A 72,089-nucleotide genomic window follows, 5' to 3' on the forward strand; every position below is an offset into this window, starting at 1 on the left:
CGCCACTGTCAGTTGGTGGTACATCACCCCCGTCAGTCATGGAGGGGTCAGATTACTGTCTCCAGCCCGTTGCTGCTTTGCTTTTCAGTGCTGCAGTGCTTCCAGCTTGTGACTGACGTGCTCATTTTGGACATGGAGCCCGAAGAGTAGGAGGAGGTGCAGGAGCTGTACACAGTGGGGGCAACCCAGATTGATGTAGGGCCCACAATCCTTGGCGTCAGGAGGACGTGTTCCATCCCAAGTTCTGAATGGGTCCCGGCTTCCATTATGTTAACCCTGTGTCCGTGGTTACGTGTACTTTCCCAGTAACTGCATTGTCGTGGGACACGTGCTTGCGTAATGTCCGGATGGCACAGCGGGTTGCAGAAAGCTTCCGTCCCCACAAGCCTAAAAGGTAACATTTCGACCACAAGCAGACAAGAAATATGAGAATTGAGTACTGTGGCCTGTGGGGTGTTGGCTGCGTATTTACGCTTACGTTCCATTGACTGGGTTATGGACAACTGAAGGCTGCGCTGGAACAAGGAGGTGGACATGCTTTATGATGGTGCTATTTGACTGTGGGCAACGGTAGGTGCAGGGCAGGAGGCATCTTCACATGCACTGTGGACAAGGGATTGGCTTGCTCACACAACACTGAAAGAAGCTGTGGTGTCACTCGCAGACACTGTTCTTGCAGCATGCGGTTAGGCCCACAAAGTCGGGTGCTTTGCTGCCATGTGCCTGATCATGTTGGTGGTGGTAAGGCTAATAGTTTTGCTACCCCTGCTGATGCTGGCATGACAGGGGTTGCATATGGCCTGTTTGGGGTTATCAGCAGAGTCTTTAAAAAATAACCAGACTCGGGAAGACCTAACAGTTGGACTGGAAACATCTGTCATGTTGGTGTTATGGGGAACAGTTGCACACCTTCTGTTTGCAGCCACCACACTGCTTCTTCCTGCCTGAAGTGGTGCAACGCCTACCTCCCCCTGTGTGCTGCTGTCCTCGCTCTGCATGTCCTCCTGCCAGGTTGGGTCTGTTATTAGATCATCCACCACCTCATCTTCCACTTCCCCACCCTGGTCCTCCTCCTGACATTCTGGCAATTGTGTCTTATCATCGTCCACCTCTTGTGACCGTGGCTGCTCAAAGACTTGTGCATAGCTTCATGGAATATCATCTTGCCCCGCTTCAAGTGGACCGGGCGAGAGGCACAAATCTCCAAATGGAAAACTGAACTGCTCTTTGGAGTGTCCGAGTGTGGGATCAGTTGTCTCAGGGCACTCATCATGGTGTGAGGAAGAAGGATCAGGGTAAGGAATATGCCGTCGAGATTCACGACTACTGTGACTTGACCGTGTTGAAGACAGGGTGCTGGTGGTGGTGGATAAGTAACTTTAAGTATTATCCCAATATCCAACCAACAACCTTTTCACACTGCTCGGTCTTCAATAGTGCTGTCTTGCCGCGTTCAGCTAGGACTTCGGACACTAAGGTCCAGCAAGAAAATGTGGGCATTTTTGGTGGGCCAATTTTAGCTTGCCCACGGCCTCAGCCTGCACCATCACGTCCACTTCCCTGCCCCTTGCCACGCCCCTTGCCCTTTGTAAATGGACTAGAATATTATACATGTTCACTACAAAAGGGTGATTTGGGAGGCAACTTGCATGTGATACGTGTGCTGGAAAACCACACTTTTAACTATCTGGACTTTAGGTAAAAATATGTTTTGCCATATCAGACTTAAGTACGTTAACAGACTGCAAAAAAAATACAACGTGTAGGCCTAAAATGGCCAAATTTTTGGCACTGATAAATGAGGTCTGTTAGGGAGATACCACAACGAAAAATGTGTGGCCTATATTTTTTTGATTTTTTGGCTAACTAGTGCTGTAAATAAGTACTGTGACACCCAGGACAAAAAAAAGGAAAACCGGACTAAACTGGCCAAACTTTGAGCACGCACAGATATCAGCTGGCACAGTGATACCACTACGACAAAAAAGTGTGGCCTGTATTTTTCTATTTTGGGGCTAACTAGTACTGTATATAAGTTATGTGACACCCAGGGAAAAAAAAGGAAAATCGGCCTAAACTGGCCAAACTTTGAGCACGCACAGATATCAGCTGGCATAGTGATACCACTATGACAAATGTGTGTTCTGTTTTTTTTATTTTTGGGCTAACTAGTGCTGTATATAAGTACTGTGACACCCAGGACAAAAAAAGGAAAACTGGCCTAAACTGGCCAAACTTTGAGCATGCACAGATATCAGCTGGCACGGCGATACCACTACGACAAATGTGTGGCCTGTTTTTTTATTTTTTTGGGCACAATAGTGCTATATTTAAGTAATGTGACGCCCAGGACAAAAAAAGGAAAACCGACCTAAACTGGCCAAACTTTGAGCACGCACAGATATCAGCTACACAGAGATACCACTACGACAAATGTGTGGCCTGGCCTACGACAAATCGTTTGTAAACTTGTTCTCTGTAGTTAGGCAAGTGTTGTCTTTGAGGCTTGAAGGGTAGAGGTGCAATCCAGCTCTTCGTTTTGTCCTGCACCATTCCTTGCTCCATCATCTCTAGGAACAGTCTATCTTCAATTGACATTGCTATACGATTATCTTCTTTGGTCTTGTGGAAGACCGTAAACCCAAGGTGATCTTGGTCGCAATTCTGAATGCAATCATCATTGGCACGACTCGCTAAGATACTTGGTGCTGTGTAGCAACTTCTTTAAGAAGTAGTGATTTTCACATGGTTGAAGGAGAGAGAGATCAAGCGTACTGGTAAGCATGTTGTTAACAGCTGTCGGTTTGTGTGCTTCTCCTAAACAGTCCTCTCCTACAATGACCCACCCAAGGTCGAGTCTCTGGGCATATGGGGCATTGTGAGAGCCATTGATATGCTGTCTAACCTTGTGAACTCGTAGAATATCTCTCCCAAGGAGCAAGACTATTTGAGCCTCTGGGTCAAGGTTAGGAATAAGGCGTTCTATACGCTTCAGATGAGGATGATACGATGCCACTTTAGGCGTAGGTATCTGTGACCTGTTGTCAGGAATCTGGTTACATTCCACTAGGGTTGGTAAGGGCAGACGCATTTGGCCATCTAGAGACTCGACTACGTAGCCTGTTGCTCTCCTACCAGCTGTCTCTACTATACCAGCACGTTTTCAAAGAGTAGGGGGCACTGGGTCCTCTGACGTTAAAGATATCAAAGAAGGCAGACTTGGCTAATGACCTGTTACTCTGATCATCTAAAATCGCGTACACTTTGATGGCGTTGTCCCTTTCGTCTGCTGGGTAGACTCTCACTAGGGAAATTTTAGAGCAGGACTTGCCTCCTAGGAGATTTCCACAAACTTCTGTACACTTAAAAGTAATGGCTGGAGTGTCAGTATTTGAGTCATTCAGCTCCCCGCTATGCTCTTGGGGCAAAACATCCGATGGTGTTCCAGGGTGTAGAACTGAGTTATGTTTGGTGCTGTCACATTCGGTACACCTTGCACTAACCTCACAGTCCCTGGCGAAGTGGGATGTTGAAGAGCAGCATTTGTAGCAGATGTGGTTCTCATTAAGGAAGGCCTTCTTTCTTCCAATGACTTTTCTCTGAAAGCTCTGCACTTAAGTAGAAGACAAATCCAAAGACCCAAGCAGGCAGTGTCCCTTACACAAGAAGCCATATTCCTCTTGTGTAAGGGACACTGCCTGCTTGGGTCTTTGGATTTGTCTTCTCCTTGACCGGAGCTGAACTTTTTGCAAACTGAACCTGTGGATGAAATGTTAGTTTTGTGGACCTCTACAGTTGTTCCAAGAGGTTAACTAATAGAGTTATTGGCACATGACAGCATGAAATCAAAGCTAGGATCATTTCTAATTTTTGCTTGCTCTGAGACAACATCTACAAACACATTGAATGGAGGAAATGGTACATTGTAAGTCTGTTTATACCTAGAACCATATGTAACCCATTTGTCTTGCAGGTTATATGGGAGTTTTTGAACTATGGGGTTCACACCTCTAGCAGTGTCGAGATATGTCAACCCCACAAGATCTCCTTCTGCTTTTGCTACACACAACTCCATTAACTAGTCAGTTAATTCTCTGAGCTTTGAATAATCCTTGTTTGCTATTCTAGGAAAGTCCTCTATTCTTTTAAACAAGGCACTTTCTATAACCTCTACTGAGCCATAGCATTCATCAAGTCTATTCCAAATTCTTTTGAGGCCGACATCTGGATAATTTACATTAATGTCTCTGATTCTCTTTGCGTGTTCGGCAGACTCACTTCCTAGCCATTTTACCAAGAGATCCACTTCTTCACTACATGATAGACCTATGTCTCTTATGGTATTTTTGAAGGAGGCTCGCCAAGCCCTGTAGTTTTCAGCGCAATCGCTGAACTTTGCAAGTCCCTTAGTGACCAACTCACGTCGAGCAAGGAACTTGGCAAAGTCCATCGTGGCTTGATTGGCACTGATGCCAGCTGATGGAGTGTTGTCAGAGTACATGTGTGCTGTGCGATTGTACGTGTTAGATGTCTCTGGTTTGGTCCAACTGCTGTAGTACCTTTCTGAAGCAAAGGGATTCTCTTTAAGCCGGGACAGATTCCGGATCTTCTGTTCTGGAGAAAGATTATTGTAGTCAGTATCATCCCAATGTGTATTTCCTTGCTTTTGGTAAGGAGACTGATAGTTGGCTTTCTGGGGGTGCGAATTATCTGGTTGGCTTGGCTTGTTGACAAAATGCTCTGTCTTCGCCTGTGAGTCTGGATCGTCATTTGATTTGGAATGCTGATGGACGTACTCTGCAGTACGCTGCAATGGATCATGAGTAATTTGTTGCACACCTAGCAGACTGCTGTGTTCTTCGTCAGAATATACGGCAGCTTCTAAGGCTTCTGTTTCTGCTATGGCAGCTGCTGTTTCTTTTTCAATAGCAAGTTTCTGTAATGTTGCTTCAAGGCGCGCTTTCTCTGCATCCAGGCATGCTTGTTGGCGTGCTTTCTCTGCATCAAGGCATGCTTGTTGTAGTTTCAATTCTATATCCTGCTCAGCAGAGGTGCTTCTTGCTTTTGCTGCTTCAGCTTTTGCGCGGGCAATAGCGGCGGCATTGCTGACGGATGATGTCTTGGAGGAACCAACTCGTAATCTCGTCTTGAAAGAGGATGCTCGTCCTTGAGACATGATTCAACAGTTAGGCGACTGCTGTGATATCCCTTTGTCGGCTCTGCGTGGATAATGGCGGGCTCCATATGGTCCGATTATTCGGTCTGACCGTTAGGAGGTTGCTGCAATATCTGTATGCAATAACTATATGCTTGGATAATGACGGGCTCTGTAACGTCAGATCTTCTGAGCTTGTTCTCAGCAGTTGTTCCACTATACTTTCATCATACACGTTAGCAGGGTGTGCAATGAGACATGTAGCTAAACCCCTGTCTTCTTTAAGAAAGGAGGCTGTAAAATTGTAACCTTCTTTTATTGATTGCAGATGTGACAGGAAAGGGAGGGTGAAACTATAGGATGCAATAACAGGAGCATTTCAGAATATATAACTGCACAGAGCATAAAATACTGATAGTCTGCAATACACAGTAACATGCGGTAATACATAGGTACCATGAGGTAATACATAGGCACCATGAGGTAATACATAGGTAACATGAGGTAATACATAGCTGATGATTACCTATTTAATACAACAAACGTTATAAACACAGGATTATAACACCTAGATAGTGCTGATCAACTATGCTTAGAGCAGGCTGTTTGAGAAGCATGAAGAACACGAATGGTGTAGTTTCTCCTAAGACACATGGAGGAATAATGGCTGCTGTTCCCCTCACAGTGTCATAAACAAGACTATGATGTAACAGGAACAATCCCACAATACATTGCAAATTAAACTAGAATCTATGCATTAAACGGCCAGCAGGTGGTGCTGTTACCTTACAGTATGAAATACAATGTCTGTAATAATCGAAGACATAAAAAAATGACTAGACCTTCTAGACAGCAATTATATGGCTGGACAGAACACTCTCAGTATTCAGGTCTCCAATTCACAATGTTACTAGCAGCGTGATAAATTGAACAGGTTCTGTCAGATGTTGTCCATCAATGGAGGCAACAGCTGAAGTCAAATGACCAGATCCAATTGAATGAAGTTGCCCACTGAGCCAGATGGGCAGCAGTGGAGAGAGACTTCTCCTGCTAGGTCAAGTTAACTTAGGTCAATAGTCTTGGAAAGCAATTAATCTCACCTAGGGTCATCTCTCTAGCCAACCCTAGGTTCTTGAGTTTCTAGGTCTCACAGGACACTGGAGAACAAAATGTCCCTTTCCTCCACAGTACATACAAACATTCTCTCTGTACCTCTGCTGTCATTCCTGTAAAGAAAGTTTAGCCTGCTCAACCTGCATCGACTAAGTGGCTGGTGGTGCGACTTGCAGCAGCAAAGGGAACTGGAAGTTTGGAGCCAGTCTGGGAAACTCTGAAACTTTTTCCAAAGCTTTATCCCAGAAGCGGATATCTACTCTAGTGGCCAGGTGTATAGGGGTGTCAGGCAAGGATGGTCAGTCTCTTCCAGCCAACTCATCCTTGATACAACCAGACAGGTCCTTCCAGAAGGTCACCACTAGGGCCTCTTTGTTCCAAGGAAGCTCCGATGCCAATGAGTGGAAGCTAAAGTCACGCTGGGCCATGATATCCATACTCTCCGTTAGAGACAACAGGTATGAAACAGTGGAGGAGGGGTGGTCTGGAACCTCAAATATCGGGGAACATCTCCAGGAACTTCCCAACATTGCAGGTCTCTGGGCTACCACACTCTCAAATGAGAATTGCCTAGGCCAGGGCTTGTCCAGACAGCAGAAAGACCATAAATGCTATCTTGTTGTGGTCCGAAGGAAAGAAGTAAGGTTACATTTTAAAAATTATTGTTCTCATCCACTAAGGTTCTTCCATTTCTGCCACCTAACTCATGCTTTTCATTTTGCTGATGTTCTAAAACTAACATCCTCCAAAATTCCATCCAACCACTTTTCTCGTGCTGCACCAGCTTGCACGTCTGTTGCCATGTTGACAGGGGACAACTTATTTCTTAAATCATTAGCTTTTACTTATCTTTTGTGGGCATGATACTCATAAGAACTCTGTTTACAGTGTGAATAATAATTAACTCACTTTTAAGGGGGTTTTACACTAAGCAATATCGCTAGCAATATCGCTAAAACGTCACTGGTTTTGTGACGTTATAGCGATATTGCTAGCGATATCGCTATGTGTGATACTTACCAGCGACCGGCTCCCCCGCTGCTCATCGCTGATCGCGCGAGAATTTCTCGTCGGGCGCTTCCTGCTGAGACGTCCAGCGACGCGTGGAGGCGGGCGGGAGGACGCAGGATCGCTGTGTGTGAAAGGTGAGTATCGTGCGCTGCGTCGCTGCTGCATCGCTGTGAGATCTTTCTGTATGAAAGCTCACTAGCGATCATTTAGCGATGCACCAGCGATCCTGACCGGGTCGGATCGCTGGTTGGATCGCTGGTGCATCGCTAAATGTAAAAGGGCCTTTAGTCCGGTCCTTATTTTCTTGAAAATAGTCTGTAACAGTGCTCTGATCCTCTGTCCTAACTGTAGCAAGCTCTCTGTTCAAAGTCACACTATGCAGGGTATCCACAGATTGATCCTCCCTTATTCCAAATGTCATCCTCATTTAATGGGGGCCAGAGTGGTAGTCATGCCGAGGGGCTGCTGCTGTTCCATCACACCCCGATGCTCTGCTATGTAACTAGAATGTCCATTTGGCTGTGCGCTGTGTTTGCAAGGTGTCTCACCCACCTGTGGGCCAACGCTCTTCTCAGTCTGCAGAGTTCCCACTTCTTTCAGCAACGCACACATATTTCCAGAGTCCAAGTTCATTTTTAATAAAACTTTACTCAATTCATGCATCTTCATAATAGATTTAATCCAACAAACTTCAAAAGACATAAGAACTTATCCTCCTGAGTTCTCCCTGATCTTTCCTGTCAGTATGACCTCTGGCAATGTGGTATCCAGTCCCGCAGTCCCCTGGGTGATCAAGCTAGCTGATTCTTGGTGCTCCCTGTCCACTTTCCCCATCTTGGGCGAAAATTCAGGATGCCACTGCAAATCCTGGTCGGACCGTAAGTCACGGACATCACGGAAGCTACTCCACAGCCTTTCAGGATGCCAAATCCACTTGTGTCCCTCAATCTTTCATTCTTCAGAACTCAAGCTACTGAGACGGATCCATAAAAAAAAAATGGATCCAGTGCATCAGTTTTTTGCAATCTGCCCAGGATCCGTTTTTTGAACACTTTGACAGATTGTGACTGATGGCAAAAAACTGATGTGTGAAAGAGGCCTTACTCTCAACAACAATAAACTACTACTGCCTTCTCTCTAGACTAGCTCTGCTCACCCTTTTACCTTACTCCTCCCATACGCTCTTCCCATTGGCCTAACACTATCTTATCTAAATCTAACCTCCATTTCTGCCTCTATAGTGCCCTCCAGTGTCATAATCCTGTACTAATGATATGTGCTAAACCTATCTGAGTTATTAACTGTCCCTATCCTCATCCCTGGCACAGTATAATATGAAAGACATTAGCACATGACACATTGTTATATATAGTGACATATTACTACTCACAAACATTTACTCTACTCAGTATAAACAATAACCACATATTCACATTGCACCCGATTTTATCCAGCAGCCATGCACAAGGATGCAGGGCACAAACCAGCCATCTGCACACCCCCTACACTCACACACAACACCCTTAAAGGGAATCTGTCAGCAGATGTTTGCTACCTCATCTGAGAGCAGCATGATGTAGAGACAGAAACCCTGAATCTAACAATGTATCACTTAATAAGGTGCAGCGATTCTGATACAATCAGAGTTTTAGATGTATCAATGCAGCAGAGCTGAGAAAGCTAGAACCGCCCACACCACAGCTAACGCCGACCTCACCAGGCTCTCTATGTACATTGGTTATAGACAGTGAGCTGCATATTAGAGGAGGGGTGGAGCTGGACTAGCATTCATGCAATGCTGTAGCTGATATAGTCCACACAATGATGAGAACCAGGTGAAAACACTTTCATTGTAAGTAAGCAACAGCACACAGCCTTATATGCAACACATAGTTGAAATCTGTGTTTTAACCCATACCTCATCTTGTCCTCAGATTACATAGCAAAAACCTAGATTCACTATAACTTGTCTCACTTTGTATTTACACCTAATTGGTCATCCACAGAACCTTTAAACTGAAATCTGATAGATACAAGAAGATAATCCAGGTTGATCAAGGTATAATGTTTTGGTAGTTTTTGATATTTGAATATTCTTTAATATACATTTCATCTACTTTTTACTATATCTTTAATTTATAATCTATTCTTAAATACAGTATATAACTCAGCTACTGTTCCTTGGTATTGCTGCTCTGGCTCCTGATTGTTTCCCAACTTCCTCTTTCAGTAGGGCATTACATGACCACTGCAGCAAATGAATGTCCGCAGTGGTGATGCATTGGTCAGCAATGTGGCCACTTGTTAGGTATGTGCTACCTATGCTCGAAGAAAAGGCAGGTTGTCTGTTTCATCCGGCTCAGCCTGGATATGACTCTTGCAGCCAATTAGTGTAGTGACACATCGACTGCAAGGTTCTCATGATGTTTTTTGCCTCAAAAGGAAGCAAGGAAATCTGCGGAGTACAGAGGCTATAATAACCGAGTAATAGTGAGGGCTTCCTAATTGAGTATATAGTTTTTTATTTTGAACTGTCGGACCATTATTACGATAAAAATTGTGGGAATAACAACCTCTGTGAACCAAGTAAATGTTTGATATAGCCATTATTGAAACTTTATTCAGTACATGTCTGTAAATCAAGCTTCAGGATACTTTTAGCTGATAATGTGATGTGACAGAACATTCTGTAAGAGAGTATAAGTAAGGGAGAGTTCACTGACACAGAATCTATTTTTTCCTTTTCTGAGTCAAGGTTGCTTTACACATGGATAATGATGAAATATCATCCAATTCCTTCACCATCCCATAGTAAGATTCTACTCTTGCCTAAGAGTCAAAATAAGTTTAATTACACGATTCTATGAGATTGTGTAGTAGAAATTTAGATAAGTTTTTCTATAACGACCCTTCCATATAATAATCAATGGTATTCTTGTGGTTGAATACATTCTTAAAAAGACTGTATTACCTTACACTAATAGGACCAGAAATGAATTTCTGATTATTCAAGAGTGTTATGAATAAATAATTTAATCACTCAATAAATATTATGTCCATAAAATAAAATTTCTTCTGAACTTTCCTTTGTCATTTCTAATCCTACCAGTAACCACCAGAAACACATATTTCCATGTGGTAGAAAAACCTCGATGTACACACTAAGGTGTCAGATGGAGGCTAAAGAGGATCTTCTTCATCTGGTGTTTTGAAACCAAAGAATGTGATTTGAACATGGCCATATATTGATCAGCCATTACTGATAGGGTTCTGTCTGGCAGATACATTTGGTTGGGTTGCTAAATACCAACAATGAACCAAAATATTGCATAAAACTTTTTATACCAGTTTTCTGGCTTAAACTATTTAAAATGATCCTGTCATGTCTAAAAAACATTAGTTACATTAATCTGCAGCAGTAAATAGCATTAAAATTATTTCTGGCACCCCAGGGCTCGTTCATATGTACAGTTTTCCATGTATGAGTTTGATCTGTGTTTTTCATGGATAGAACAAGTATAGCATATAGGGTTATTCACATGTCTGTGCATTTTTGTGGACTGAGCAGTCTGCAAAAAAAAATCGCAAAGACATGTCACGGATCAAACTAGCTAACGCAAGTCTATGGGTCAATGAAAAAATTGTATGCCATCCATGTGCTATATGTTTTTCATGGACTATTTGATAGAAGCAGCTTGAGAAACCTCCATTTTTTATCTTTATTTTTACATGAGAAAAACCTGATAAAATTCTAATGGTAAAAACTTTCACAAATCTTTGATGAAGGTTTGATCAAAATACACTGAAGAAACTTGAACCATTTTTGACTTAAAGGGAATCTGTCACACCCTGGGATGCTTTTAAGCTATTACTATGGTCACAAAGGTGATAAAATGGCTAAAATATTCTTACCTGTATGCCTCGTAGCTGTGGAGTAGTTATTGAAAAATTGAGTTTTAATCTTTTATATTAATGATTTCTTCCAGGCTCCAGGGCATGTGGTACATGGAAGAAATATCTGCCTCCTGTCTCCATTATTAATGCATGTCACACTGCCCTGGAATGTGTAGTTGTGGCACCATAATCCCGCGCCTGCGCCCTGCACTCGTGCTATTATCCGAAACTTATCCGATCTTCTATAGCCACTTTTTCCATCTTTCTTCTACGTAGATGCCGGAGAGACACTGCTACAGTGCAGGGAGGTGCTATCACAATGAAAACAGGAGGCAGAGATTTCTTCCAGGGCTCACACACCCCGGAGCCTTGAAGAAATCATTAACATAAAAAAAACTATTATATGATGGTGTAATGGTCTGTCGGAGGTCATCATCTCCTAGAGACTACTTCAGACAGAAATTGTGTCTCTCCTTCTAGCAAGTCCCAAAGAAACACAGTCTTCACCTTTTAACCACTATGCAATGAACTGCCCTTACATTGGGGCCATCTCGGTTGCATACATGGAGTCACTGTTGGCAGAGAAGTGAGCTTGAGTCTAGGCTACTGAAACCTTAGCTGGGTCAGTATCAGGAAAGACAAAGCCAGAAATTGACACAGAAGGCAAAATCAGTTTCAAACAAAACATAAGCAAGTTAGGCTGAGGTCAAACTCTGTAGGTTTAATATACAGTAATAATGAACAACAAGAACTACTGGGAGGTTTCTTGAGGGTAGTGTGAACCAGTACTGACCTTAGGTAAAAAGAAGAATGGCTGAGATGAGCCAGGGATAAGCCAAGTCAGAGGAAAAATAGAAATCCCAACTGGGGCTGTGGGGATATAACACAGCATGGTGAGATATGCAAATGGGTATCCAGGTGGTGACTTTAGTAGGAGCATGGCATACCCTAATGCTATTGCAGGGCAGGCGCCGTCTGTGGTGGTATGTGTAGGGATGGAGGGACTGGAGGGGGTTGAACAGTCCAGCATCCTGAAGTATGGACGAGGACGAGGTGTGGAAGGCAGGCGCCTGTGTTCTAGGAGGCTGCAGTAAGAACGAGAGTTAGGTCTGGAACGCAAGGAAGGCAGGCGCTGGGGGCGCATGCGCAATAAACCCTGGGGAATATGTGTAAGTGTTCTACAGTACCTAAGAGCCGCGGGCACATGCGCAATGGTGTGACAGCTAGGGAGCTGTGAAGTCAATGGTGTGTGATCCTCTAGTCAGTAGCTGGCGCTCACATTCTATAGTATGTGACAGCAGAGAATATTAAATGGCAGAGGATGGGGAAGGGAGAAAAAGGGTATAGAAAGGAATAGAGATGGGAAAAGAAAGAGGGGATACCGGAGGGAAGTAGAAAGAGGGAGGGAAAGGAGGAAAGGGAACTGTAAGCGCTATGATTGGAAGAATGGTACAGAATAAGACAAATGGGAGAAAAAATAATAAGAAAAAATAAAGAAAAAAGAGAAGAAAAAGGAGGAAGAAAAAAGGGGGGAGGAAAAATGAAAATAATAAAAATAAATATAAAGTGAAAATGAAAAAAATGGAGAACAAATGAAAAAAGGAAAATTATAAAGTATATATAAAAAAGTGAAAAATGGGCAAATAAAATAAAAGTAGAATTAAGAATATAAATAAAAGGTAAAAATAGAAAAATAATAAGGTAATAAGATATTGTGGGGAATAGATAGCTCAGCTGGGATCTTTGCTTTGGCACAAGCGTGTGGCTATGAAGTCACTTCAGCAGACTAGCAATATGGACACGGCATATTTATTGTGCACACTTGTTATCCAATGTTACACATGCCAAACATGAAATAAAACGGGCCGTCTGGCCACTAACTAACAATAGCAGGCTAACTACAAAATAAACCTATATAACAGCAAACAAGTCCATGTTATCTTACTGTGTCAGCTCCCAGCTCAGCAGACGATAGACTGAGAGATTCCAGCTCCTCCTGATTATATCAGCTGGACCAGTCAGGAAACCAAAACCTGGATTGAATTAGTGGAGGGGGAACTACCAGTCCTTTCCATGCTGATCACTAAGGAAACCAGGACTGGATTACTTTGAAATAAACTGGCTTCATCATCAGTACAGGGAGACATATGAAATGAAACGGGGAGAAACATACCTGTTTTCTAGTACCTCTCCCCTTGGCACCTCACACACCCCCCCTCCTCTGTTCGAGCCCGTGGGGTCGGACACGACGAGTCACCAAGCAGTGCGTTCTAGACAACGCATCTGCATTTCTGTGCGCTGTGTCCTCCCTGTGCTCAACGGAAAATTTAAACCCTTGTAATGCTAAGAACCAGCGTGTCACCCGTGCATTGCCTTCTTTTGCCCGGGACATCCATGTTAGGGGTGAATGGTCCGTCACTAGCCTAAACTGGCGACCTAGTAAATAATAGCGCAAGGTGCACAGGGCCCATTTCACAGCCAGGGCTTCCCGCTCAACTACACTGTAGTTCTTTTCTGCTCTCGTAAGCTTTCTGCTTAGATAGGCCACTGGGTGTTCCTCGCCATTTACTTCTTGAGACAAAACCGCGCCGAGGCCCACCCCAGAGGCGTCTGTTTGGACAATAAACTCCTGTTTAAAGTCTGGTGCAACCAACACTGGTTGGTCACAGAGGACTGTTTTCAATCGCTGAAAGGCCTCCTCTGCTTCTGCGTTCCACTTTATTGTGACAGATTTCGACCCCTTAGTAAGATCTGTGAGAGGAGCTGCGATGGTCGCAAAATGTTTGATGAACCGCCTATAATAACCAACGATCCCTAAAAAAGCTCCAACCTGTTTTTTGGTTACCGGTCGTGGCCAATTTTGAATAGCATCCACTTTATTGGCTTGAGGCTTCACGACGCCTCTCCCTATGCTATATCCCAGATAGCGAGCCTCTTCCAATCCCAACGTACATTTCTTGGGATTGGCAGTCAACCCAGCTGTTTTTAAGGAGTCTAAGACGGCTTGTACTTTTGACAAATGCGTGTCCCAGTCATTGCTAAAGATAATAATGTCGTCCAAGTACGCAGATGCATACTGGCCATGGGGTTTTAGGACAGTATCCATTAGACGTTGGAAGGTGCCTGCGGCACCATGCAACCCAAATGGCATATCTCGGTACTGGAATAATCCCTGGGGCGTAACAAAGGCAGTTTTCTCTTTGGCTGATTCCGTGAGGGGAATCTGCCAATAACCTTTTGTTAAGTCAATAGTGGATATGTACCTGTCATGTCGGACGCTGTTCACACCACAGCGTCCGGCAGGCAGAGGTAGTTCCACCTCCAGCCACTATAGCCTCAGTGGCGCCGGCTTGATCTTCAGGCTCTCGGGGGTTAATCCTGCTGGAGACCAGGTTGGAAGGTTAGTCACGCCCACGGTCTTTAAATAGTCATACTGGCATATGGGCGTCGCCGATTATAGCTTGTGTTTTCTTACCAAGTGGTTCCGGTCTGGAGTGGAGGTGTTGCAGAGAGAGAGATTCGTATCTGGTGTCGTATGATCCGTCGTTATCCTTTCTCCTTCCCATATTTGTGTTTAGTTGTGCCCTGTTCACATTACTGTATATTCCTGTGTGTGTGCGGCGCAGTGCAGTTTAAGTTCTCCCTGTCTGTCTTATTTGTGTGGGAGCTTTGGTGGTGTGTCTCCTCACTGGGTGGAGGGTGGAGGGTTAAGTGCAGGGCTGGATAAGGAAAGGGTGGAGGCTCAGGCATTTGCACCTTCAGCAAAAACCCTGGGTTGAGGGTCAGACAGGGTTTCCCCTAGTGAAAGGGACACCACAGGGGCCCCGGGTATTTCTGCCTTAGTTGTCCTAAGCCCCGCGTGACAGTACCTAGCCGAACCCAGTCTCTCTATCAGTTCATCGACTCTTGGCATCGGGTAGGCATCGAATTTCGATACTTCGTTTACTTTCCGAAAATCGTTACAAAATCGGATAGTCCCATCGGGTTTGGGCACCAGTACGATAGGGCTAGCCCAATCACTCCAGGACTCCTCAATGACCCCGAGCTCTAACATCTTCTTCACTTCCTGGGCAATGGCTTGTCTCCGAGCCTCCGGAATTCGATATGGTTTAAGCCGTACCCGCGCCTGTGGATCAGTAATAATGTCATGTTTAATTAGGTGAGTCCGGCCAGGAAGTTCCGAGAAAATATCTGCGTTCCTCTGTATGAACTCCCTGGTCTCTCGTTTTTGGCTTTCGGATAGCGTGTCTGCAATACCCACTTCTGGCGGAGCTACCTGGGGGTCCTTTACCTTAGAAGGTGGTGCCCCTCGAGGCCCATCCTCAAGGGCAGCTCCTGCCACCAGACTCTCCCTGTCCCGCCAGGCCTTAAGCAAGTTTATGTGGTATATTTGTTCGGGCTTTCTCTTGTCTGGTTGGTGTATCTTATAATTTACTTCACCTACTCGTTCCAGCACTTCGTATGGTCCCTGCCATTTCGCAAGAAATTTATTCTCTATGGTAGGCACCAATACCAACACCCTGTCTCCGGGTTGAAAGACTCGTGTTTTTGCCGCTCGGTTGTATACCGTGCTTTGGGCATGTTGTGCGCGCTCTAAACACTCTTTAACTATTGGCATAACTGCTGCAATTCGGTCCTGCATAAGTGTTATGTGTTCAATTACACTGCGATAAGGAGTCACCTCTTGTTCCCAAGTCTCCTTGGCAATATCTAACAGGCCTCTAGGACACCGCCCATAAACCAACTCAAAAGGTGAAAAGCCTGTGGAGGATTGGGGTACCTCACGTATAGCGAACAGGAGGTATGGTAGTAGGGCATCCCAATCTCTCCCGTCCTTATCCACCACCCTTTTCAACATTCCCTTTAGGGTTTTGTTAAAGCGCTCCACCAAACCATCAGTCTGAGGGTGATATACTGAGGTACGCAAATGGGAGATTTTTAGCAGTTTACATAAATCCTTAAGTATACGAGACATAAAGGGGGTCCCTTGATCCGTAAGTATCTCTTTCGGAATGCCGGTGCGGGAAAACATATTAACCAGCTCCTTTGAAATTGATTTCGCATTGGCACTGGTTCGGGATAACGCGTGGCGTAATCCAATACTACCAAAATGTACTGATGACCCCTGGCAGATTTAACTAATGGACCGACTATATCCATTGCTATCCTCTCGAAGGGCACCTTTATTATTGGTAAGGGCACTAAGGGGCTTCTAAAATGTGACATAGGTGCGGTCAATTGACACGTAGGACATGACCGACAGTACTGGGTCACGTCTCCCACTAGACCCGGCCAAAAGAAACGTTGCAGAATACGGTGTTTTGTCTTTTCTACCGCCAGGTGTCCTCCCAAGGGATGTTTATGTGCCAACTCCAAAACTACCTGGCGAAAGGACTTAGGTACCACTAGTTGTTCTACCACCACCCCTCGCACCTTGTCTATGTGATACAACATATCCTGCTGCACCGCCACGTGTGGGAACTCGTTTTGAGCCCCTGGGTACAATGGTCTTCCCTCGGAGACCTTTATGTTTTCCCACGCCCTTGCTAGAGTAGGATCCTGGTGCTGAGCGGTCCCGAACTTACCACGGGCCACCTCAAGGTCAGGCATTTCTAAAACATCCTCTAGCTGGTCTGCCTCGCCTGCATACACAGCCAGAGGAGAGTCCACTGATTCTAGTACTTCCTCTGAGATGAGTTCTCCGTCGTCTTGCTGCAATGGTTCAGGGGCTAGCTCCGGAGCACCGTCTTCAACTAGAGGGTTCATGCCACTTTTGAAGTTCCACAAGTCCCAAAATAAGGGAAAGTCTCTCCCCAGGATTACACTGTGTCCCATAGACTTTATGACTGCCGCCTGATGTCTTTTGGTCCCTACTGGTGTGGCAAGAGTAACCCAGGCAGTGGGGTAGTTCTTAGTATCCCCATGGATGCAACTAATGCCCACGGTTAAGTTCGTTAGGGAGCTAGAGTCCACCAAACTGGCATGTACCAAAGTTACTTGACTGCCGGAATCCAAGACGGCATTCACACTATAACCGTCAACCTCGACATGGCACACGTGTTGTTCATTTCCCGTGAGGGTCTCCGCCACACAGACTGACTGCACATATAATGAAAGACGCCTCATAGCATTACAGTCCATTGGCTCTGTAGTCATTGGGCAGTTAGCTGCTACATGGCCAAGCCCGCGACATCGCCAACATTGTATAGGCCCTTGTCTCCTTGATGGAGATCCCAGACGAGGTCTGCTGGCTTGATGTGAGCCCGTACCACCTCCATAGTCCTTTGTAGGTCTGCTACCCTTCATTGTGACGTTCTCTTCTTTTGAAGATGGAGTAGGTTTCGCAGGACTCTCCAGCGATTTCTTGGGGGGCCAGTGGGGTGCTAACGTCCCTTGGAGTAGGCTTTCAGAAGCATTGTAGCGTTCGACCATATTCACCAACTGGTCAGCGGTAGTTGGGTCACCCTGTCCAACCCACCTCTGGATCTTAGCGGGTAAGGACCACAGGTACTTGTCTAGAACGACACGCTCCACCATCTGTGCGGACGTCAAAGCCTCCGGTTGCAGCCATTTTTTTACTAGATGGATGAGATCATGCATTTGTGAGCGGGCTGGCTGATGCTCCACAAAATTCCATAAATGCACCCTCTGTGCACATACATACGGATTTCGCCTTTGAGTTTGATATAGTCCATAGCATCCGCTCCACTCAGATCGTAATAGGCTTTTTGTGGATCTCCGCTCAGAAATGGAGCCACTACCTCAGCCCATCTGTCCAGTGGTAAGTGCTCACGTTCTGCAATACGTTCAAACACGGTGAGGTATGCTTCCACATCATCGTCTGCGGTCATTTTAAGCAAAGTCTTCTGTACGGCTTTCTGCGCACTAGCAGCGCTTTGTGCACGGTCTCCCTCATCTCGGGGTTGCCGAACCAAGGCCTGTTTTATTGCCTCCAACTGCTCTTGCTGCATCTGGTGTTGCTGCTCCAGAGCCTTTTGGAAGCAAGCATTAGTCTGCTGTTGTTGCACATTTGCTTGCAATAACTGCTTCACTAGTTCCTCCATATTACTGGACTCTTGGCTCTTCAAAAGCGCAGAAGCTTTCAGCCAGGACATACACAGCGTTTTCTCTGCAGTCACAGTCCAGCAGCCACAAGTGCCCGCATTCGAAACACCATTTGTGGGGAATAGATAGCTCAGCTGGGATCTTTGCTTTGGCACAAGCGTGTGGCTATGAAGTCACTTCAGCAGACTAGCAATATGGACACGGCATATTTATTGTGCACACTTGTTATCCAATGTTACACATGCCAAACATGAAATAAAACGTCTAAGGCCGTCTGGCCACTAACTAACAATTGCAGGCTAACTACAAAATAAACCTATATAACAGCAAACAAGTCCATGTTATCTTACTGTGTCAGCTCCCAGCTCAGCAGACGATAGACTGAGAGATTCCAGCTCCTCCTGATTATATCAGCTGGACCAGTCAGGAAACCAAAACCTGGATTGAATTAGTGGAGGGGGAACTACCAGTCCTTTCCATGCTGATCACTAAGGAAACCAGGACTGGATTACAGTGAAATAAACTGGCTTCATCATCAGTACAGGGAGACATATGAAATGAAACGGGGAGAAACATACCTGTTTTCTAGTACCTCTCCCCTTAAGCACCTCACAATATATATTAATAGAAGTAATGATAAAAAAATAAAGAAATGAAAGTAAAAAAATGGAAAATAAAAAAAATAGTAAAAATTAATAAATAAAATAAAAAAATAAAAAAATTGAAAGCTAGATGGTACAGGGTAGACAAAATATGGGGGTTACTTACCCTGGACCGACAAAATTTGCCAAAATTTGAACTCACGGTGCCTGTAATATTAGCGCAGGTTAGTAATGGAAAACAATGGAAAAAGGAAAAAGAAAAAAAGAAAAGGTCAGCAAGTAACACATTAAACCCATGGATCACTGTGAAACTTATATTCAAATAGTCCACTACTGCCGATGGACAAGAGACCCAGCACTCAAATAGTATTATCTTACAATCAGGTCCAATTCCCTGTTAAGCCTTTTAGGTGTCAGGGTCTGTAAAGTATATATCCAGTACGCTTCCCTCTCTTTAAGCAGTTTCACATGGTTACCACCCTGTCTCGGTCTTTCAATCCATTCTATGACTTGAAAACGTAGTTATGATACCGAATGTTTAGCAGAGGTAAACTGTTGTGGAAGAGGGAGCCATATTTTTTGCAGCAGATGGTAGATTTGTGACTCGCTATTCTGTCACGAATATGTTGTGTCGTTTCGCCGACATGCAATAGGCCACATGGACACTTGATAACGTAGACAACATAGTTAGACTAGCATGTGAAAAAACCTTTAATTCTGTAGTGTTTGCCAGAGTGGGGGTGAATGATCTCGCTAGATTTAATAGACATTGGAGCAGCTGGCAAAGCCCAAACACGGGAAGGTACCAGTCCTCTCAGTGTGAAGGAAGGTATGTCTGGGGATTCTAATTTGACTGCCTATGTCGGCTTTGACCACGCGGTCACGGACATTTGCAGGTCTCCTTGTACACAATAAAGGAGGTGTCTTGAAAGCCTCAATGTGAGGTTATGAGTGTTCCAAGACCGGCCAATGTTTCCGGATGATGTCATAGATTTTAGGCATGACAGGGTGGTGGGTATGAATAAACGGAATGCTTTCAGGTTCGGATTTAGGTATCTGATCAGGGGTGGGTTCATGGGCCATCATTTTCTCTTTCTCAAGGAGTGGCTTAGGATACTGTCTTGTAATAAATTTGTCGGCAATTTCGTTTGGGTAGGAGGTCAGGACTAGATGACAAGGGAATCCAAAAATGAAATTTTGGTATTGTCCCAGTTTAATGTGAACTTGAGTTCTGGTCTGATGGAATTAAGGTGTTCACAGAAGGTGATTAGGGTGTCAGGGGGACCAGTCTATAAGCAAAAAATGTCATCTATATAGTGGAGCCAAAATGTGTTGTGCATGTTGAAAAGGGCATTGTCATAAATGTAGGCGCACTCGAAGGCATCCATGAAGATGTTTGCGTATGCCGGGGCTATGCTCGCACCCATTGCGGTTCCGCGGGTGTGCAAGTAGAACTGGTCCCCAAACTGCCCCATGTGAACTGCATTGTATTTTTTTATATGGTATGCATTGCTGAATTCCACCCCTCTGTCCCATGCTCCTGAATGCCCCATGTGAACTGCATTGTATTTTTTATATGGTATGCATTGCTGAAATCCACCCCTCTCTCCCATGCTCCTGAATGCCCCATGTGAACTGCATTGTATTTTTTATATGGTATGCATTGCTGAATTCCACCCCTCTCTCCCATGCTCCTGAATGCACCATGTGAACTGCATTGTATTTTTTATATGGTATGCATTGCTTACCCATCTTCTTGTATCCATAATTGTACTCCATTCTTGTTATCTCTGCCACACATCTAAGTGGTCTGTATAACCCCTTCTCCCTTTTATGACCTTTGTTTAACTCTGTGCATTTGGCCTGGGCAGTCACACCCCACTTTCACTCACAGCTGATTGTGTTTAGCTGCACATATTTTCAACACCATGGGTCTGCTCCAGACGTAGTCAGCTCCATCTACTTCAAAATCCATATTTCAAAGTACATATTTCTAAGTACTCTGAATTAGACTAGAATTGGACTGGAATTGACTGTAAGGTAACGGACTATAACACCACAACAAAGTTCACCTTTTTACTATCACCCCCATACTACTCTATTTCTCCCTAACTCCTGCAATCTCTCCACCCAGTAAGGAACTAGTCATTTCCCCCTCCATCCTTCCCTGCCATCTCACCTCTTCGTCACAACTATTCCTCCACATACAATCCTTTTTCTCCAGACACACACGGCCACATCATGTCCTATCCTGCTCCCACCTTCCAATGCTCTGTCTACTACTCCTCATTGCTGGCAATGTATCCCCAAATCCTGGCCCTCCTCAACACATCCCCACACTCATTTCAAACATCCTGCCACGATCCTCTACACTTTTTTGCAACCATGACAACCTCATACCTATTCATCCAGCCCCCACTCCCCCGGTCCCCCTACCTGGAGCACTATGGAACGCATAGTCTGTCTGCAACAAGCTATCGTTTATCCATGACCTCTTTATCACCAACAAACTCTCCTTCCTTGCCATCACTGAAACCTGGCTCACTCCCTCGGACACAGCCTCTCCAGCTGCGCTTTCCTATGGCGGATTCCATCTCTCTCACACCCCTTGCCCCAGGAACAAACGTGGTGGAGGAGTTGGCTTGCTCCTCTCCAATACCTGCTCCTTTACCCCAATTCCTTTGCCACCCTCCGCTACTCTTCCCTCGTTCGAGGTGCACTCCGTCCGCATCTATTCCACCTCCAACCTCCAACTGGCTGTCATCTATCGCCCCCCAGAACTAGCCATCTCCACCTTTCTCGACCACTTCACCACCTGGCTACTCCACTTCCTTTCTGCTGACATCCCCACCATCATCATGGGCGACTTCAACATCCCCATTGACACTTCCACCTCAGCTGCCTCTAAAATTCTATCGCTAACGGCTTCCCTTGGCCTCACTCAATGGTCCTCTGCGGCGACTCACAAAGATGGTCACTCCCTGGACCTTATCTTCACCCGTCTCTGTTCCCTCACTAATCTCAATAACTCGCCCCTCCCCCTGTCTGACCAAAATCTACTGACATTCTCTTCCCTCTCCTCTCCTACTGTGCAACCCCCACTCCATAAACTCGCTCACCCTCGCAGGAATCTCAAACACCTCAATTTACAATCACTCCCTGAGTCCCTTCTCCCTCTTACATACATAGCTTCCCTTCATGACACAGATGCTGCTGCCACTTTTTATAACACCACAATAACAGCAACACATGATTCGGCTGCCCCCTCACGCAGAGCAAAACTAGTACAATCAATAGGCAGCCCTTGCTGACCAGCCTGACCAAAGAACTGAGACAGGTTTCCTGGGCCGCTGAGCGGAGATGGAAGAGAACCCATTCTACTGAGCACTTCAGCGCATACAAGCAGTCCCTTGCCAGCTTTAAGTCCATGCTCTCTGCCGCTAAACAAACTTACTTCGCATCTCTCATATCCTCCCTGTCTCACAACCCTAAACAAATCTTCAACACTTTCAATTCTCTACTCCGTCCCACAGCACCTCCTCCCCCTCCTCTCATTTCTGCTGAAGACTTTGCCTCCTTCTTTAAGCAGAATATCGACAAGATCAGACAAAACTTTGGCCCGCAGCCCCCAATGCCCCTCTTAGCCGCTCAGGCCTGTTCTGCAAAAGCCAGCTTCTTCACCATGACAGAAGATCAGCTCTCCACCCTTCTGTCAAGATCACACCTCAACACTTGTGCCCTCGACCCACTCTCGTCTCACCTCATCCCTAACTTGGCCACAGTCTTCATCCCATCTCTACCACACCTCTTCAACCTTTCACTTACAAATTGTGTCTTTCCCTCATCCTTCAAACATGCCTCAATCACACCCATCATCAAAAAGCCCTCCCTTGATCCATCCCCTGTGTCTAACTATCGCTCGATATCTCTTCTCCCTTACGCCTCAAAACTACTTGAACAGCATGTATATCTTGAACTATCCTCCCACCTCTCCTCCTGTTCCCTCTTTGACCGGTTACAATCTGGCTTCCGACCGCATCACTCAACTGAAACTGCCCTAACTAAAGTCACTAGCGACTTACTAACCGCCAAGAGCAAGCGACACTACTCTGTCCTCCTTCTCCTGGACCTGTCCCCTTCCTTTGACACCGTAGACCATTCCCTCCTGCTACAGACTCTCTCATCTCTTGGCATCACAGACTTGGCCCTATCCTGGATCTCATCATACCTAACAGACTGAACATTTAGTTTCTCCCTCTCACACACCACCTCCTCACCTCGCCTCCTGTCTGTTGGTGTTCCTCAAGTCTCTGTCCTAGGACCCCTACTATTCTCCATCTACACCTTTGGCTTGGGACAGCTCATAGAATCCTACGGTTTGCAGTATCACCTCTATGCCGATGACACGCAGATCTACCTATCTGGACCCAACCTCGCCTCCTTACTGACTGAAATCCCAAAATGTCTGTCTGCTATCTCAGCCTTCTTCTCTGCTCGCTTTCTCAAACTGAACATGGACAAAACAGAATTCATCATCTTTCCCCCATCTCACTCTACCCCTCCACCAGACCTATCCATCAATGCCAATGGCTGCTTTCTTTCCCCAGTCCCGCATGATCGGTGCCTTGGGGTGATCCTTGACTCTGCGCTCTCTTTCAAACCACATATCCAAGCCCTCGCCTCCTCCTGCCGCCTCAAACTCAAAAATATTTCCCGGATCCGCTCATTCCACAACCACGAAACCACAAAAACACTAGTGCATGCTCTTATCATCTCCTGCCTCGACTACTGCAGCCTCCTACTCTCTGGCCTCCCCTCTAGCACTCTGGCTCCGCTCCAGTCCATCCTACACTCTGCTGCCCAACTAATCCACCTGTCTTCCCGATATTCCCCTGCCTCCCCCCTATGCCAGGCCCTTCACTGGCTTCCTATTGCCCAGAGGCTACAATTCAAAACCCTAACCATGACATACAAAGCCATCCACAACCTGTCTCCTCCATACATCTGTGACATGGTCTCTAGGTACCTACCCGCACGCAACCTTCGATCATCTCAAGATCTCCTTCTCTACTTACCCCTTATTTCTTCTTCCCACAACTACATACAAGACTTCTCCCGTGCTTGCCCCATACTCAGGAGCTCTCTGCCGCAACACATCAGACTCTCACCATCAACGGAAACTTTCAATAAGAACCTGAAGACCCACCTGTTCCGACAAGCCTACAGCCTGCAATGATCCTCGGTCTACTGAAGCACCGCACGACCTGCTCTTCCCTCTTCTACTGTATGCTCACCCATCCCTGTAGACTGTGAGCCTTCACGGGCAGGGTCCCTTCTCCTTATGTACTTGTGTCTCCCTTGTCTTACACATGTTTATTATACTTGTCTATATTTCCCCTTTTCACATGTAAAGCACCATGGAATAAATGGCGCTATATAAATGCATAATAATAATAATAATAATAAAGAGAGGCAAGCGTACAGGATTCTGCAGAACAGAAGCATTGATTTGAATATAAAGGCTCCATTCACATGACTGTAATATCAGTGCAAGTGCTATCCATTTAAAAAATGGACAGCACTAGGACCAATATTATTCAAAGGCGCAGTGCAGATGAGCAATTTTTTTCACTGACTAAATATTCATGTGCAAAAATCACAGAATGCACAGAGTTCTGCATTGTATTGAATGAAATTCACCCATTGATGTCTATGGGTGCTCAAAACAGAATTGGATGCCATATGGAGCGACAGTACAGCATCATTTTGTACGGATACATTGTGATCCTCTAACATAGGAAACTGTAAATGGTTTTGTAAATTATTAATAATTGCTGCATAAAAAAACAGATGGAATACTAAGTAAGAAAAAAAAATCATCCGAGCTTTCTAAATGAAACTGACAACTTTTAATATGCTCTTCTAAACCTGGCATAAATATAAGATTTTTATAGGATATATCTGCCTCACAAAGCAATGTGCTTAGCTTATAATTTGAGTTAGGGCTGACAGACTCCCTTTAAAAACTTGTTTTTTTTGTGAAAACGATAATTATCTCATCTAATGAGAATTATTTCTACTCACTATAGCACATGTTTGATTACCAATATCAGCTCTAAACTATCAATTAAAAAAAAAATAATTTATTTTAATTTTACAACTATGATTTCTGGCAATAGGCAAATTTAGATTAAAGAAAGAATTATTAGCAAAACAATGCAAATTTCCCATACTAACCTATACTAACCCTGTGGTAAAAGTCATTGTATGTCTTACTAAGAAAAGTATATCCAAGAGCTGCTCTATAATAAATATTTATGAATGAAAAGCTTTCAAATGTTTTCAGAACCCCATCCTCAATTTCAGGAAAGCTAAAAAACAGTGTGCATTCTGTGTCCAATGGATTTGCCATGAATTTCCACACAGTGGCCATGAAATATTAATACACAGGTGCACAAAAACAAGGTATTGGGTAAATACAACAAGGCCAGTGCTATAATCAATCATACATGAGACAGACCAATGGGCGTGAAACTTCTCTCTGCAAATCATGACCTAGATAAACAGTCTGGGCAGCGTATAAAAATGGAAAACCAAGCGGAATACCATTACCTTCGTCACCATGTGGACCATACTCATCCTTGTGAGTATTGCGGCAGTGTCCGCTGAACCCAGAGCCTTTCATGGGTAAGTACCGTGTTTAACATGGGTTATGTTTATATAATAAAATATGGAGAAGGGTTTTAACATCAACATTTATTACCTTTTACTTACAGGGAGAAAGTTTTCCGGGTAACTCCACAAACCTACAAGGATGTTGAATTCATCAGAACATTAGCTAATTACGCTAAGGTATGTTCATCTCAAATCGGAAATGTCTGATGTATCGTGATCATTGCTCCATTCAGTTTAATGTTAGGCTACAATATGTACATTTCAGCAAATTTCTCTAAATTTCATAACTAATTTGTGTTTGCTTCATGATCTCTAACCTTAGCTTTGTGATAAGATCAGATTTACCACTTATGGGTAAATTAAAAGGACTGCCAAAAAAATTGCTTGATCATAGCTGTCCATACATATAGGAGGAACTTGAGAGTAACTCAGGCTATCTATAGACTTCATCTCAATTTAGACCTAGATGTATGGTATACGAAGCGTTAGAATGGATAGACGGGCTGTACGCATGACAAAACAGGCTAGTCCAAAATGGATACAAATCTGTATAAAAACTTTATATCCAGACTATTCCTAGATATAGACAAAATGGGAAGATGTAAGTCGTTTGACTTTTGTAAACACAATGGTTGCTCAAAGAGGTCACCATTAACATCCAGACACTTCTGATTCCTGCAAATTATTGCACAAACAACTTTAGTTACGGTGTCCACTGACATTTCAATTTCATTGACTATACTGATGCCCACATGGGGGATCTTAGTAATAATGTGACTTCATACATCTTTAGAGACTACATACAGTAATGGTACCTATGGCCGCCATAATTCAATTCAAGTTTTTCAAAAGGGCACAAATTACCACTTATGAAGTGTGTGTACATTTATTGGGTCCAAAATAGTTCTTCAAAGCTCAAATCATTATGGTGCAAAACTTAACCTTGTCTAAGAAAAGATTTATAGGTTTACGCAGTGCAGACCAGCAGGAATGGGACAGGCACCTTTGTTTCCCAAGGCAGGATTTCATAATGCAATGCCAGTTTTCTCATTCCCTAAAGTTCAGTATATCTCTAACTTGGATAATCAGTAACTTATTAGTCTCCTGTAGCAATAAAGGAAAGTGCATGCTGTTCCCTGGTCAACTACATAGTTATCATCTTGTTCAGCCATGTAATAAAGAAATTTTGAATCAAAGAATTGATTTAGTCATTTTGTAGTCTATAAATGTACTCCAACTCCTCAACTTCTCAATATCACTTTAGGTGCCGCTTTACCTACTATACCCATCACATTAGTCCTGCTGAACAGGCTCAGTGATACAAGTAGAAAAATGGTTTTACCTTTCAATCGAGGGCATCACATTCAGCCACCCAAACCTTGCTCTGCAATAATGGGTTGTAGGTCTGTATTAGATAACATCCCTTCCTAATCATGATCCAAGTCTTTTTTACTTGTCCAAATTTGATGTACAGTGTGTCTGTCCCAAAGAGCTAACACTCTCAAGATAGTTTTCATTCCTTCAAAAAAAGAGCTAATATTTTAATGTTTTTCCATGGACCCTTGCCAATAAGACTCCATTCTCCAAAGCCAGAACCTTCCATCCCTCCAAAGATTTAGCAGTAAAGATCTTTCCCTGTGCATATGTATATTAGTGTAAATTTTTGGTACTTTTAATAAATTCCCTATAACACCTAGATGTTTGGCATTATCAAGTTGAATCTTACTTTTAAGAATGAGCTCTATTATTTTAGCCTTCATGCTTTCATTGTATAATGAATTTCCCTTTCATCTGTAATCTAAATCAAACTTCAAGCATCTCCGTCCTTGTACGTCAGAAACAACAAACACCAAGGAACATTGAAGTCATGCATTGGGTTTGACTTTTTCCATTGACCCCATATAATTAACACTTTGTGACTTATTTTCTAGTGGTCAATTTGTAACTAATTTCAGCTAGGTATAAATGAAGTACAGAGAGTGTCTAAAAGACTGTTCTTAATTATCTCAGAGTAAGACTAAATCATTGACCCAGAAAGATGATGAGAAAACCATGGAACACCTTCTATTGTACTCCCATATCTATGCATCTATTCATCTATACATTAGACATACAGTAGACTGCACTGCTTTACTAACTTTATCACTTTTCATAATTAATAAAATGGAAATACTTCATAATTCACTAACAGAAATAATAATTTCAAGTCTAAAGACTCCTGAATATTTCTTAGTTTAGGCTTCTACCGGTGATAATAATAATAATATAATACATTTTACTTCTATAGCGCCAACATATTCCACAGCACTTTACATTTCAGAGGGGATTTGTACAGACAATAGACATTACAGCATAACAATAATCACATAGATTATAACAAATACCAAGAGGAATGAGGGCCCTGCTCGCAAGCTTGATGGGTAGTGTCGGTGACGGTGATGGGTAGTGTCTAGACTACTCTTATTTAAATTACACTATGTGTTGCCCTGAGAACAAGCAAATGTCTTCAGAAAGTAAGTGTAAGGGGTGCAGAAGTTTCAGTCAGTTGTAGTCACATCTTTTCCATGGTGCATGATAGAGTCCAATAGCCCCTTTGGTACATAGTATGCCATCAACATTTAAAATGGTGTATGATAATTTAGAAGCCCTAGAAGAGATTTTGCATCAGGGTGCCAGAGCTGTCTGTTATGCCACAGCATAGACATATTACTGTACATCACAGCTCTAAAGTTTCTTTGGAGGCCACATACGTCTAGTCTGAATGTAACAGGAAGTATGCATACTTATCTAGCTGATGACATTGTAAAATCCTTACAGTGTGCGGTGAACACACTGTGATGATTCAGAATTCTGCAGTCACATAAAGTAACTGAAAATTTTTAATAACAGTCTGGAGAACCCCATTAACTGCTTCCAAAAGGATATGGTTGCACTGATTTAGTTAAAGCATGAGACTTTGTGAAAATACACAAGATCTTGCATTTTCACAGTAAGGAAGGCTGCAGAGAGTTGTGGGATCCCACACTGCAAGCAGGGATGCCACAAACTGGAACTTCAGAGGAGACCTTTGCTAGAAATTAGAGTCATTTCATATGGCAATATGGACACAAATCTTCATTTTTTATGTGTTATTTAGAAAAATCATTTGTTTTTGACTGACAACTATTTTCTTAAATAAAAATGGCCACCACAGACTGGCATTAGGCACACTTTAATTACTTGTCTCGGCATCAACATCTGGAGGGGGCATCACCTACTGTTGCAGTCATGGCTACAGCCTTCACTTTTCATATGAGTAAAAGAGCTTGCTCTGATGGATTGTGGTGTTAATGCTCAGAGATCAGCAGGGGTACAATTGAGAATGATCACATTGAGAAGACATTTTAACCCAGGGAAATATGTTCCCTGCCAGCTTGTGCAATGACAATGACGTAATGGCACATGACAACTGCAGTGATACAATGCCACCAGAAATTGTCTGCTGTGGTCAGATGGATTGTTATCTCTTCTGTTCTCTAAATTAAGGCTAGCAGGCAATCTTTAAAGATTTACTACTGTAGAAACGGGAGTGCCCATTTTTACATTGTTGGATCAAAGATGTGCCATAGTGGCATGTGAACACTGCACAGACTCAGTGGTGATGCCAGTAAGTACTGGAAATCATAACAAGTGGACATCAATTACACAGTATGTACAAATAGATGCTACAAACCCATATAGCAAACCAAACAAAGCATATATTATATAGTGAACAGAAAAAACATGACTATATAGAATGGCTGCACTTGTTGCCAGCATCTTGACAGTATATTCAACATGTACCAGCACAATAAATTGCATATTTTATGGTACCATATAGTATAAATTAACATTTAACTCCATGCCAAGTAAACTTTGCAGCTGTATATGAATTATCTTATTTTTTCTATTCCAGCTTGACTTCTGGGTTCCAGACACTATTGAGCTTGTAGAACCAGGCAAACGTGTTGACTTCCGAGCTGAGAGTCAAGTGGCCTTTGATGTTCAGGCTCTCCTTCAACAAAGTAAAATTCCCTTTGAGTAAGTTGAGTTAACACTGTCTCAGATTCCTTTTATTGATAATACACAATAAATTGAGTGAGAAGATTCATGTAAATCAATCTCCTTTTAATAATCCACCTTTCCCAATCAAAGATAGAAGGTGAAACGAATTATTTATGTTAGGCGTCAGGTTCCTGGTGCTGCAAAGCAGGAATCCCGAACATTGCCTTCGGCGGTCTCCCATTCCTCTCCATCCGCAGTGGAGCCTGCTCAGCAGACTCGTCGATCCCGGCGCTCTGCCAACACCAGCATTGTGGGTTTGGTTGCTGCTGCCACCTCTGGTCCAGCTATAGCAACGCATTCTGGTCAGCAGCGAATGATTCCAGGGACTAAGTCCTCCTTTCGGTCCACTGAGCATGCCCATGGGACGATCTCCCATTGTAGATCGGAGGTCACATGTTCAGGTCCTTCTCCAGCTTGGATTGGACCACCAGGAAGGCCCCGGAAGGACGCTGTTATAAAAGGTTTGCATGGCTGCCCTGCCATGTGCTATGATAGACTTTGATGCTATCCTGTTTAGTGGTGTGTGTGATGACGGATGTATGAGACTGGTGACTGACTTATTAAGATCCTCTCCCTTTGATACGTATGAGTTAGGGTTCAGGAGTCAGAGTCAGCACCTTAACACTAGCACTGCTTAGCGCCGCAGTGTAGTCAACTCACCGTCCTATAGCGCCTTGGGGCGTCAGCCAGTACAGGCCTCACACACCGCTGCTACCGCAGTGTCTGCCAGAGCGGCGCCGTGTGCAGTTACATGCGCTTACCAGCACGGTTCTTATGCTGGCTAGTGGTGTCCACCAGGGCAGACATTGTACCCGCTCTGAGCGGTAGTTCACATAACCGTGATCTGTGACGTTAACATGTCACGCTTATACGCCAGCTGGTGCGGACTCCGTGAAGTAAAGGAGTCTGTCCCTGCATGCACCGGGTCAGTGGTAACCAGCCGGTGTCCGGCTACCTCCTGCTATATTTCATTCCTCATTGCTTAGCTGCAGTTTGTCACCTCTGCACGGTGGACCCCGGGCTACGAATGCACCATATATCTTATACCATCTTTATTATTTGGTGCGTTCCGCCAGCCCCTAACAATTTAAAGGTGTTGTCCACTACTCGGACAACATCTCCTCAATCTCTACATTCCCCCTTTAAAAACAACCTGCATTTACCTCCACTTCTAGTGCCATTCCAACAATGACGGTTCTGGCTCTTCCCGGGCTCTTGTGATGTTTCTATACTACGTTAGACTTGCAGATAATTAGTGGCCAATTCACTCTCACTTCAAAACTGACATCCGGAAGGAGTGTGAGCTACTACTGCCCTCTGACTTCTTCCAAATGCCAACTACAACCAAAGTAATTGAGAATGAAGCAGCCGCTGATTAACTGCAGGTCTCACGTGATCAGGAGCACATATCACTGAACGGCGATATATAAGGAGGGTTATAGCAAATGAGAAGGGGTTGTCTGAGTAGTGGACAAGCCCTTTAAACTTATTATGAGAAAATTTACTGAACTAAATCTATATTTTCCTTTTCTCTTAGCATCATGATTGATGACCTCGAGGAGGCCCTCGTAAAGCAGCGTGATAGCAACATTCGTGCTGTGCACAGCTATGAGAAGTACAATGATCTTGATACAGTAAGAAAGTCTCACAACGTAAAAATGAACATTAAACAAAAACCCAGCCTCATATTGATTTGTGAACAAAGTACAATACACTTAGCCACAACACAAAAACCACTCCAAAAATGGCATATTTAAAAAGGAGAAACATAGGAGTGTTTATATAAAAACACAAAAAATCTTTATTAGCACATTTAGGCCATGGACAGTATAACATTTTTAAAAAGTTCAAATAAAAACACACTGTAGTGGTACCCGGTAATATATAAGTTTATAATCCCATATTACAATACATACATAATTGTTTGGATTGGTAGAATGTACCATGTAACTTATTTGACGTTTTTGTGAGACAGTGCCTCTAATAGAAAAATAACCACCTATCCACCATCAATAGATGCAGTCTTTAGTATATAGAGTCAATAACATTATAGAGGCATTTTATCACAATCAGGCAAAGAAGTAACACACAGAAATTTCATGTAGAACCATTATATGTACACATAAGAATATGGACATGGATCGTCTTACCAATTTTTTTGGGCACACCACACAGACCTTTAAATAACCCCGACGTGCGTTTCACCCGATAATGCGCCATGCTTTCTCAAGGGGAGAAAGCATGGCGCATTAGCGGCACTGCCTCACAAAAATGGCAAAGAAGTTACATAGTACATTTTACCAATCCAAACAATTATATATTGTAATATGGGATTATAAACTTATACATTGTCGGGCGCCACTACTGTGTGTCCTCATTTGCACTTTTTATAAATGTTATGTTGTCTATTGACTAAATGTGCTAATAAACATTTTTTGTACTTTTATATAAACACTCTGATGTTTCTCCTTTTTGAATATAACATAAAAATGAAATAGACAATTTTATGTCGAAATACATTGTAAAAATAAACTAACCAGTGTTTTCTCTACAGATCAATGCTTGGTCTGCCAACATTGCTGCTCAGAACCCAAGTCTGGTGTCCCGTTCTCAGATTGGAAGCTCATATGAGGGTCGTCCTCTTTACTTGCTGAAGGTAAGTTACTTCTATCTATATAGCCTAAGTGAGACAAAAAAGATTGTTTGGCATAATCAAAACACCAGGGGAACAACAATGATAAGGACTCACCATATAGCTGAAACGGACATCGTTGTGTTCAACTGAGCATAGACAAATGCAATATAAGTCCAGGTAAATGGGATGCATGTATCTTATTTACCTAAACCTATCTATATATTCCATTGGATATGGAGCCACTATCATTAGACATTTGACATAGTTACTGTATGTGTACATTAAAGGGGACATGATACTGCTATTTTTTTTCAATTATGTTTTATTAGGTTTAACAGTAACAAAATAGATTTTCAAACATAAATATTAAGAATAATTTTTTACTATAAAATAACAGGGTCGGGAGGGTAGTAAACAGAAGTCTAAGTTGTAGGGATAAAGGTATGAACAAAATAACAGGGTTGGGGGAGGCAGAAAGAGGGAAGGAAGCAGGAAAATAGATAAAGAAGGGAAGAAGAAAAGGGAAAAGGGGAGTCAGAACAGAACTACTTAGTGGTCGAACCATACTGCTATTTTTAACAATTACCACATAAGATAACACAATAAAACAAACGACTTGATAATGTTGTACCAAAGATATCGGTTTGTGTATATCTACATACATGTGTACTCTTTCTTAAAAGGACAGATATCTAGATACAGAAAGTTATTGTAAGTCGACAACTAACTGTACAAATTCAATAGCATGAGTTGTGTTAAGCCCCCGTTACACACTGCGATATCGCTAGCAATATCGCTGTAAAGTCACCGATTTTGTGACGTTGCAGCGATATTACTAGCGATATCGCTACATGTGATACTTACCTCCGACCGGCTGGTTATCGCTGATCGCGCGAGAAGCTGCTGGATCATTTCTCGTCGTCCACTTCCTGCGGCGCTTCCTGCTGTGACGACGAGCGACGCATGGAGCCGGGCGTGAGGATGCAGGATCGCCGCGTCTGACAGGTAAGTAGCGATCCCCGTCCCCAGCGATGTCGCTGGTGAGATCTGCCCGAGTGGCAGCTCACTAGCGACCACCCAGCGATTCACCAGCGATCCTGACCGCGTCATATCTCTGGTCGGGATCGCTGGTGAGTCGCTAGGTGTAACGGTACCCTTAGGAGTTAACTTTCTGAACCATGATATCTTTCTTTTGAGCTAGTTTACCAAAGGCTTTATCTGTTGACCTATCTCTGCAATTGTGTTATCACAGCCTTATGTTTTTCTTTCTGTTCCATTGATGAAAGATTTCCATCCCATACACATAAAGTAGTTTTTCCCAATTCTTTAGTCATTGTAGCACCTTTGATGATAAAATATTTACCTCTGGGTACCATCAAGACTAGACTCCTGCAATGTGCTCTGCTCTCTCTACCATTTCTTCTATACGGTGGTGGTCAAATCTGTTTCTTTCTATTCTAAAAGGTCGGAAAGAGTGGATCCAACAAGAAGGCAATCTTCATTGACTGTGGATTTCATGCAAGAGAATGGGTCTCCCCTGCTTTCTGCCAGTGGTTTGTGAAAGACGTAAGTGATCATAGATACATAGTTGCACAGGTTGAAAAAAGGCCTAGGTCCATCAAGATCAACCTTCCTCCACCAATTATACATTTTGTCACTAAATTAACACCATGTTGATTGTGTACTGAGGAAATGATTCAGTCCTTTATAAAAGCTGAAGAAAAAAAACAGAAAACCGAGTCGGAGTATAACTTGAAAACATGCATGATTTAAAGCCATGTTCACACTGGCCATGGAAAAAAGCAAATCCAAAGAAAAGACAATGTGTGCATATAACCTAATGAAAATAAATAATTAAAAAAGCAAGTGGATTAAATAATTAACATAGGGCATTTAGTAAACACTGTTTTTTTTATAAACTAAAGCATAACACCCACTGCGACAAGGTGTACCCAAATGGGACAGTAACTACACTCTCTATTGTTAAAACCTACCTAGTGTGAACAGTGGCAGAGAATCACCAGGTCCCAACAGGACACCCAGATTTGGAAGGACTATATATGAATTGCCAGCTCAATGAAAAGGGCGCCACACCCTATTTGTACTGAATACAAAAATATTGAAGAAAAAAAACCCAGAAAACTAGGTAGGTTTTAACATTAGAGTGTAGTTACTGTCCCAATTGGGTATACCTTGTCACGGTGGGACAGCTTTATGCTTTTTTTGATCAAAATAACAGTGTTTACTAAATGCCCTATGTTAATTATTTAATGCACTTGCTTTTTTACCTATTTATTTTCATTAGGGTGTTTGCACACATTGTCTTTTCTTTGGATTTGCTTTTTTTAAATCTGTTATATTGTCTACCATTGCTAGCTCTTATGGTCGGCACTCCAAAGTCTGACTGCTCTAACTGTAAAGTACCCTTTCTTATTTAGCTTCCGGAATCGCCTTTCTCCCACCTGTAATGAGTGCCACCTGATCCTTAGTACCGTCTTTGGAAGGAATAAGACATGTGCCAGTCCTTTGAGCTGACCACACATATACAGTCTTAAATTGAGATCTCTTCTGAGGTGTCTTTATTCTAAGTTAAACAGACATAACATTTCCAATCTCCCATCATATGAGAGGCCTCCCATTCCTTGTAATAATCTAGTTGCGCTCTGTTAGCACCATGCTGAAGTCCTGCTCTGAAAGGCAGGATCGCCGGCGTGTCACTTCACTCACCCGTGCTGCGGTCAGTTCTTCCCTTCACCATGCTCTGTATGCTTCCAGTCGGTCCTCTAGCCATGTCCTTAGGGTACGCGTGCTCTCCCACGTGCACTTGCTATTTCCTCCCCAGCCAATAGCTGTGGGACATTATGTATATATTGCTTCCTCCCCACTGGGGAGGTGCCTGAGCAACCTTCCTGTTTGCAGTCTATGATGTGTCAGGTCGTATACCTGCCTCCTTCACTCTTGTGCAATCCTGCCCGCTGCATTCTTGTGCAAATCCTGCATGCTGCACTCTGCTACAGATCCTGCCTGCTGGACTCCGGTGCAGAATCTGCCTGCTGCACTCTGGTGCAGATTCTGCCTGCTGCACTCTGATGCAGATCCTGCTTGCTGCACTCTGATACAAACTCCGCCTGATGCACTCTGGTGAGAATGCTGTCTGCTGGACTCTGATGCAAACTCTGCTGCACTCTGATTCACACTCTGCCTGCTGCTCCATCCCCTGGGCTCGGCTGCTGCACGTCTGTTGGACTGTCCTGGAGTGAAACCTGGCATTCATCGGGAACCAAGTCTAACCTCACCATCAGAGGCTGTAGTGAATAGTCAAGTGTTCACTTAGTCACGCCTTTCTAGGCTTTCCGTGGTCCATGACACAGTGGTTACACAAACTACGTCCGTGACACCCACCTTTGAATTGACTCTAACTTCTGAATATCCTTTTTAAAATGTGGAGTCCAAAACAGATCCCATATTTACATGTGGCTACAAGTGATTTATAAAGGGGTAACAAAATGTTGGGATCGCGGGATTTTATCTCTCTTTTTATACATCCTAAAATCTTGTTTGCTTTTGCGGCTGCTGCTTGATATTGAGTGCTGCTGCTCAGCTTACTTGTAACGAGAATATGCAAGTCCTTGCTCTGTTCTGTAGTCCCAAGTATGGTCCCATTTAATGTATATGTAGCAATATAATTACTCTGTTACTAGAGTTGAGCGACTTTTGTCGGATCGGGTTTCGTGAAACCCGACTGAAACAAAATTTGTTTCAGATGAAACTGGTCGGACTAGGGTAAAAAAAGTCGGAGTTTTGTCCGAAACCCGACCCCAATGCAAGTCAATGGGAAATAAAAGTTGGCATGGAGCGGATGACATTCATCCACTCAATGCCAACTTTTATTCCCCATTCACGAAACCCTATCCGACCAAAGTCGCTCAACTCTATCCGTTACTGTTGCATTACTCCGTTACTGCATTGCATTACATTTATCTACATTAAACCTCATTTGCCAAGGGTTTGCTCATTCAGTCATCTTATTCAGATCATTTTGCAATATTGTAATGTCATGGTCAGATTTTAATATCATAGTTTGGTGTCATCAGCAAAGACTGACACTTTACTCCCAATCCCATCCTCAAGGTCATTAATAAAGAGGTTAAAAAGAATCGCTCTTAGCACAGATCCCTGCGATCCCCACTACTGATTACATCCCATTTAGAGAACGTACCATTTAGGATGAATTTTTGTTTCCTGTCATTTAGCCAATTCCTTACCCATCTACATATAGCTTCCCCCAGTCTTTGCTTCTGTAGTTTCAGTATACTGTAAGGCTGTTAAATGATACAGAATCAAATGCTTTTGCAATTTCCAGATAAATCATATCAGCCGCATTACCAACATCACAAGATTATATATTAGCAAATGTAGTAACTTATGTCATATATATTGGAGCAAACGACAATTGAGATAGTCACGCTCACTACTACTTTAGCATTCATGATGCTCTGTCAGTAATAATTTTTTGTGCTCACATTAGATACATATAGTAGGATCATTGTAGTACCTCTAAATAGTTTTAATGCATATAAACCTACATCATTCATAACACGTCATTGTCATGTTTCTTAAAGGAGTTTTCAAGTGAAAACAAGCTATTAGCTATAAAAAGGAAGGGTGATAACGTATTGATCATTGGGACCACTGCCGATTATTCCAGATGGGGCACTTTAATCCCTGCTAGAATTAAGCAGCAGTGCATGAGTAAAACTACCACTTCATTCATTCCTTATGGGACTACCGGAGAAAGCTGAGTGCAGAGATCTTCAGCCACATATGAATGAATCAGTGGCAGCCGAGCATGCAAAATACTGCTCTATTTTAACTTAAATAAAAGTACACTGTTCTTCCCATCAATGGGGGCTCTAGTGGTCGAGACCTCCATCGATCATCTAGTGATCACCGGAAAACCTCTTCAAGTATATCTATATATTGTAATCACTATGTATCTCATGAAAATACGTGAACCTTTAGCATTAATTATTAAGTATTACATCTGTTCAACACGCCGCCTACTGTCCATGTACATATAAACTGCATAAAAAACAAATGTCACCTTCACCATATCCTTGAAGCTAATCCGGCTTGTCCTCCTCACAGACTGCATGTCTTTTTCATTATCAAAATGGCAGTTATTGAAGAACCAGTTGAAAAACAACGCATGTAAGAAAGCTGTTTTTCAGAAGGAAAAGGATGATAGTCAGGTGTGGTCACACGCTCCTCCATCAAATGTTATTTGGAGAACAGAGTTTCTGAGTAACAAGTTGGCATTTCCTTGGTGGTGGAGCCAAAAGTGCTACAATATCATGTTTCCAGCTCTTCTAGTCAAATAACTTTAAAGTGGACAACCCTTATTTAATTTTCTTTATAGGCTGTGGAATCTTATGGTGTCAATTCGCAAGTGACCAACCTCCTTAACAATCTGGATTTCTATGTCCTTCCAGTCATGAATGTTGATGGCTATGTGTACACCTGGACCTCAGTAAGTATCTAAGCACATTAGAATGGAGCTAACTTTGAGTCACTGTAATCTGCCTGAATTGTAATATATTTGGAATTATTCTCTATAGAACCGTATGTGGAGAAAGACTCGCTCCGTTAACCAAAATAGTTCCTGCCTTGGAACTGATCCCAACAGAAACTTTAATGCTGGATGGTGCAGTAAGTGCAGTTCTTCCTTTCGTGAATAAGTCTTCTATTTTATACACATATAGCAGTCCCCTGCCCAGGTTTTGCAGTGGACACTTTGCTGCTGAACATCACCTAATGTGATAAGGTGACTATTGAGATTAATGGATATTCATTCTATGCATTGATAGCAGTGGAAAAGCGAACAGAACTTCGGTATCAAGATCTACAATTATCAAGTCTCTAGTCTTTAAGCCATAGAAGTTGGTTCTTTAAGAAGTCCAAATGTACCCTAAAGTATAGCTTTCTTAGTACTTTTCCATTAAAGGGATCGGTTACATAGATCTCTCACACTACACCATCATCATGTGTTTCCTTCCTCTTACACCTAGCTTTTAGCCTCTGGGGCATGTTCTGTGAAGCCCAAAGAACCTTCCTAGACTTTGACAGCGCACTGCTTGCCCTAGAATGCAGAGTGTCCGAACTTTGTTGTATCTGGCACATGCTCTGTTTGCTGATAAAGTACAAATACACCTAGGTTCAATGTATAAGTCTTCTAGTAATAATTAGCATATTGTATGCGCTGGATTATAAATTCATTTTTTACTCCATGACTTGCAGAGAGGTAAAAGAAAGGAATATCATGATTGCAGTTGTGGCAGTAGCTTAATAATAAAAATAGTAATAATCTTTATATAGTGCTAACATATTCCTCAGCGCTTTACAGTTTGCACACATTATCATCACTGTCCCCAATGGGGCTCACAATCTAAATTCCCTATCAGTATGTCTTTGGAGTGTGGGAGGAAACCAGAGAACCCGGAGGAAACCCGCGCAAATATGGGGAGAACATACAAACGCCTTGGAGATGTTGTCCTTGGTGGGATTTGAACCCAGGATTCCAGTGCTGCAAGGCTGCAGTACTAACCACTGAGCCACTGTGCTGCCATAGTTTAGTGACAGGCTCTGTTTAAGAAGTGTCTTTTAATAAATATTCCTCTGCTAACATGCAGTATTGTTTGTGAACTATTCCTGACTTTGCACTGATGCCATCTAGTCAGGATGAAAGATCCAAAAAGTGCATGAGAAACAAGAATATTCACTCTATGACACAGAAGAATATGATCACTCAGTAATAACACTGCTTTTTCCCACACTGCAAAATATCAAACTAACTGTCATTTGCAGACATGCTGCCTAAATATAGGTCATTCATATCTTATAAAGTGTTTCTGTTTTTCTTTTTAAGCTGTTGGAGCTTCTTCAAGAGCCTGTGATGACACATATTGTGGTGCTAGTCCCGAATCGGAGAGTGAAAGCAAAGCCCTTGCCAACTTCATCCGTGCTAACCTTTCCTCTATCAAGGCTTACCTGACCATCCATTCTTATTCCCAGATGTTGCTTTTCCCCTATTCCTACAGCTATTCTCTTGCCAAAGATCACACAGAACTGGTGAGCAGGACACTGATTTTCATCTTTAGTATATTTAAAATTCGGTTTGTCATATCAATTTTGGGGTTAACTTTTAATGGTAGTGCAGTTTTCTTCTAAAAAGCAAAAAAAAAAATTAACTGTCAAAACTATAAAGTTATAGAACTTGCTGTCATGACTTTGTAATGGATGAAAGTATGGATAGATTTAAAGAAGCCCTAAATCTGTGTATACATTATGCGTATGTACTGTAGTGTTATTGTGCTAATTTACTCACCTATCTACTGTCACCTTCTCTAGGATCCAGGGCTATTCCGCTCTTCTTCTAAGTGATGTCACCACTCTTCAGACTATGCAGGTCACACTGTGCTCTGTGTTAGCAGGAAATCTCTTTTATAATGTAAGCCTATTGTAAGATAGCGCTCACTGTATGTGTTGGGGGACACTCGATTGGCAACAGGACTAAAGGGGGTTTTACACATAGCGATATCGCTAGCGATATCGCTATAACGTCACTGATTTTGTGACGCTAGCGATATCGCTATGTGTGATACTTACCTCCGACCGGCTCCCCCGCTGTCCATCGCTGATCACGCGAGAATGTCTGGCTCCATTTCTCGTCGGGTGCTTCCTGCTGGGCTTCCTGCTGTGGGAGATGAGTGACGCTGGACGCGGGCGGGAGGACGTCTGGATCGCTGAGTGTGAAAGGTAAGTATCGTCCGCTGCGTCGCTGCTGCATCGCTGTGAGATCTGCCAGTGTGGAAGCTCACTAGTGATCATTTAGCGATGCACCAGCGATCATGACCAGGTCAAATCACTGGTCGGATCGCTGGTGCATCGCTAAATGTAAAAGGGCTTTTAGGCACAGAGGAACGGTTTCTCACTTAAACAGACCATCTGGTTTATTTAAATATAGCGTAAACCGGATAGATTACAGTCCATTTCATTACATCCATGAACATAATATGACACCAGTCTGTTCATGTAGCAGATACACCTCTCTGTCTTCCTTGCAACCCCCTTGTCCGAGGTTACCTTCCAGGAGCATCGCTCCACATGCTGACTCCTTGTCAGTCCTGGCTTCCAGAGAAGCTGTCTCACTGGGATCATTGTCCTAAACGATGACTTGCTCAACAGGTCAAACCCGACAGTTCCAGATCCTCAGACTGTAGCTTCCCCAATGCAGTTATCCGTCACAGACTCTGCAGGTACATGGCTTCACCATGTACTAATCAGGAAACCTGTCCTCTTGTAGGACCTTCCAACACAGAAACCATGTGACCAAACAACAGTCTCACTATATCCTATGAGACACGAGACACACCCATTGATGGGAGGTGTGTGGTTAGCCAGACCCATCCAGCTCTCTGGCTAACACTGTAGTAAGCCCCTTATAAGCTAGACAAAGCTCGTGGAACTACAGGTCCCAGAGCAATATTTCAGGCTTTCAGCGCATACGTTCCATAGGCTAACATGGTAAAAGCTATTTCTGGGTAACATACAGTGCAGTGTAATTTGGAGAGTCTAAAGAGCAGTGACATCACTGAGAAGAGGAGCAAGGCGGCACTGGATACTGGAGAAGTTGACAATAGTCAAAGTTGATGCACAAAGGTCTTTTTCCAATTCAAACTGGGAACATGCGCAGAAAAGCATTGAGATGATTGCATGCAGCGAGGAGTTTCCAATGTGCATACAACAGTTCACTGTCATGTTGGTGCAAGATTTGGAGAGGCACTTCAAGCAAGGAATGATGTATTGGGTTACAGATAAATCTCCTGGACCCTTCCATGCTGAATATATCCTAAGTGAACTCCTAAGCCTTCATTTACATACAGTTCTAAGATCGTGGTGAGACCTCGTCAAGGTAGTATGGAGGAACTGTATGCTCATAAGCTGAAATAACCATGCATCATGTGTTCTGGTCAACACAAACAGTATTCTTAGGGGTAGCCCACTATCACCAGTACTTGGGTCAACCTAAGACATAGACTAGTTATATAGCAATGCTGTATGTACTTGGAAATACAACATAATCTTAAACACCTATCCGCCAAGTAATACAAGATATAGAATATCAGTAAAGCAAATGTTTAGACAGATATGACATTACAAATACAACAGTTCTACCTAATATAGTGTTCTAATTTTCGTTATCTCAGTGATTAGGACTGTACATAAGCAGTATACTGTGGCAGCGATTTTTTTACTCTCTTCAATTAGCATTTCTTTACTACCAATTCAAACCTTTTGAAAACCCAAATGAGAGCAAATGATGAATTCTTGCTTTTCCTTTGTGTAAATTATTTGTTTTCTCCTTTGATTTACTGAAAAAAATAACTTGCTGTTTTTTTTATTAAATCAACTATTCCATAATACATAAACTGTCTACAAATAAACAAGTAATCCTAAATGGTTCACTTTAATTTGGCACCTGTCAGACACTTACCTTCAGTTCTAGGGGCAGTGAGTGTATTTCCTAATAATATCCACATATGAAGATGTAACACATACTATATGTGCCTATTTCTATTGCAGAACACTGTTGCCAAAGGAGCAGTTTCCGCATTGACCGCTCTTTACGGAACCAAATACACTTATGGTCCTGGTGGAACTACAATCTGTGAGTTTTTGTTTTGATCAGACATTCCAAATTCATCAACACCCCACTTTTAGTTTATATTACATTTCCCATCTTATAGACTATTTGGATCTTCTCAATTATTTTGCAATTTTGGGCAAGGGTCCAGACATCATGTCAGCTTGTGTAATAAATAAATGAATACCCTCACTCATTAGCGCTGCCACTTATTCATTCCACTTATTCTGTCACTTATTTCCCTTATTCATTAGAGCTGCTACATTAGAGCTGCCACTTCAAATATTAGCACCCTAAAAATTAAACTGGTCAGGCTCCCCTGGGTAATATTCTCAATGTCCTCTCCTTCATTTGGAAATCCATAATTTACCTAGCTTGGAAGCGTAGTAGTAGACAAGATGCGATCAATGCAGTCAGAGACAGTGATACAGAAGTTCTACTCAGAGTTTCTACTGTTTTTTCATTGCACAAACTACAAAGTATACCATGAAGAGCTGAGCACTAACTACACATAAGCTTCCCAGACTATTCACATAACCTATTACCAACCACCCAAAAATCTAAAAGTTGTATTATAACAAGGGATTAACAGTTCTCAGCCACAGAGTCTTTTGAGCAGCCACCTTCTGTCCCTTCAGACACTTGTCCTTCTACCTAAATAGCAACCACTACAAACCTTCCTAAATCCAGTAATGAATCAGCCCTGTACCTAAATGGACTAAAGGTTGGGGCAGGTGCAGATAACATATTCTCCATTCAAGAAAAACAGTCTGATTAGGCTAATCCCAATCTGATCAGAGTCTGATCAGAGTGGGATTCATTTTTCTCGAAGGAGGTAAATAAAAAAAGTTTCTCCATCTCCCCCATTCAATCTGTCCAAGAAAATTGGACTATACTCAGATGTCATCCGAGTGTGGTTCACTTTTCTCCATAGACCAACAGACATGAATAGGCAAGTGCCATGTGATTATCAGAGGCAAATCATGCCTGCTACAATTTCTTTCCTCTGACCACTAGGAAAAAAAATCAGACATGGGCACTGACTCATTGAATAACACTGATTCGAGTAGAATCCGAGGATTTTACAGATCAGACTCGGACCGAAATGACAGTCGTCTACATGAGCCCTTACAGAAGAACTCAGGCTTCAAGGTGAAGGACAGACATCGCTACAAAAGTTGCCTATCATTCCATAAAAAGACAGGGCCATAAACAAGAATTAATAAAACCCTTAGTAAACTATGCTTTGCTAGGAATTTCCATCTTTACCAGATTAATACCTCACCTAGGTTTCTTGGAAGAGCTATAGACTTCCTGGAGCCTATTATGCATGAGAGAAATCTTGAGAAAAATATATACTCAACCATCTGCCCTGTCACAAGGTAAGAAGCTAAAGGACAGTGGTTTTTAGGATTATGTGATCATTACAAAATGGGCTTTTTGGGCAATTTATGTACATGAAAGATCCTTAACAGGAACAAAAACTCTTTGTAAACATGTTCTAGTATAATCCTGAATAGAGGATCACCATTTATTTGGAACTTCCCAAACTTTTCTAAAGCAAGCAACCCCTTCCTGTTAGCTCTACTATCATGGTGTATGCTTTTAAATAATTTTGTACTCTTTGGATTGCAGACCTGGCTGCTGGAGGCTCTGATGATTGGGCTTACGACACAGGTGTAAAGTACTCTTTCACATTTGAGCTGCGTGACACTGGAAGATATGGCTTTACTCTCCCAGAATCTCAGATCAAGCCTACTTGTGAAGAAACTTTGCTGGCTGTGAAATACATTGCCAATCATGTCCTAAACAATGCCTAATTGAAATCTACTATTGGAATATAAACCACTAAAAGAAGATCGTCCTTTATCTATTTGTATTAAATATCAGCGTAGTAATTCTTTTTGACTTTCTTGGTTTTAATTACCAAATGGAAAAATGAATGCAAACGACTTATAAAGAAAAATAAAAATTAAAAAATGTCAATTGAGGCGCAATTGTATCTTATGTCATTTAATTTTAAAAAGGACCTGTCAGTTGCTCAAAAACAATTGAGTTTGGAGCACCGTATGTGAAATCTCTCCTTGTAGTTTTCCTGAGTATTTTATTAAATCATTTTCTGGTAGTCATGCACTTTCACCCCTCCCTCCCAAATGCTGTCAAACACAGCTCAGCAACGTCTGAGACTGTTAGACTACTATCATAGCTTGGCAGCTACTGGGAAGGATGAGAGCATACACTTCCAGAGAAAAGAAACGCCCAGTTGGACTACAAGCAGAGATTTCACATAGTGTTTTCCAGCAGAAAGAAATTTGATTATCTTTGCAAGGGAATGCTGCACTGAAGAGCAAAAAAGTGCTGCAGATTTAGTGGAACTTAGGGATTTTTACAAGGCATTTAATTTTTTAGCAGGTCCTCTTTAAAATATAATAAAGTAAAGATGGTTATGACAAACAAATGAGTATAAATAAATCACACCTGTATTAAATAAAAGAGCAAGTATTATGGAGAATTAGTGTATCTACATTTATGTCTAATTTATCCCGATATTTACCTGATATAAACAATGTCACTTGACTGATCGTCTGCAGCTTTCAATATACCGACACAGTGGAAGAATCACTGCTCTTACACTATGATGGAGATTCAAATTCTGCAGTTTGATTAAAGTGAGTGGCTGAAGAGAAAGAGGCTGGATGGGGCAGAGGACCAGCAATTGTACCCATATTAGCACAATCCCACGCTGTCACTCGGTCTGTCACTTCCTTCTTGTCAGTGTTTATTGAGGTTCCAATTTTCACCACTTACAGATGATTGTGGCGTATGTAGGAGTGACGATATTTCACATGATTGCATCTTATTAAAGGTGGCAAACTAATGACATTACGCAAGCTGGTCCATTGATCTCACAAAGCCAGTAGAAGCTTATTGTTCATGTGTTGTCCCTTTTGACGAAACAAACTCAATGGCAATGACTGCACCTGCACAAGGAAGGAACGCAGGTCCCTGGTAGAAGAGTGACCGATCAATCAATGACCAGAGGGTGGTGGAGTGTGGGGAAGAGGGAGAGAGAATAGCAGAATTGGACATGCAGTGCCCGCCCTGTTGCACTTGCAACTAAAACATCAAGGGTGGATTTCTCAAAAATGCCCTAATTATTTACTACAAGCAAGGTGTAAATTTAATAAGCATTAAAGGATCTTTACACTAATGCCATTAGTTGGGGGTTTACTATCCTGCTGACAGGTCCTCTTTAAAGCATCCAACAAAAAGAAAAGCATCTTTAATTTTCTACTTTTAGTAATTTCTTTATTGTAATTATGTTCATAGGGAATATATTGTTAGAAAACGAAGAGCATGTCAATAATAAAGTCTGTATTTATTATACTTTTTAGTCAATTATTTTAATTTTCATATGTCAAAACCTAAATTTTTTACATTTATTTTTTTTTCTATTTTAAATATTTAATATTTAATCCTGAAATATTCCAGCTTCCACTCCAAGCACTGAGCCTTACAATAGTCTGATTATTTCTGTTCTGTAGTGATCACTTCTCAATAGGTGTCTCAATATCATCACAGGGATAATGAAAAGTCATGTTTCTATTACAAAGATATGGACTAGTGATGAGCGAGCACTAAAATGCTCGGATGCTCATTGCTCCGGTCGGACAAATTAGAATATTCGGGTACTTGACCCGAGCAACGAGCCCAATGTAAGTCTGTGGGTAACCCAAGCTTTTTTTACGTAACGCCCCCCCCCCCCCCCGAAGGTCTTTCTAGGGTATCAAAAAGTTGGAAATCTATGGGAACAGTGCCCAAATGACATGGGAACATCATGGAGAAGGCCCCTGGAAGCATTTCTGACTCCTAAGTCACCGCTGTGACCAATATTGTCATATTGTCAGAGTGTGATGCCACTTTTACAGGCACACAGTAGAACATACAAAAATGAAACCAAAATTGATTTTACAGGGAAATATGTTAAGGGACATCCTTTCCAGGGTAATAATTTTTATGTAAGGCAAAAGAAATAATCCCAAAAAAAAGCTCCTCCAACACTTTGGCTATGTTCACATTTAGCGTTTTTGATGCATTTTCCAACTTTATCATTGCTTTCAACCAAGACAAATACATTTACTGTAAAATGTCATTAAATAGAGAGGGTAGTGAAACCCGGTGTATATGACATGTGGGGAAATCTATTATCAGAAAAATATATATATAATATTAGACAATATGCCACCAACATGTTCACCCATGGACTATCATTGACCAGTTGTACTATAATACATAACAGAAGAGAGGGGGGGACGAATCCAAGAAACAACTCATGGTCATATTAAAATTGCTTTATTTAAGTGGTAAGGCAAAATACAAAACATATTGCTGTAAAGCCATAAGAAATTAAAAACAGCAATTAGGGACACAAAGACCTAGGTTGCCAATACTACACATTGAATTGCTAATAATTAAGTGGAACTGATTATTACCATTTAATTAAGTGGAAACCGAACGGCTATGCAACCTAATATAGTGACCATAGCATACTGATAGGAAACCAAGCTGGATGTGAATAAGTCCAGGCAATAGTCACAAATACATACTCATATGAGAAATATATTTACCTGGACAAGATGGCAGATGGCAACCACGGGGTCCCTGTGACCACCCCGTGGTTGCCATCTGCCATCTTGTCCAGGTAAATATATTTCTCATATGAGTATGTATTTGTGACTATTGCCTGGACTTATTCACATCCAGCTTGGTTTCCTATCAGTATGCTATGGTCACTATATTAGGTTGCATAGCCGTTCGGTTTCCACTTAATTAAATGGTAATAATCAGTTCCACTTAATTATTAGCAATTCAATGTGTAGTATTGGCAACCTAGGTCTTTGTGTCCCTAATTGCTGTTTTTAATTTCTTATGGCTTTACAGCAATATGTTTTGTACCTTGCCTTACCACTTAAATAAAGCAATTTTAATATGGCCATGAGTTGTTTCTTGGATTCGTCCCCCCCTCTCTTCTGTAAAATGTCATCGTAGCATTTAACAACCTTAGCTGGCCAAGTGGTGTTTGACACATTATCAGACACATCTTGTTTCATTTATGAAGGAGTGACTCTTAAAGTCACAAAACCAATTTTTTTAGGGGAATCAGTCAGCATTACTATTCTTAAAGGGCCGTTATTTAAAAGTGGGTCTCCCATACTGTTATTGCCTATGCATTGAGTAGCTGGGCTGCCAAAAGTTAAGACACACTCCAATAACCTTTTCACGAGACATAAAGGAGGGCCTCTTAGAAAAATGTTCCAATTATAAGAAAGTGGGTCTCCCATAGTGTTTGCCTAGGCATTGAATGCAAGGGCTGCTTTGTCCCAAAGTTACACACACCCAAATAACCCTTGGAACAGATGTCCTGGATGGCCACATGAAACAAAAGCTCCCATAATTTTTCATTTGGTACTGCCATACTTTTAGCCTATGCATTGAATGGAAGGCCCACCCTGCCACAAAGTCACATGCACCCTAATAAACCTTTCAACCCACATAGTGGATGGCCACAGGAAAACCAAGTTCACATTATTCATTTGGTACTGCAATACAGTTTGCTTATGCATTGAATGCAAGGCCTGCCCTGCACCAAAGTTACATGCACCCCAATAAGCCTTTGAAGCCACGTACTGGATGGCCACATGCAACCATAGTTCCAGTATTCACTTGATTCTCCCATACTGTTTGCTTTTGCGTTGAATGCAAGGCCTGCCCTGCATTAAGTTCACACACACCTCAATAAACCCCTCTGTATAATTAGTGGACATGTTACTTTAGCTCCATTTTGACACTGTAAGGCTAGTTTCACACTTGCTTTTTTTTGCAGCGTGTTTTTCCCGCAAAAAAACGCATTAAAAAAACGCATACAAATGCATACAAACGCTGCGTTTTTTTCCAGCATTTTAATGCGCATGCAGGAAAAAAAAGCAGCGTTTTTGCGCGTTTGTATGCGTTTTTTGTGCGTTTGCGTTTTTTTACAGATTTTGGAAAAACCCCACAAAAAAGAAAAAACAACCATTCAACAACACACAAGACCATTGGGACTTCATTGTGGGTGTGGTATGTTAATATATATAGACCCTGTCTACAGTATTCTTCACATTTGCTTGATTCTTCTCGTGACCATGGATCTGCGCTGGAAGAGTTTTCACTTCAACTTGGATTTGGACATCGCGATGGCTCAGGCGTATGCAGTTGCTTGCCATGAACAAAGGAAGAGAGAGAGGCAGCGAAGACGGCGGCGTATGTGGATACATCCGATTGTTGAACTCCGGGAGAGCCGTGGGGCATACCACACCCTCTACAGCGAGCTACGTGCAAACCCGGAGAAATTTACTGATTATATCCGGATGTCCCACGAAAGTTTCATGGATTTGCTTGCTCGTGTCCAACAATCCAACCGGACACAGGACACACAGCTCCGTCGTGCGATTCCTCCTGAGGAACGGCTACTGGTGACATTACGGTATGTTTTAAAAACAAAGGGGTGTGGTCTGATGTTTTTTTTTGTAAATTTAGTATTCAAAACCTTGGGTAATTAGTTTTCGTGAATGTACTAATATTTTTTTTATAGTTTTTAAAAATAATATACATAAATATTAATTTTACTTCTTTGTCTGTTCACAGATTCCTGGCGACTGGAGAAACCCTATCCTCACTACACTTCCAGTACCGTATTGGAATCTCTACCTTGTCTGGAATTGTTGCTGACACCTGCCGGGCTCTCTGGAATGTTCTTTGCCCAGAATTTATGCCCCTGCCCACCGCTGAAAAGTGGATGGAAATTGCTGACAAATTCTGGACAGTATGCAATTTTCCCAACTGTTTGGGAGCTGTTGATGGGAAACACATACGGATCATCAAACCCCAAAGAACGGGATCTGAGTACTATAATTACAAAAAGTACTTTTCAATAGTACTCATTGCAATTGCGGATGCCGGATGTATGTTTGTAGCAGTGGACATTGGAGCATTTGGCCGTGGTAATGACTCGCAGGCTTTTAAAAACTCAGACATGGGCCGGAGGTTGTATGGCAACCAATTTAATTTCCCTATGCCACGGCCTCTTCCTCACACCGAAGCTCCGCCACTGCCCTTTGTAATGGTTGGCGATGAGGCTTTTCAAATGTGCGGAAACTTACTGAAACCCTACTCCAGCCGGGACTTGGACCACACCAAAAAAATTTTTAATTACAGGCTGACCAGGGCCAGAAGAACTGTCGAGTGTGCTTTTGGGATTCTTGTTTCCAGATGGCGAATTCTGGGCACGGCCATTAATCTTAAACTTGAAACAGTCGATGAGGTGGTGAAGGCCTGTGTGGTTCTACATAACTTTGTGATGGCTAAAGAGCACCCGACCTTTGAACTGGACGATGATGCTCCTAACCCATTGCCTGAATTCACTCAGCACACTCTCAGGTCATCCGTTGAAGTTGGCCAAATGAGGGACAAATTTGCGGCCTACTTTATTTCTGATGTAGGACGGGTGCACTGGCAAGATGAAATGGTGTAATGTTGTTGTTTATGGTAATAAAAATCCTTATTTGATACCATTACTGAGTGCACTATATTTTTTAAACTCCAATTAATTAAAAAACTTCCCATGTATAACTGAATTTTGTTATGTTCACACACCTGGGCAGGTAAATACACATACGAGTTAAAATGCAGCATTGCTAGTCTGCGTGAAATATATTGGAATGAGCAAAGCTGCAGGCCATGAATCAGGAAACCATTTTTTTTCAAGAGAAAATTGTGCAACTAGTTTAAAACAAAGTATGTGATTTTCTCAAAACACAACCCTCAAAACCCAACCCCAATGAAAGTCCATGGGGAATACAAGTCAGCATTGAGTGGATGAATGTAATCTGCTCATGTAATCTGCTCCATTACAAGTTATTACACTAGGCCTTGGAATGACTATACTAGGCCGTGGTATTTCAAATATGAGTATAGTAGGCCTTGGGGCTAGTAGTATAGTAATATGTGAAATACCACGGCCTAGTATAGTCATACCAAGGCCTACTGTAATAACTCGATTTTTAACAACTAGCATCTTGTTTCACAAAAAAACAAAGTGGTGAAACTAGAAAGAAACTTATTTTTTAGACAAGTTTCAACAATTTGTTTTTCATGAAACCAGATTCTATTTGGTAAAACTAGAGTTATTACACTAGGCCTTGGAATGACTATACTAGGCCGTGGTATTTCAAATATGAGTATACTAGGCCTTGGGGCTAGTAGTATAGTAATATGTGAAATACCACGGCCTACTGTAATAACTCGATTTTTAACAACTAGCATTTTTAACAACTAGCATCTTGTTTCACAAAAAATAAACTGTTGAAACTAGAAAGAAACTTATTTTTTAGACAAGTTTCAACAGTTTGTTTTTCATGAAACCAGATTCTATTTGGTAAAACTAGAGTTATTACACTAGGCCTTGGAATGACTATACTAGGCCGTGGTATTTCAAATATGAGTATAGTAGGCCTTGGGGCTAGTAGTATAGTAATATGTGAAATACCACGGCCTAGTATAGTCATACCAAGGCCTACTGTAATAACTCGATTTTTAACAACTAGCATCTTGTTTCACAAAAAACAAACTGGTGAAACTAGAAAGAAACTTATTTTTTAGACAAGTTTCAACAGTTTGTTTTTCATGAAACCAGATTCTATTTGGTAAAACTAGAGTTATTACACTAGGCCTTGGAATGACTATACTAGGCCGTGGTATTTCAAATATGAGTATACTAGGCCTTGGGGCTAGTAGTATAGTAATATGTGAAATACCACGGCCTACTGTAATAACTCGATTTTTAACAACTAGCATTTTTAACAACTAGCATCTTGTTTCACAAAAAATAAACTGTTGAAACTAGAAAGAAACTTATTTTTTAGACAAGTTTCAACAGTTTGTTTTTCATGAAACCAGATTCTATTTGGTAAAACTAGAGTTATTACACTAGGCCTTGGAATGACTATACTAGGCCGTGGTATTTCAAATATGAGTATAGTAGGCCTTGGGGCTAGTAGTATAGTAATATGTGAAATACCACGGCCTAGTATAGTCATACCAAGGCCTACTGTAATAACTCGATTTTTAACAACTAGCATCTTGTTTCACAAAAAACAAACTGGTGAAACTAGAAAGAAACTTATTTTTTAGACAAGTTTCAACAGTTTGTTTTTCATGAAACCAGATTCTATTTGGTAAAACTAGAGTTATTACACTAGGCCTTGGAATGACTATACTAGTCCATGTTATTTCACATATGACTATACTAGCCCTTGGGTTGGTTTTTAACATGTATTTACCCATCAGTGTGTGTGAGCGGCGCAAACAACATTAATGAAACTTATTAATGGTGAACCACAAATGTTAATTTATTTTTTATCACAAAAAAAAAATAAAAATTATTTTTTACGGCGTTTGGGGGCAGATGGTTTCAATTTGGGGGTGTGCAGGGAATATGCAACACTTGCAGTTGAAGACGGTGTTTGAGGGGAAGGGGCAACAAAACTTGTGGGGGAAGGTAGTCCAGTTAAGGGAATTAAACTTGGAACACTTGTAGGAGAGGAAATCTGTTCAGTTACATTAGTTGTAATGGCATGTCGCCGTAGGCTTGTGTGCCTGGACCGACTTTGGCCCAATGCCCGCCTTGATTGATTTCGCCTTGAAGTAGGGGCAAATATGGAATGTAGGTCCCCCGTCTGCTGGTATGGCTGCTGCTGCTGAGGTGGCGGCTGCTGCAGAGGTGGCGGCTGCTGCTGAGGTGGCGGCTGCTGCTGAGGTGGCGGCTGCTGCTGAGGTGGCTGCTGCTGCTGAGGTGGTTGCTGCTGCTGCTGAGGTGGCGGCTGCTGCTGAGGTGGCTGCTGCTGCTGAGGTGGCGGCTGCTGCTGAGGTGGCTGCTGCTGCTGAGTTGGCTGCTGCTGCTGAGGTGGCTGATGCTGCTCTTCGTTGTCAGTGCTCGTCCTTGCAGGAGGACTGGTGGCGGCAGTGATGGCCCAGGTTTGCAGAGTGGTGGTGGCAGGGCTACTACATATTGTTGTAGCGGCAGGGCTGTTCCATGTTTGCCTAGTGGTGGCTGAGCTCCACGCATGCATGGGATTGGCGGTGGTGCTCCAGACAGGAGCAGCGCTTGCCATGGTGGTGTCGGTGAAGTGACCAGCTGCACTCAGACTTGTGGTGGTGTAACGGTGGGTGTCCTGGCTTTGAATAGAGGTGTCCGTGCAGTGGTATGCAGCACAAGTCGGTAGTGAGGTGAAGCGAGTCAATGGTGGCACAGGTGGAAAGGACACCACTGACTGCTGACCGTACCGATTATGCTGCATAGCCTGCAAGAAAGCATTGTTGCAGGCCTGCAGCACATTCAGCTGTTGATCAGGACTAAGGTGTTCCGCCATGCCCTTTTCAATCTTACTAAAAAAATGGTGTGCTGGTCTGTTGAGGTCGGCCTCCAGACGGTCAAGGCGCTGTTCTACAGAATTGAAGCGGTGTTCAAAGTGGTTAAAACCACGTTCCATGAGTGCAAAACCGCTTTCAACTCTGTCGGACAGTGACTTGAGGCTGGAATTAAATGTCTCGCTCAAATGCATAAACTCGGGCAAGACATTCCTGTCCAAGGCCCTCTGCCGCTGGCGGGTAGTGCCCGCATAACCAGTGGCAGAGACCTGGGACAGGGGAACACCTGATGGCCCAGCTTCCTGGTCACCAGCTGTGTGTGTGGCTGACCTGCAAGGTGCTTCCTGGCTGTCGGATGGCTGGGACGGGTCAGAGGACGTCCGAGGAAGGACCGCTCCAGGGCCAGGTTGCAGGGTGCTGCTCCAGGTGCTGTGGAAGAAAGGAAAATCATTACTACCATGCCTTTACAAGAAGCATCAGCTGTGGATTAGAAAAACACAGATTAATAAAAATAAAAACCCAAAATGTATAATACTTACGATCTTGTGGCAAGGACCGGTCTTAGGAACTGCAACGCGTGATAGTGACGGTATCTAGTTCTGGTCCTTGACGCAGATCCACTGCGAACCTGGCCCTCAGCACGAACATCACTGTTGAAGCGGTCCTTGATCGAACGCCAACGTGTTCGGACTTTGTCCACTGTTGATAAAAAAAAACTGTGCCGTCAAGGACAACAGTCACTGCGGCACAATGTAGCAATACAATACTCAAAGCAGTCACTGTAGACCCCGATGACACTGTTGGGTTTCCTGCTAGAATACGCCTAGCACGAAACCCAACAGTGCCGTCAAGGACAACAGTCACTGCGGCACAATGTAGCAATACAATACTCAAAGCAGTCACTGTAGACACCGATGACACTGTTGGGTTTCCTGCTAGAATACGCCTAGCACGAAACCCAACAGTGCCGTCAAGGACAACAGTCACTGCGGCACAATGTAGCAATACAATACTCAAAGCAGTCACTGTAGACCCCGATGAAACTGTTGGGTTTCCTGCTAGAATACGCCTAGCACGAAACCCAACAGTGCCGTCAAGGACAACAGTCACTGCGGCACAATGTAGCAATACAATACTCAAAGCAGTCACTGTAGACCCCGATGAAACTGTTGGGTTTCCTGCTAGAATACGCCTAGCACGAAACCCAACAGTGCCGTCAAGGACAACAGTCACTGCGGCACAATCTAGCAATACAATACTCAAAGCAGTCACTGTAGACCCCGATGAAACTGTTGGGTTTCCTGCTAGAATACGCCTAGCACGAAACCCAACAGTGCCGTCAAGGACAACAGTCACTGCGGCACAATGTAGCAATACAATACTCAAAGCAGTCACTGTAGACCCCGATGACACTGTTGGGTTTCCTGCTAGAATACGCCTAGCACGAAACCCAACAGTGCCGTCAAGGACAACAGTCACTGCGGCACAATCTAGCAATACAATACTCAAAGCAGTCACTGTAGACCCCGATGAAACTGTTGGGTTTCATGCTAGAATACGCCTAGCACGAAACCCAACAGTGCCGTCAAGGACAACAGTCACTGCGGCACTATGTAGCAATACAATACTCAAAGCAGTCACTGTAGACCCCGATGACACTGTTGGGTTTCCTGCTAGAATACGCCTAGCACGAAACCCAACAGTGCCGTCAAGGACAACAGTCACTGCGGCACAATCTAGCAATACAATACTCAAAGCAGTCACTGTAGACCCCGATGACACTGTTGGGTTTCCTGCTAGAATACGCCTAGCACGAAACCCAACAGTGCCGTCAAGGACAACAGTCACTGCGGCACAATACAGAGCAGGGAAATACTCACTAAACGCTTTTTTGGAGGATGCTGTGGCGCTGTCCCAGCCATCCATCAACGCTGCGGCCACCTCATTCCATAGCCGCCGGGTCACCACATTGTCCTTGTACAGCCGGTCACGGCTGTCCCACAACGGCGAACGCTCCTGGACCAGGCTGATGAGCTGCTCATTATCCAGGTAGACGTCTTCATCCCGTTGTGGAACCTAGACAAAACACATTCATTAGAATAATCAAATTTAAATTGAATAAAAAGTTACAAAAAAAGAAACAAAAAAATGAGTAAAAATAGAAGATAAAAAATAAAGAACATTACAAATCATTTGATACTTACATTCCGTATCACCACCGGGACTTGGCTTCGCTGCTCCTGCTCTTCGCCCTCACTAGTGCCGTCCGCAGATGATGATGACGATGTCTTAAGAAAGTTGAAAAAAACGTAAGAGATTTGGAGAAGCAGCAGATATACTTACCAGATGCACGAAAATAATCACCTCACGGTCTGCTTGCGCCAATTCCTGCCGTGATGGGGAATACTCTGATTCTGAAGACATACTGCATGTAAAAATAATAAAAATCATTAGTACATACATAATTTAAAAGGACAGGCATATAATGTAATATACTCACATTCTTCGCTGATATAATGGGTTCTTGGTTGACTGTCTGCTCTTCAATCTCTCAGTGTAGTAGTGGCAGAGTTTTGGCAGGCACCTCCTTTATATAGACTTTTTTTTTTTGACTTTAGAAGATTCTAACTAGGATAAAAAGTGGACACCACCCAAAAAACGCAGCGCTAAAAAATCGCATACCTGCGCATGCCAGTGCGCACGTATGCGCATCCATAGGCTATAATGGCCATTTTTAGCGCAAAACGTGCGCATACGTGCGCATGCGCTTTTTTCCAGGGCCAAAAAATGCAACATGCAGCGTCTGGAAAATACCAACGCACACCCCAAAAAAACGCAGCGCATGAAAATCGCATACATGCGCTTACAAGCGCGCATGTATGCGCACCCATGTTAAATATAGGGGAAAAATCGCATGCGCACGTATGCGTTTTTTTCCAGCGCTAAAAAACGCAAATGTGAAACCAGCCTAAGGCTAATTTCACACTTGATTTTTTTTGCAGCGCGTTTTTCCCGCAAAAAAACGCATTGAAAAAACGCATACAAACGCATACAAATGCTGCGTTTTTTTCAAGCATTTTTATGAGCATGCATGAAAAAAACGCAGCATTTTTATGCGTTTGTATGCGTTTTTAGTGCGTTTTTACCGCGTTTGCGTTTTTTTCCAACATTAGGTGGCCCCTCACACTAACCCAAACCATGACTTTACTAACCCTAACCCTAACCCTGACCCTAACCCTAACCCTGACCCTAACCCTAACCCTAACCCTGACCCTAACCCTGACCCTAACCCTAACCCTAACCCTGACCCTAACCCTAACCCTGACCCTAACCCTAACCCTAACCCTGACCCTAACCCTAACCCTTAACCAAACCATACTAACCCTAACCCTAACCCTGACCCTAACCCTAACCCTTAACCAAACCATACTAACCCTAACCCTAACCCTAAACCCTAGCTAACCCTAACCCTAGCCCTAAACCCCCTTAACTAACCCTAACTCTAACCCAAACCCCTAAATTCCATTGTCCAACTAATGGTAAAAGAAAAAAACGCATGCGCAAAAAAACGCATACATAAGCATGCCAATGCGCACATATGCGCACCCATAGACTTATAATGGGTGTCTTGCTGTAAAAAAACGCATTGCGTGCGCATGCGTTTTTTTGAGGCAAGTCGGACGCCCAAAAAATGCAACAGGATGCATTTTGTGCGCCCGAGCGCATACCGCAAAAAAACGCATGCGCGGAAAAACGCATACAAACGCATGTGTATGCGCACATAAGCGCATCCCATGCAAAGTATAGGAAAAAAAAAACGCATGTGTTTTTTAGCGCTAAAATACCGCGAAAAAAAACGCAAGTGTGAAACCAGCCTAACAGTGCAGAAAGGCTGCTCCTGACTTTGGCACTGTTAGCAGCAAGATTTTAGCTAGTTAGTTAGGCGGTTGTATATCAGTCAGATAGTGTAGCTAGCTAGTGTACAGTGTGGCTGCTAAATTTACCTTCCAGCACTTTTTTTGCCATTACTGAGGTCCACAGACAAAGCCAGCAGGGAACATGTTCTACAAGTGTGTTGTGCACTGCTTCTGTTGTGCTCCATGCACGAGTATAGCATTCTAAATACTATATATACTAGTGTTTAAGTAGAGTTTTTAAGCACTTTTTTGTGCTGAAAATGCCCCCCTTGGCTTATACACAGGTCATTGTCCCAGAACCCAGTGAGGAAGGGGAAGCGGCGGATCAGCGGGTGACAGGAGGCAGGAACTGGTGGCTTCAGCTGTAACTGTGCCCCCTGCTAAACAGAAATTAATATTCACTGCACTGGCAATGTATATTCATTTCTTTTATAGCACGCACAGTTACGGCCGGCTTTCAGGAGCTGTAAAAAGAAAAAAAAACCTCCTACTTGCCTTCCCTGCATGCCCTCGCAGCATCTGGTTTCAGCTCCCAGCAGCCCATGTGGCCGAGTGATCCCATGTCCCCGGTGAGTGGAGAGAGGTGAATATTCATTACCTTAATGAGCAGGGACATGTGATCGCTCTGCTGCAAGAGCTGAAGGTACGTAGGTTTTTTTATGCTTTTCTCATGGGGGGCCCTGCATTCAAGGATAGGGATGAGGAGCCATGCATACCAGGACGGGGATGAGTAGCCATGCATACCAGGACAGGGATGAGGAGCCATGCATACAAGGATGCATAGATGATACATGGGATGAGGGGACAATTCATACCTGGCTTATACTTGAGTCATTACGTTTTCCCAGTTTTTCGCGGCAAAGTCTACTAGGCATTGCTCCCACCTAGCCAGAATCCTTCTCCACAATGATGAGGGGCAACACCCTGAAACAGCTGTCTATGGATGGATACCTGGCCTTGGTATTTCCCTTGTCATATCTGTAAACTTGTAAAGAGCTGGATATTGACTTATAGGGCCACTTAATATGGTGGTAATGGTGGTTTCCGAAAGGAGCCACTCCTTGGCTGCGTCCTTCCCTGGAGGAAGATCTAGCTAGTCCCGTGTTTGAGACTCTTAAATGAGTGGCCACATGCAGTCATAGTTCCAGTATTCACTTGGTACTCCCATACTGTTTGCTTATGCATTGAATGCAAGGCCTGCCCTGCACTAAATTCACATGCACCCCAATAAGCCTTTGAACCCACGAACTGGATTGCCACAGAAAAAACAAGTTCACATTATTCATTTGGTACTCCCATACTGTTTGCTTATGCATTGAACGCAAGGCCTGCCCTGCACCAAAGTTACATGCACTCCAATAAGCCTTTGAAGCCACGTACTGGACAGACACATGCAACCATAGTTCCAGCATTCACTTGGTACTCCCATACTGTTTGCTTATGCATTGAATGCAAGGCCTGCCCTGCACCAAATTCACACGCACCCCAATAAGCCTTTGAACCCACGTACTGGATGGCCACAGGAAAACCAAGTTCACATATACTGTTTTCTTATGCACTGAATACAAGACCTGCCCTGCACCGGAGTTAAATGCACCCCAATAAGCCTTTGAAGTCACATACTGGATGGCCACATGCAACCATAGTTCCAGCATTCACTAAGTGCTCCCATTCTGTTTGCTTATGCATTGAATGCAAGGCCTGCCCTGCAGTAAATTTACACACACCCCAATAAGCCTTTGAACCTACATACTGGATGGCCACATGAAAACCTAGTTCACATTATTCATTTGGTACTCCCATACTGTTTGCTTATGCATTGAATGCAAGGCCTGCCCTGCAGCAAAGTTACATGCACCACAATAACCCTTGGAACAGACGTAGAGGTTGGTCTACTGAATACAATGTTCCCATTATTACTAAGTGGGTCTCCCATAGTGTTTGCCTATGCATTGAATGCAAGGCCTGCCAAAAATTAGGAGGCACTCCAATGCCCCTTAAAGAGACGTGGAGGAAAACCTCATAAAAAAAGTTCCCATTATAAAAGAGCGGGTCTCCCTTACTTGGAATGCCCATACACTAAGTGTATGGGGTTACCAACATTTCCCCCTGTGGGTTACATATTTTTTACATTTTTTGACGGGCATCATAAACACCCTTTCGAATGATGAGGATGACGAGAAGGAGGAGGATGATGCCAAATAGCCAAAATCAGGAAGGGTATACCCATGTGTGGGTGTGAAGAGGTGCATGGGAATACACCTCCAAAAAAGACACTGTATTGGAGGTTATGTTTCGCTGTTATCATTCGGTGGTGTAGAGAAGTCTGTCCTAATCCAGCCCTTGTTCGTTTTTATAAGAGTCAGTCTGTCTGCATTTTCAGTTGACAGGCGGATGCCCTTATCAGTTATAATTTCACCAGCGGCACTAAAAACCCGCTCTGACAAAACGCTAGCGGCACGGCAGGCCAGGACCTCCAAGGCATAAAGAATGAATTCATGCCACGTGTCCACCTTGGATACCCAATAATTAAAAGGCACAGAGGAATCACCGAGGACGTTGGTATGGTCAGCAAGGTACTCCCTCAGCATCTTCCAAAATATTCCATTCCTTGTGACATTACCCCGCGCCTCTGGGCCATGGTGGTGAGAGTCTAAGAAAACTCTCCCAGAACTTTGCCAGCATTCCCCTGCCTCTGCTGGATTGGATTTGTGTCTCTCTCGCCTGTACTCCTTGGTTGCCCAGCGAAATGTGACATCTGCCGCCAGCGTTTTCAGATGGGAGTTTAATAATTAAGCAACAAGGGTCCTCTGGTACTGCACCATTTCAATAGACCTTTCTGCTTCCGAAAAGAGATTGAAAGTTCTCCTTGTAGCGTGGGTCTAGAAGTGTCAACAATCAGTAATTAGTGTCACCGTAAATTTTCATAATGCGAGGGTCATGGGAAATGCAGCACAACATAAAGTCAGCCATATGTGCCAGACTGGTAACAGGCAAGCCGTCCGTGTCCTCACCAACAGGATCACTGACCATGGTGTCCTCCTCCTCCTCCCTATCCTCAGGCCAACCACGCTGAACAGATGGTATGACAGTTGTGCTTGTGGTACCGTCTATAGCGCAAGAAAGTAGCTCCTGTTCTTCCTCTTTCTCACTGTCAACCAATCCATGTTGGGATGACATGAGGCTGGGCTGTGTGTAATCACCCTGTATGGTTCCATGCTCCATGTCCTCGTGCTCCACCTGCAATGCAACCTCTTTCATTGTGAGCAGAGCGCTTTTCAGAATGCAGAGAAGCGGGATGGTGACGCTAATTATGGTGTCATCGCCGCTCATCATTTTGGTGGATTCCTCAATGTTTTGGAGGATGGTACATATGTTTGACATCCATGTCCACTCCTGAGGTCTTATGTGTGGAGTCTGACCTAATTAACGCTGGCTTTTTTGATGTTGGTAGTCAACAACTGCCCTCTTCTGCTCACAAATCCTTTCCAACATATGCAGTGTAGAGTTCCAACGCATGGGGACATCACACACCAGTCGGTGAGCCAGAAACTGCAAATGCTGCTGAAGCATGGCAAGGGCAGCGGAAGCTGGAGCTGACTTTCTAAAATGGGCACACAGGTGGCGTGCTTTCACAAGCAGATCTGGCAGCTCTGGGTAGCTTTTGAGAAACCGTTGAACCATGAGGTTAAGCACATGGGCCAGGCATGGTACGTGTGTGAGCTCGCCTTGCCTCGGCGCTGCCGCCAGGTTCCAGCCATTGTCACACACGACCAGGCGTGGCTGTAGGTTCAGCGGTGTCAGCCACACATCTGCCTGTTTTTTCAGAGCTGTCCACAACTCTTCAGCATAATGCGGTTTGTCACCTAAGCATATTAGCTTCAGTACAGCCTGTTGACGGTTGGCTGAGACAGTGCTGCAGTGCTTCCAGCTTGTGACTGATGTGGTAATTTCGGAAATGGAGGCTGAAGAGAAGGAGGAGGATGAGGTGCAGGAGCTTTGGACTGTGAGGGCAACCCTGATTCATATAGGGTCCGCAATCCTCGGCGTCGGGAGGATATGTTCCATTCCAAGGTCAATCTGGATCCTGGCTTCCACTATGTTAAGCCAATGTGCCATCAGCGAGATGTAGCATCCCTGCTCACAAGCACTCATCCACTTGTCCATAGTTAGGTTGACTTTCCAAGAAACAGCATTGTTCAGGGCTCAGGTAATATTAAGGGACACACCGATTGAAATAGTGACGACTGGGGCCCGAGTACCTTGGGACGGCCACCACCATCAGGCTGCAGAAAGCTTCTATCTCCATAAGCCTAAAAGGCAAAATTTCGACTGCAAGCAGACGAGAAATGTGTGAATTTAATACTGTGGCCTGTGGGGCATTGGCTGCGTATTTATGGTTGCGTTCCAATGACTGTGGTATGAACAACTAAAGACTGCGCTGGAACAAGGACATGCTTGATGATGGTGAAAGTTGAGTGTGGGCAACGAAAGGTGCAGGGCAGGAGGCATCTTCGCATGCACCATGGACAGGGGATTGGCTTGCATGCACAACAGTAGATGAAGCAGTGTTTTCACCCACAGACACAGTTCCTGGAGCCTGGAGTTCGGCACACAAAGACAAGTGCTTTGCTGCCATGGGCCTGATCATGCTGGTGGTGGTCAGGCTGTTAGTTTTGCTACCCCTGCTGATGTGGGCATGGCAGGTGGTGCAAATAGCCTGTTTGGGGTTATCGGCAGAGTCTTTGAAAAACAACCAGACTCGGGAAGACCTATCATTGTACTGCCAACTTCTGTTGTGTTGGTGTTATGAGGAATGGTTGCCCGCCTTCTGTCTGTGGCCACCACACTGCTTCTTTCTGCCTGTTGGGGTGCTATGCCTCACTCCACCTGTGTGCTGCTGTCCTCGCTCTGCTCGTCCTCCTGCCAGGTTGGGTCAGTTACTATATCATCCACCTCTTCGGCTTCCACTTCTGCACCCTGGTCCTCCTCCTGATTTGCTGGCAATTGTGTCTCATCATCATCCACCTCTTGTGACACGTTCCCACCATTGCCTTCTTGTGACCGTGGTTGCGCAAATATTTGGGCATTGCTACATGCGATCTCACCTTGCCCCCCTTCAAGTGGACTGGGCGAGAGGCCCGAATCTGTAAATGGAAAACTGTACAGCTCGGAGTGTCCAAGTGTGGAATCAGTTGTCTCCAGGCACTTGTCATGATGGGAGGTAGGAGGATTAGGGTGAGGAATATGCATTCCAGACTCACAGCAACTTGACCAAGCGGAAGACAGGGTGGTAGTGGTGGTGGCGGCAAACTGACCGCTAGCATTATCCGCTAACCTATCAACAACCGTTTCACACTGCTCTGGTTTCAATAGTGATGTCCTGCTGCAGGCCGCTAGTAATTGGGTCATGAAGGTTGGGCGAGAAGGTATGAGTGTTTGTTGTGGCACAGTTTCAGCTTGCCAACGGCCTCGGTGTCTGCATGCACCATCACGTCCACATCCCCGTCCCTTGCCACGTGCCTTGCCCATTTTAAATGGACTACAATATTTTCCACGTTGACTACAAATGGCTGAATAGGTAGCAAACTTGTATGTGATCTGTGTGTGGGAAAACAACACTTTAAAATATCTGGACTGTATGTACAAATTTATTTTTGTTTATAAAACTGGTGTCAATAACTTGGGTAAGACTCAGCAAAAGCATTAGAATGTAGGCCTGAAATGCCACAATTTGTTGCCCACAGATAGATCAGGCATCTGACGGAGATACCACACTGTTCAATATGTGGCCTGTATGTTTGTTTTTTGTTTTTTTACAGAAAAATACTGTATAGAATTACGGTAAGACATAGCCAAAAAAGGAGAATGGAGGCCTGATATGCCACAATTTGTGGCCCACAGATAGATCAGGCGTCTGACCGAGATACCACAATGTTCAATATGTGGCCTGTATTTTTTTAATTTTTTCCCCAGCTAAATTATGCCAACAAGTAAGCTAAGATAAGACACAACAAAAAAAATTATATGGAGGCCTGAAATTTTGAGCGCAATGATATGCGATCAATGTGGCGAACAAAACACAGTGTAAAATATCTGCACTGTGTTGGGGGGTTCAAAATGCTCACCACACATCTAGATAAGTTCCTTAGGGGGTCTCGTTTCCAAAATGGGATCATTTGTGGGGGGTTTCCACTGTTTAGGTACATTAGGGGCTCTCCAAAGGCAAGATGACACCCGCAGAACATTCCCGCAAAGTCTGCATTCCAAAACGTCACTACTTCCCTTCCGAGCCCCGACGTGTGCCCATACAGTAGTTTTCTCCCACATATGGGGCGTCAGCGTACTCAGGACAAATTGGACAACAACTTTTGGGGTTCAATTTCTCCTGTTACCCTTGGGAAAATAAAAAAATTGGGGACTAATTGATCATGTTTGTGGAAAAAATACGATTTTTTTATTTTCATGCCCGGGCATTATAAACTTCTGTGAAGCCCTTGGGGGTTCAAAGTGCTCACCACACATCTAGATAAGTTCCTTAGGGGATCTAGTTTCCAAAATGGGGTCATTTCATAGAATCATAGAATCATAGAATCGTAGAGTTGGAAGGGACCTCCTGGGCCATCTGGTCCAACCCCCTGCTCAAAGCAGGATTCGCTAAATCATCCCAGTCAGATGTCTGTCCAGCCTCTGTTTGAAGACTTCCATTGAAGGAGAACTCACCACTTCTCGTGGCAGCCTGTTCCACTCATTGATCACTCTAACTGTCAAAAAGTTTTTTCTAATATCTAATCTGTGTCTCTTCCCATTCAGTTTCATCCCATTGCTTCTAGTCTTTCCTTGTGCAAATGAGAATAAAGTTGATCCTTCTACAATGTGACAGCCCTTTAGATATTTGTAGACAGCTATTAAGTCTCCTCTCAGTCTTCTCTTTTGCAAACTAAACATTCCCAAATCCTGCAACCTTTCCTCATAAGACAGGGTTTGCAGACCGGTCACCATTCTGGTCGCTCTTTTCTGAACTTGCTCCAGTTTGTTGATGTCTTTTTTAAAATGTGGTGCCCAAAACTGGACACAATATTCCAGATGAGGTCTGACCAAAGAGGAGTAGAGGGAAATAATGACTTCACGTGATCTAGACTGTATGCTTCTGTTAATACATCCTAGAATTGCATTTGCCTTTTTTGCTGCTGCATCACACTGTTGACTCATATTCAGTCTGTGATCTATTAGTATACCCAAGTCTTTTTCACATGTGCTGTCACTTAGCCCTATTCCTCCCATTCTATATATGCTTTTTTCATTTTTATTGCCCAGATGTAGTACTTTGCATTTCTCCCTGTTAAAAACCATTCTGTTAGTTGCTGCCCACTTCTCCAGTTTATTTAAATCTTTTTGAATCCTCTCTCTCTCTTCTCTAGTATTAGCTATCCCTCCTAGCTTTGTGTCATCAGCAAATTTAATCAGTTTACCCTCAATTCCTTCATCTAAATCGTTGATAAAGATGTTGAACAATACAGGGCCCAGGACAGAGCCCTGTGGTACCCCACTTGAGACATTCTTCCAACTGGATGTGCAGCCATTTACGACCACTCTTTGGGTCCGATCACTAAGCCAGTTATGAATCCACCTAACAGTTGCCTTGTCCATTCCATACTTAGTCATTTTTTCAATAAGGATTGTATGAGAGACTTTGTCAAATGCTTTGCTGAAGTCAAGATATACTATATCTACAGCATTTCCTTGATCCACCCAATCAGTGATACCGTCATAGAAGGAAATTAAGTTAGTCTGACATGACTTATTAGTTAGAAACCCATGCTGACTCTGTTTAATCACTTCATTCTTATCCAGGTATTGACATACATGTTGTTTAATAATTTGTTCAAAGATCTTTCCTGGTATAGAAGTCAGACTCACCGGCCTATAGTTGCCTGGGTCCACCTTCTTCCCCTTTTTGAAGATAGGAACAACATTTGCTCTTCTCCAGTCTTCTGGCACTTCTCCTGTTCTCCAAGAATTTTCAAAGATTATGGAGAGGGGTTCAAAAATTTCTTCTGCTATCTCCTTCAGTACTCTGGGGTGTAATTCATCTGGACCTGGAGACTTGAATTCATTTAGGTTAGCTAAGTGTTTCCTCACTACCTTTCTGTTTATAGATATCCTGGATTCTTCTATTCCCTTAATAGGACAGTGAATAACAGTTGATGTTGCATTTCCTTTCTGAGAGAAAACAGATGCAAAATAGGAATTTAAAAGTTCAGCCTTCTCAACATCCTGTCTTACCATTTCATCATTTTCATCCTGTAAAAATCCTATAGCATCTTTGACTTTTCTTTTACTTTTGACATATCCCCAAAATCCTTTATTATTGCTTTTGACATCTCTTGCAAGCCTCAGTTCATTTTCAGCTTTAGCTAATCTGATTTGTGCCCTGCAGGTTCTGCAGACAGCATTATATTCTTCTTTAGATATGCCTCCCTCTTTCCATTTTATAAACATTTTTTTCTTCCTTTTTAGCATGTGCTTAAGTTCTGTGTTCATCCATCCTGGTTTCCTTAAATGCTTCCTATTCTTCCCTCTTTTCGGAATTGTTAACAACTGTGCTTTGAGAATTTCATTTTTCAAGATTTCCCATCCTTCCTGGACATTTTTGTCTTTAAGGATATCCAGCCATTGGATCCCTCCAATTCTCTTTCTGAATCCCTTAAAATCTGCCTTTCTGAAATCTAACCTTGACGTCTGAGTCTTCACAGGTCTTCCACCTCTAGTAATCCAAAATTCTAAAATAGCATGGTCGCTACCTCCTAGGGTCCCAGCCACTTTTACCTCCTCAACCATTTCCTCCCTGTTTATAAGGATTAGATCCAAGGTAGCAGTTCCCCTTGTTTTCTCCCTTACCTTTTGGAAGATAAAGTTGTCAGCAAGAGAGGATAAGAATTTCCTTGAGCTGTTAGTTTTGCCTGAGAGAGATTCCCAACAAATGTCTGGATAGTTGAAATCTCCCATGACAACTATGTCATATTTTTTGGAGAACTTGGCCATCTGATGCATAAAGAGTTCATCTATATATTCGGCTTGCACAGGCGGCCTGTAGTAAATGCCTACAATGGTGTCCTTTCCATTGTTCTGTCCTTGTATTCTTACCCAAACAGTTTCCACAGAACTCCCAGTCTCTGAAGCATCAATCTCTGTGCAGATATACGCGTTTCGAACATACAATGCGACACCCCCTCCTCGTTTATCAAGTCTGTTTCTTGCAAATAAGTTGTATCCTTCTAGTCTTGTATTCCAATCATGTGTATTGTCCCACCAAGTTTCAGTGATTCCAATTACATCATATTTCTGTTCCTGTGTTAGTATTTCCAATTCTCCTTGTTTGTTGCCCATGCTTTGTGCATTAGTATAGAAACATTTTAGTTTGTGATTGGTTTCTCTTTCTCCAATATTTTTATTAATTAGATTCTTTCGTCTTTGTTCTTCCTTTCCACTTCTAATAGCAGAGTTCTCAATAGCATTTGTCAGGTGTATGGCTTTTTCTGGTCTTTTGCTTCCCTTCCCATGTTGTTCTAGTTTAAAGCTCTCCTTACAAGTGTAGCAAGGCGACTTCCAAATACATGCTTTCCAGTCTTCGTAAGGTGCACCCCATCTCTAGCAAGTAGTCCATCGTATAAGTAGTTCACTCCGTGATCCAGAAATCCAAATCGTTGCTGACGGCACCATCGACGTAGCCAGTTGTTCACCTGCAGAATCTTATTCCACCTCCTTGTTCCATGGCCATCCACTGGGAGGATGGAAGAGAAGACCACCTGCGCTCCCAGTTCTTTCACTTTCTTGCCTAAGTCTTCAAAGTCTCTGCAGATGATTTCCAGGTCGTTTCTTGCGGTGTCATTTGTCCCCACATGTAGTAGCAGGAATGGGTAGTCATCTGTAGGTCTGAAGAGTCCTGATATCCTGTCAGACACATCTTTAATTTTTGCACCTGGAAGACAGCACATTTCTCTTGTAGTTATATCCGGTCTGCAGATAGCGGCCTCTGTTCCTCTCAGCAGGGAATCCCCCATGACCACCACTCTCCGTTTCTTCTTCACAACATTTTTCTTTCTCCATCCAGGAGGACTCTGAGGGCGTACAAGGTTGCTGTTTGTTGGCAAAGTCTTATCCTGATGTATTTCTTCATCGTTTTCCTGCGTGAGAGCCTGGTACTGGTTTCTGAGCAGTATGGGTGCTGACTGCCTCCTGATCCTCCTGCTTCTCTGGGTCACATGTCTCCATTCCTCTGTTTCTTCAGGTGCACTTCGAATTTCTTCTCTTTCTGTAACATGAAGAGATAATTCTGCTCTGTCCAAGAACTCTTCACCTTCCTTAATGATCTTCAACGTAGCTAACCTCTCTTCGAGATTTTGCAACTTTTCCTCCAACAGGGACACAAGCTTGCATTTGTGGCATGTGAAGTTTGGCTTTTCCACTGGTAAATCTGTGAACATGTAGCAAGAAATGCAGCTCACCAAATGGCTCCTGGCCTCTTCCATCTTGAGATTTCTTAAAAAACGATGAAAGATGAGCCAAATTTCCTCTTTTCAGCTGCAACCGCCAAAACCCAGTGATCGTTGAGCTCGCGGAGACTCTTCACTTATCCCAGAAGGCACTGGGAATATGCAAATGATCTCCTCAAGACTCTTCCCCTGGTTTTCCGATTTCCTCTTTTCAGCTGCAACCGCCAAAACCCAGTGATCGTTGAGCTCGCGGAGACTCTTCACTTATCCCAGAAGGCACTGGGAATATGCAAATGATCTCCTCAAGACTCTTCCCCTGGTTTTCCGATTTCCTCTTTTCAGCTGCAACCGCCAAAACCCAGTGATCGTTGAGCTCGCGGAGACTCTTCACTTATCCCAGAAGGCACTGGGAATATGCAAATGATCTCCTCAAGACTCTTCCCCTGGTTTTTTTTTTTTTTGTGGGGGTTTCCACTGTTTAGGTACATTAGAGGCTCTCCAAAGGCAACATGACACCCGCAGACCATTCCATCAAAGTCTGCATTCCAAAACGTCACTACTTCCCTTCCGAGCCCCGACGTGTGCCCATACAGTAGTTTTCTCCCACATATGGGGTATCAGCATACTCAGGACAAATTGGACAACAACTTTTGGGGTTCAATTTCTCCTGTTACCCTACCCTTGGGAAAATAAAAAAATGGTGACTAAAAGATCATGTTTGTGGAAAAAATACAAATTTTTTATTTTCACTCCCGGGCGTTATAAACTTCTGTGAAGCACTGGGGGGTTTAAAGTGCTCACCACACATCTAGATAAGTTCCTTGGGGGGTCTAGTTTACAAAATGGTGTCATTTGTGGGGGGTTTCCACTGTTTAGGTACATCAGGGGTTTTCCAATCGCGACATGGTGTCCGATCTCAATTCCAGCCAAAAACGTCAAATGGCGCTGCTTCCCTTCCGAGCTCTGCCATGCGCCCAAATAGTGGTTTACCCCCACATGTGGGGTATCAGCATACTCAGGACAAATTGCACAATAACGTTTAGGGTCCTGTTACCCTTGGAAAAATAAGAATTGAGGGTGAAAAGATCATTTTTGTGGAAAAAATATGATTTTTTAATTGTACGGCTGTATGTTATAAACTTCTGTGAAGCCCTTGGGGGTTCAAGGTTCTCACCACACATCTAGATAAGTTCCTTAGGGGGTCTAGTTTCCAAAATGGTGTCATTTGTGGGGGGTTTCCACTGTTTTGGTACATCAGGGGTTTTCCAATCGCGACATGGTGTCCGATCTCAATTCCAGCCAAAAACGTCAAATGGCGCTGTTCCCTTCCGAGCTCTGCCATGCGCCCAAATAGTGGTTTACCCCACATGTGGGGTATCAGCGTACTCAGGACAAATTGCACAATAACTTTTAGGGTCCTGTTACCCTTGGGAAAATAAAAATTGGGGTGAAAAGATCATTTTTGTGGAAAAAATATGATTTTTTAATTGTACCGCTGTACGTTATAAACTTCTGTAAAGCCCTTGTGGGTTCAAAGTTCTCACCACATATCTAGATAAGTTCCTTGGGGGGTCTAGTTTCCAAAATGGGGTCACTTGTATGGGGTTTCCACTGTTTAGGTACATCAGGGACTCTCCAAACGTGACATGGCGTCCGATCTGAATTCCAGCCAATTTTGCATTGAAAAAGTCAAACGGCACTCCTTCCATTCTGAGCTCTGCCATGTGCCGAAACAGTCGTTCCCCCCACATATCAGGTATCAGCGTACTCAGGACAAATTGCACAATAACTTTTGCAGTCCAATTTCTCCTGTTACCCTTGGTAAAATAAAAAAAATTGAACCTGAAGTATTTTTTTTGTGAAAAAAAGTTAGATGTTCATTTTTTTTAAATATTCAAAAAAATTCCTGTGATGCACCTAAAGGGTTAATAAACTTATTGAATGTGGTTTTGAGCACCTTAAGGGGTGCAGTTTTTAGAATGGTGTCACTTTTGGGTATTTTCTATCATATAGACCCCGCAAAGTGGCTTCAAATGTGATGTGGTCCGTAAAAATAAAATGGTGTTGTAAAAATGAGAAATCGCTGGTCAAGTTTTAACCCTTATAACTTCCTAACAAAAAAAAATTTTGGTTCCAAAATTGTGCTGATGTAAAGTAAACATGTGGGAAGTGTTAGTTATCAAGTTTTTTGTGTGCCGTATCTCTGTGATTTAAGGGCATAAAAATTCAAAGTTGGAAAATTGCGAAATTTTCAAAATTTTCGCCAAATTTCCGTTTTTCTCACAAATAAACGCAAGTTATTTGAATGAAATTATACCACTAGCATGAAGTACAATATGTCATGAGAAAACAATGTCAGAATCACCGGGATCCATGGAAGCGTTCCAGAGTTATGACCTCATAAATGTACAGTGGTCAGAATTGTAAAAATTGGCCCGGTCATGAACGTGCAAACCACCCTTGGGGGTGAAGGGGTTAATGAAAAATTGACAGTCTAATTTTTTTTAATTCATTTGCTAGATATTGACTTATGTGAAAAGTTTTAGGTCACATTTATGCAAAAATATAAAAAAGGCTAAAGGGTTCACAAACTTTCAAGCACAATTGTATCTTCAGATGTTTGTCATAAGATGGCTAACTCAGAAAAAAAGATTATTTGGTGAATAATTTGTCACAAGATGTTGAAGCTATATGTGTCTATGTGTTGCTATCATGTTGAATTTGAAGCAAGAGAAATTGATTTCCACAAAAAAAGTTAAGAAAGGAATGGGTGGACCTCTATGTACATGAATAACATGGTATGGATGGGGGGGCAGCTTATGAGAATATATAGAAGCAGCATTGTTGAATTTATCATTCAGTCAGCTAATTATGCAAATTGTCTCTTCAGAGAGGAAGAGGACTAGAACGCTAGTGCCACCTTAGCATACTGTATTTCCCAGAGGAGCATTGCGGCTTTAAGTCTCCTCACCTCGACATGCTTACCATGTTATTCTCCGCAAGGAGAAATGATACTTCTTGGATATCATTCAATCAGGTATCACATTTTTTTTCACTTAGGTTGTGTTTGCATTTATGGATTTCTGTCCAATTTCTATCCATCTTAAACCAAAATTATTTTAAACTGAAGTTTGTAAATGGTCAATTGACTGTTCTAAAATGTGTTTCTTCTGCCAAAAAAATGAACTAATGTCACTATGATTGTAAGGTATAATCAGAAGTTGAATGCTGTCTCATGGATTCCGTTATAAAGATTATGAAGGTCTTATTTTACCAGGTCCGAAACAGATGAGCAAGATTTTCTTTTGGCCTAGCGAAATAGCTCTTTAAGCATAAATGGCCAACTCAGACAAAGCGTATACTGAAAGTAGTCTGCTTGGTCAGAAAATTGGTAAACCCTATAAGAAGAGTAATCACAATATGCAAAGAGATCAGCTGAAAATAGTAAGGCCAAGTGCACACCCAGATGTTTGTGGCCCAAATCTGCTGCCGGATTTCAGTATAAAGTATACATAGCATAAGGATTTTGCTATGTTTACTTTTTTTTTGTAGAATCACCAAACATTTCAACCTTACCATATTTAGAAGGATAAAATCCAACATGACATATTTTCAATAGAACTGAATGTGTTGAATAGATTTTAAAATCTGTACTGCAAGTTCAATGCAGGTCTGTTATAATGTCATCCACACCCCTGCTACTGTATTTTGCAGTGGTCTTTGCCTCCATAAATCAGGTAAAATATGTGGGTGTGTGAACCTATGGTAAGGTGATATTCAACCCTGCTACAAGAGTATCATGATGCTGTACCCTCATAAATTTAAATATCTAGAGATATAAACATGGCTTCTCTCTCAACTTTTAATTTTAATCACACTTTATTTTTAGATTGATATGAGAATCACTTTGCTAATGTCGACTTAACAAATGATTGTTTCTTGACCTTTGGTAACAGATTGCTTAACAATAGTAATATTTGGAGTCTCCATTATGGAGACAGAACAGAAGACAATGACATTTTGGCATAACATTTTCATGCTAGATTATTTTTATTATAATCTGATCTCCTTGGCGCTTCACTCGTCTATCACTTGGCTACAGGAAAACGTGAGTCATAGGTAACAAAAAAGTCATACATTAATAAGTCTTTTAGAATTAGTGGATTTTTGAGCCTAAATCTGCCAACATACTCTCCATCAAGAAGGGACATAATAGTGAAGAACATAAAATGATGAAATGTGAATCAATAAATTATATGAAAAATAAAAAGACCACCTTTATCATGTTACCTAATTCCCTAAATACATAAAAAGTTTGGATCATTATGACCTTTATCAGTGCTGCCAATAATAAAGGAATCTAGACAATAGTGAATGTCACAGTTTATGGTTGAAACTCAATATTGTGAATATCCAGGGACCTGGATACATTTCCAACATTTGTATTAAGAATGGTATGAAAATCAGTGACTTACGGATATAGCAAGTATGATTCTGACAATTTGTAATCAGTAAACTTTTAGCTGGCTTTAGGGTCAAAATAATTTACCATCAGAAAAGACATCAAGCTACTGAGCCTGCAAAAACAAAATAAAAGCCAAAAATTAGTTAATTTGTTGCACTGGTAATGAGGAATTTGGGCAAGGACCCATCCGGATTTCCTAGTTTGTGTGGATTTATCGTTAAGGCAAACTTTAAAGTGCAGTTTATGCGTAGCCGGATTTACACATTTCAATACCATGGGCAAAAGCACGTACTTCTGTTATCCCCTCTTAAAAAGTTGATTAGAAAAGTATTGATTCGAAAGTTCTCACGCCCACTTAAAGAACTTCACCATCACGTGTCTCATCAGAATGAAGTTTCCTGAAAATCAAATGCTTTTCATCATGCTTTATATACTTTCTTTTCAGAAATGTTGAGAGTTTTTCCTCATTTAAGTCAAACTGTTCTCACAGTTCTACCAAGAACTTTACTAGTGATTGGAGAACTTTGGCAACTTCCAAAATATCAGTTTCCACATTTTGTACATATTAGTTCACTTGGCACAATGTGAGCAAAACGGTTCCCCAAAACTGTGCCATGAACGCTGTTTCAAGTCTTTGAGGCTTGATGAGTATACCTCTAGCTTCTGTTTGACTTCTTCATTTTTGGGTTTCATCATTTTCAAGGTATTTTCGAGCATCTATGATGGTGGTAGATACGTAGAAGTCAAGCGATATAAGTGTTTTGAGTCACTTAGAATCAGTATTGTAACACCAAATCTAGAATTATCCTCT

The 72,089-nt window shown here is 42.7% G+C and overlaps 1 protein-coding gene across 1 annotated transcript; it reads left to right on the forward strand.

Moving 5' to 3' along the window:
* Window positions 1-25,453: 25,453 nt before the first annotated feature.
* On the forward strand, window positions 25,454-44,448 carry LOC141095185 (carboxypeptidase B-like). Its single transcript, XM_073581062.1, has 11 exons — window positions 25,454-25,527; window positions 25,617-25,692; window positions 29,450-29,574; window positions 31,136-31,232; window positions 32,153-32,254; window positions 33,698-33,799; window positions 37,653-37,763; window positions 37,852-37,942; window positions 39,159-39,361; window positions 41,876-41,960; window positions 43,572-44,448. The coding sequence occupies exons 1-11, from the start codon at window positions 25,463-25,465 to the stop codon at window positions 43,754-43,756; spliced, it is 1,242 nt and encodes a 413-aa protein (XP_073437163.1). The 5' UTR covers window positions 25,454-25,462; the 3' UTR covers window positions 43,757-44,448.
* The last annotated feature ends 27,641 nt before the right edge of the window (window positions 44,449-72,089 follow it).

Source organism: Dendrobates tinctorius, unplaced genomic scaffold (genome assembly GCF_039654945.1).
Source record: "Dendrobates tinctorius isolate UK_male_01 unplaced genomic scaffold, ASM3965494v1 ptg000069l, whole genome shotgun sequence".
Classification (NCBI taxonomy): Eukaryota; Metazoa; Chordata; class Amphibia; order Anura; family Dendrobatidae; genus Dendrobates; species Dendrobates tinctorius.

Coding starts and splice junctions, on each gene's coding strand:
- LOC141095185 (XM_073581062.1), top strand. CDS start 25,463: ATGTGGACCATACTCATCCTTGTGAGTATTGCGGCAGTGTCCGCTGAA. Junction 32,255..33,697: donor GTCCTCTTTACTTGCTGAAG/GTAAGTTACTTC, acceptor CTATTCTAAAAG/GTCGGAAAGAGTGGATCCAA. Junction 37,943..39,158: donor CTTTAATGCTGGATGGTGCA/GTAAGTGCAGTT, acceptor TTTCTTTTTAAG/CTGTTGGAGCTTCTTCAAGA.